The 72,089-nt window shown below is 43.3% G+C and overlaps 1 non-coding gene and 1 pseudogene across 1 annotated transcript; one reads left to right on the forward strand and one right to left on the reverse strand.

Annotated features, from left to right (window-relative positions):
• The first annotated feature begins 32,143 nt into the window (after positions 1-32,143).
• Positions 32,144-39,389, forward strand: LOC121677284 (annotated as a pseudogene).
• Positions 39,390-52,423: 13,034 nt separating this feature from the next.
• On the reverse strand, positions 52,424-52,496 carry Trnak-cuu. The gene has a single exon. It is a non-coding gene; the product is annotated as a tRNA-Lys (tRNA).
• Positions 52,497-72,089: the final 19,593 nt, after the last annotated feature.

A 72,089-nucleotide genomic window follows, 5' to 3' on the forward strand; every position in this document is an offset into this window, starting at 1 on the left:
CATAATCAAAATCCTAATTTTAACTACCCTCTTTCTATGAATCCACACCTCCTATCTGCGATTCCAATATAATCAACTAATATACCTCTTATAAAAAAATGTTTTACCCCTCACCCTAGCCTTCTGTATATGACATCTCAATTCCAATCTTAATAGCAAGTATTCCCCCCTACACCTAGAAATATGTCTGAAAAAAGAGTTACTTTGATAAAGTAAATAATAAAGGTTTAAATCCTCTTATTTCTAGAACAATAGGAATTGAACCTATACCTGAGAATCCAAAATTCTCCCTGCTACCCATTACACTTCATTCTAAAAGTAAGGTCAGCTAATAAAGCTATCAGGTCCACACCCCGAAAATGTTGGTTTAAACCCTTCCCGTACTAATTAACCCAATCACACTTATAATTATTTACTTCACAATTTTAACAAGACCAATAGTCACCATACTTAGCTCCAACCTATTTGTCATATGGGTTGGACTAGAAATAAACCTATTAGCCTTAATTCCCCTGATAATCAAAAACTCTAATCCCCACTCTACAGAAGCAGCAACAAAATATTTCCTTCCACAAGCAACCGCCTCAATAATCCTCCTACTTTCTATCATCATAAATTTCAAGCAACTAGGACTATGAACATTCCAACCTGAAATTAACAACATTATTATAACAATAACCTTCATCTCCCCAGCAATTAAATTAGGCCTAGCCCCCTTCCATTCATGATTACCAGAAGTCACACAAGGCATTAAACTCAAAGTAGGTTTAATTCTTCTCACATGACAAAAAATTGACCCCTTATCTATCCTATTTCAATTCTATAAACTAATAAACCCTAAAATACTAATCCTATTAGCCATTGTCTCAAGGGCCTAAAACGGACTTAATCAAACACAAACACGAAAAATCACCCATTGCCCACATAGGCTGAATAGTCTCCATCCTACCACACAACCCATCTCTCACAATCCTAAATCTCTTTATTGACATCATAATAACAATCCCTATATTCATAATCTTCCATACTCACTCATTTACATCCATTACCTCTATATTACTCATATGAAACAAAATACCAATAGCCCTTCCTATGATCTCATTAATCTTATTATCAACAGGAGGGCTTCCACCACTCACAGGATTCCTACCGAAATGAGCTATCATTACAGAGCTCTAAAAAACAATAACCTAATCCTAGCCACATTAATAGCAATAGCTGCCTTAATCAACCTATTCTTCTATACTCGACTAATTTATTCAAACTCGTTTACTACATTCCCAACTAACAATAGCTCCAAAATATACATTCACCAAACTATACAAAAACCAACAATATTCTATCACCAGTAATAATTACAAGCACAATAATCCTCCCGTTATCTCCCCTGCTTCTATAAACAGAAGTTTAGGATAGTTAGTCCAAGAGCCTTCAAAGCCCTAAGCAAACCTACAAAGTTTAACTTCGGATAAGGACTGCAAGACTACATCTTCCATCTAATGAGTGCAAATCAATTGCTTTAATTAAGCTAAGTCCTCAACTAGATTGATAAGATTCAAACCTATAAACTTTTAGTTAACAGCTAAACACCCTAAACTGGCTTCAATCTACTTCTCCCGCCTATCAGAAAGGGGGCAGGAGAAGCCTTAGAAGACTCAGTTCTCTACACCTTTGACTTTGCTATTTGATGTGATTATCACCTTAAGGCTTGCTATAAAAAGACTTTATCCTCTGTGCTTAGATTTATAGTCTAATGCTTTACTCAGCCATTTTACTTATGTTCATTAATCGCTGATTATTCTCTACCAATCATAAAGATATTGGGACCATGTACCTTCTATTTGGGGCCTGAGAAGGTATAGTAGGGACAGCCCTTACTATTCTAATTCAAGCAGAACTTGGACAACCAGGCACCCTATTAGGCGATGACCAAATCTACAACATGATCGTCACAGCCCACACATTCGTTATAATTGTCTCTATAGTGATACCAATAATAATTGGTGGCTTCCATAACTGACTAGTTCTCCTCATAACTGGTGCTCCTGATATAGCATTTTCACGAATAAATAACATAAGCTTCTGACTTTTACCCCCACCATTCCTTCTCTTATTAGCATCATCAATAGTAGAGGCTGGAGCAGGAACAGGCTGAACTGTTTATGCCCCATTAGCCAGTAATTTAGCACACACAGGGGTATCAGTAGACTTAACTATCTTCTCGCTTCATTTAGCAGGTGTATCCTCAATTCTAGGAGCAATTAATTTTATTACCACAGTTATTAACATGAAGCCACCAGCCATAACACAATACCAAACCCCCGTATTTGTCTGATTTGTCCTCATCGCTGCTGTCCTTCTAATCCTGTCCCTCCCCGTATTAGCCGCAGGCACTACAATACTTCTCACAGACTGAAATCTAAACACCACTTTTTTGACCCAGCTGGAAGAGGCGACCCAATTCTTTATCAACACCTATTCTGATTCTTCGGCCACCCAGAAGTGTATATTCTTTTTCTTCCTGGCTTTGGCATTATTTCCCATATCGTAACTTATTATTCAGGTAAAAAAAAAAAAAAAAAAAAAAAAAAAAAAAAGAACCATTTGGTTATATAGGAATGGTATGAGCTACAATTAGAGACAAAGTTTCCACAGTGACTTCAGGGACAGAGACACAATGTATTATATCCAACTTCAAGCCATCCCCATTTCTATTGGCCAACCCTCACCAGGGCAGGTTTCCATGTAAGGTATACTCTCTAAACCCTTGACTGTAATAGGCCTCTTCAGATTGGTTGTTCCTCACAGACTTCTCCTAAGATAACGGGCCATCATACATCCTGGATGTACATCTTTTCTTATTGCTCAGGGCACCCCTCCATTGTTCTTGCTACCATCATATTTACTACTGAAAAGGGTGCCCATAATGTTACTTTTGGGCATCTTTTCATTTAGGGACCTTGGAGGAAGGACAGGTGGGCATGACAGCAAACACCTAGTACGTTAGCCCTAGGGAGCTGAGTTAAATGACTGCTATGAATCTAAACCAGCCTGAGTTGCAGTAGAAGACTTCAAACAAAAACCAAATCAAATCAAACCCCCAAATCTAGTTGGAAAAAAACAGACTATTGAATAAACACCTATGAAAACAGACACACACACACACACACACACACACGAAATATAAATATCACCCACCTAAAATTTTCTAGAGAATGACTTTGAGATGGATGGAATTTTAGAAAGAGGAATTTGAAATTAACTTTGATTTTCTTGGGGGCATGGTCTTAGGTTACCACAAAACTCCTGGCCTTTCTTTCTCCTGCAGTCTGCCTTTGGCCATTTCACTTCCTGTTGTCCAAGAGTTGGGAGGAAAAGGGGAGAAGCTGACATTCCTGCATGCTAATGAAGCTGCCCTTGAAGCAGGTTGAATTTAAGGATTAAAATCAGTCCTCAGGTGGTGGTCTGAGGTAATCAATAGCTCTCACTAACCAGACAGTCCCTGCTACATAACCTTGAACCAGTAACTGTGCACAGGACATGTGAAGCTTATTTTATGAACTCATTTAAACTCTGCAAGGTTAGTTAGTACCTGTGTTCCAAGCACATGTCAAGCCATGTACATTGATTTGGGAGTTGGAGAGCTGGTCTCTACAGTAACAGAAGAAATAGGTGGTGATCTGTTTCTCTAGAGCAATTTTGGGGGTCCGAGGAAAGAATTTAAAAGTTTATATTGGCTAAAATCCAAAACACCAATGATAACCTTTGCTGGAGAGGTTGTGGGGTAAGCGGTACACTCATTCATTGCTGGTGGGAATGCACACTTGTGCAACCACTTTGGAAAGCAGTGTGGCGGTTTCTCAGGAAATTCGGGATCAACCTACCCCAGGACCCAGTAATTCTACTCTTGGGAATTTACCCAAATGATGCCCAATCATACTACAAAAGCATTTGCTCAACTATGTTCATAGCAGCATTATTTGTAATAGCCAGATCCTGGAAACAACCTAGATGTCCTTCAGTGGAAGAATGGATGAAGAAACTGTAGAATATATACATGTTAGAATACTGCTCAGCGGTAAAAATTAATGACATCTTGAATTTTGCATGCAAATGGATGGAAATAGAAAACACTATTCTGAGTGAGGTTACCCAGACCCAAAAAGATGAACATGGGATGTACTCACTCATAATCGGTTTCTAGCTATAATTAAAGGACATCGAGCCTATAATTCGGGATCCTTGAGAAGATAATAAGAAGGTGAACCCAAAGAAAAACATATAGTAATCCTCCTGGATATTGGAAGTAGACACGATCGCCGGGCAAAAATTGGAAACTTGAGGGTGGGGTGAGACGGGGCCAAGGGAAGATGGGGAGAGAAAAGCGTGAAGGGAAGAATGGGGGGAGGAATGGGATGCTTGGGATACAGGAAGGGTGGATATGGGAGCAGGGAAGCATATATCTTAATTAAGGGACCCATCTGAGGGTTGTCAAGAGACTTGACTCTAGAGGGGTTCCCAGGTTTCCAGGGAGACGCCTCCAGCTAGTTCTTTGGGCAGCTGAGGAGAGGGAGCCCGAAAAGGCCAGTTCCTATAGCCATACTGATGAATTTCTTGCATATCACCATAGAACCTCCACCTGGCGATAGATGAAGAAAATGACTGAGCCCCACATTGGAGCACTGGACTGAGCTCCCAAGGTCCTGATGAGGAGCAGAAGGAGGGAGAACATGACAAAGAAAGTCAGGACCGTGAGGGGTGCGTTCACCCATGGAGACGGTGGGACAGAACTAACGGGAGATCACCAACTCCAGTTGGAATGGGACTGATGGAACATGCGACCAAACTGAACTCTCTGAATGTGGCCGATGGTGGAGGCTGACTGAGAAGCCAAGGACAATGGCGCTGGGCTTTGATTCTTCTGCATGGACGGGCTCTGTGGGAGCCTTTTCAGCTTGGTTGATCACCTTCCTGGACCTGGGGGGAGTTGGGAGGACCTTGGTCCTAATATAGAGTAGGGAACCCTGATGTCTTCTTGGCCTGGAGAGGAAGAGAGGGGGGCTATGGGTGGAGGGGAGGGGAGGGAAGGGGGAAAAAGAGGGGAGGAGATGGAAATTTTTAAATATAAAAAAATAAACCATGAAAAAAATAAGAGTTTATTTTCTGAAACTAGTTCAAAGAACATTATTTAGGTGAAAAAATCAATCAAGAATAATCTTTTTTAGGAGAAAGCTTTTTAAGATGGAATTTCCATCTGTAATATATTTAAATTCTAGACCCCAGGCAACAATAGCAGAGAAAGACCCCTGTTCCCTCCTTAGATGCAAAACAGAACTTTCCTTTACTTCCCCACTGCTTTTCCTTTTCCCTCAGAGAAGTGCTAGGCTTGCCTCACCTTCTCTAAAATCACACCTTACTGCTTATCCCCTTTCCCTTCACAGCAGACTCTCTTGTTGGTATCAAGGTATGTATTACAACCTTAATGACTGTCTGAGTCAGAACCCTGTAGAAAAGGGGAACCATAAACTCCCCCAAAGCCAGTTTGCAGTCCATCCATAAGCAGAAAACTGTCAATATCGAAATACAGTGCTAGCTGGATCCAGATTTGAAGTCCTGACAAAGGCAGGGTTTGCTATTTAGGAGCGCTCAGCCCTCTTGCTTGAGTACATTAAGAGGGCAGTCCTGTCTAGGCACTTTACCAGTGATTTCTAAGTTGGGGTAGCACTCCCAGTGTCTCTTAGAACAGAGACCTAACTGGCTGAAGCTGTCATAGAAATCTCATTTGGGATGTGGAACGAAGGTGCAAGTTTCAGACTTTATTATGCATTTTTTTCTAGTTTCGAAAAGGGCAAATTAAATTCCATACAAGCTTATAACTTCATTTCTTATTTTTCTTGACCTGTGGCATGTATTCAGCCCCTGGGTAGGGCCCACTCTTTAATGGCCGAATGCACACATTTAAAAAACACATGGTGGATTCGCTGCTCTGAGAATTGTCTTAGGAAAAAAGTAAATTGCAAAAGCAGACAAAGAAATCAATAACCTTCGCAGCCTTTCCCATTCGTTCTGGCCAATTTTGACCCAGCTGAGAAGAAGCAGAGACAAAGATCAGGAAGGGAAGCACCTGAACCAGTGTTTGCAGAAGGCCACCTTGGCCTAGCAGCTCAGCTGCTGCTTTCCAGAGGCAAAGGAGCAGCAGCAGTAGTGGGGAGCTTCCCTGGAGGAGGCTGCAGAGGAAGTCGCTACCCCAGTGCATTTTTCCCTCTGCCCAACCCTGACTCAGGCGCACGCACAAGCACACTGTGCCCGCAGCCCTGTACCATTTGTCAGGACTACTCTTGAGACTGAGGAAAGAAAAGAAAAAAAGAAATTTGGATGTAACAAGCGGCTGATTGGATCTAATCTCTAATTAATCCGCAGCTCGGGTCGTGACAAAGCCATTATTGATTTTTTTTTTTTTTTTTTTTTGAGTGAGGATGAAAGTTCCGAGAGCTAGAGAGAGAATGAAGTGCATCCTAGTCTTGGGAAAGCAATCGGGGGAGGGGAAGGAGAGAAAGGGTTTCCTACCAACTTCTTTGCGTCTTTGGAAAGGAGGAGAAAACTTAATCGGGGGAGGGGGGAACGTGGGCAAGTGACTCGGAAGCGACTGGTGGGGAAGTCTGTGTGCATCTCAGTCTGAGGTAAGGAGTGTGAAAGAGGAAGAAAAGAGAGAAAAGGGAAAGGAAAAAATGCGGAGGAGAAGAGACTTGTATTGTTTTCCTCCTTTTGAGCGCACACGGGGAAGGATGTTGAGGGTCGTAAGGAAGGGAGTCAGCCTAGGAGGTCTTGTTGGGCATTCGCTCTTGCGGGCGGCTGGATCCCTTTGGGTCTGCGCCCAGCTCCACCTCTCTGAACTTGTCCCTTTGGTAGATTTCTTAGACGCCAGTCAGTGGGTGGAGGCGGAGAACGTGAGCATTGCGCCATGGGATGTGAGGACGAAAGCTCCGCAGCCTCCACCCGGGTCGCCCAGCGCGGTCCGACCGAGGTAGGGGGCGCGGGCTTCGGGAGGGGACCGTGGGGATAATCGCGGTGGCGACTGGGCGCAGCGCAGTAGGTGCGGGCGGTGCGTGCACGGGTCTGTGGGGGGAGGGGAGGACGCGGTTGCGGGGAACCGCGGTGTCTGCAACTTGTTTAAAGTCTCCCGCGATGGCCAAGGCCGTCAAGCTAGGTCCGCCTCGGCGCCACCTGCGCCCGCCCTTCCGCCCGTCTGCTCTCAGGGGCTGCTGTCTGGTGTTTGCTCGCGTCGGCGGCGATAGAGGCCAGCTGGGGTGGGGATGGGGAAGCTCAGGAGAAGAGGTGTCCACCGCGCGCCCCGCCCGCCTCCGACCGGAGAAGGTGGCTAACGTGAAAGAGCGGCCTGCCAAGGGGCGATCTGGGGGAGGGAAAACTTCAGTCGCTTCCTGAGGGTGGGGGGAAAAAGGAGGGGGGAGTTCTGTTGTCCCGTGATCGCTGCCCACTGCGCTAACGTGAGTGAAAGTTGACCCGCCCAGCGGCGTGCTCGGCACCCGGCCCGGGAGAGGCAGAGGTGTCTGTCCCTCAAAGAAAGTTGACCCGCCCAACTGATTGCTCTGCGCCAGGCCTGCGCGAGGCAGAGGTGTCTGTCTATTCATTCTGTACGCGCCAGCGCTCCGTGATAGCCAGAGTAAGAGATCGAGCCACACTGCCCGGTCGCGTGGGTGAGGGCTCTTGCCCCACCCTTCCACAGGGGATACGAAGGTAAACGTCGCTTTGGTTTTCCTTCTCTGTCCTGCAGCTACCTCCCGCTCTTTCCCCGCTGGTTTTTTTTTTCTTTTTCTTTTCTTTTTTTGGGTGGGGAGGCGCAAAAGAACGGAGTCCCTTTCTTTAGGCAACGTCCTCTGGCTTCCTTTGCAAGGCCCTCCTTCCCCCATCCCCCTTTTCCCCTCCAGCAATCTGCATCCCTTGGCCAGCTCCTTTGCCACCTCCAGAAACAAGCATTGGAGATCACCCAAAGTGCCCAGGAACAAAAATAGTTTTTAAAAAAATTGTTCTAAGTTAACGGAAACAGCTGAGAAAAAACGTGTGTGTGTGTGTATGTGTGTGTGTGTGTGTGTGTGTGTTGAATTCTAATTTCGGTTTTCGTAGATAGTTCGTTGTGATGTCTTTATTGGTGTGGGGAGCCCTGGAGGCTTTGAACTATCCACCTCGGTCGCGTTGATTTTTGCGCAAAAACACTGACTGGAGTAGAGACCATTTCTCCAGAAAGTTTCAGGTGTAGCAAGCCTGCAAAGCTGGCCGAGGGTGCCCTCTAGCGGTTGGTTACAGGCATCGTAAGTTCGCAAGGCAGAGAGCAAAGTTTGGCCTTTACTTGGAAGTAATTGGAGGAATCCAGTTGGCAGCTGGATGTGGGAACCAGTGCTGATCAGAAATAGAAAGTTTTGTGAATCCAAGAACAATTAAATGGGAGTTTTCGATCGCTGTGATTTCCACTCTTTCTTGTTTACATTAAAAAATAAATCCCTTTATTCTGAGATTTAAGATTGGCATACTTCAGATAAGGAAATATGTTTTATAATTACCATCGTATGCATATTTCACCGTTTACTCCCCTCTAAGGAGTCATAGCAGGTAGCTTAATTTGGAACGTTAAGGAGAAATTAAACAAAACGTGCTTGAAATTTTTTAAAAAGTAAAAAAAAAAAAAACTTTTACATTTGCTTTTTCTATGAGCAGATCATTTTGTTCGCTGATCCATGTAATTTCAGGCTAACAAGTTATTCACTATACATATATATTAATAAAATAAATATTCCCACTGTAAGAATGTAATTTTGACTCACTGAATAAGAAGTTATTTCAGGGATACTTTGAATAATTTATGATTTAAACATTATGTTTTAAATGAGTTACGTACCTATTTCCCAGTGTGTATACTGTAAAGGATCTTAAATTTTTAAAATGAAAACCAGAGAAATGAAGGTTGTGTCAAACCACCCTTGTATCTTCTGCCTGTCTGTCATACATAAGATGAGAGACAGGGTCACCTGTGTAGCCCAGGCTGATGTTGAACTTACATCTTCCTGCCTCAGTATCCCTAGCGGTTGGGTAGCAGTACTCTTATTTACAATGAGGAATTTTATTTTGTGAACTTAGAATAAATCACCCTCCCACCCAGGAAGGTGATCTGTCACCTCCTCAGTCAGCTGGTACTGCCTGCCCCTACCTGAGAACACACCCTAGGAAATCCATCTACTCTCACCCAGAGAACCTAAAGTAGGGGATACTGAGCAAAGTTTAAATCACATAGGCTGCTGCCAGTTGTGCTAAGTGGGGCATAAGCAAACCTCTGCTCTGGTCTCCCAGGCCACCCTATGCTATCTCCTAGGGAGACAGTAGCAGATAATGGTGTTCATTTCAACAGGCATTGCTTAGCTTTTATTTAAAGATACATTGTATTGACAACTCCCTACTTGGCTCCACATCAAACACTCTATCCCAGCTTCAGTGTGAAAGCAACTCATAGATTAGGGGACAACAGGAGACCACATTTGGCCTCTGTACTCATCTTCTATCCCAGATTAGGTAGCATCCTGTATCCCAGTATCGGTACCCATTCCCCTGAGCTCTCTCTCCAAGTGATGCTGAAGCTGTGTGCTAAACAATCAGGAATGGTCCTGTGTTGCCTGTGCCTCTGGGTCAGCTGGAGTGAATATGGGCAGTTCCTGGTGTTTGTGCTCATTGTGCTCTGCAGAACCTGGGAATGAGGACACTCCTGAGTCAGAGATGCTTGCTAAGGGAACCCCATTCACTTCGTCTAGAATAAGATTTCCACAGCCAGCTGGGGAAAGTAGATTTCTGGGAGGCATGGCCCTGCTGTGACAGCTGTGGACAGATGCATGGCCCTGCTGTAACAGTGGTGGACAGATGCATGGGCTGATGTGACAGTGGTGGACAGATGCATGGTGCTGATGTCTCAGTGGTGGACAGATGTGTGGCCCTGATGTGACAGCTGTGGACAGATGCATGGGCTGATGTGACAGCTGTGGACAGATGCGTGGCCCTGATGTGACAGCTGTGGGCAGATGTGTGGCCCTGATGTGACAGCTGTGGACAGATGCATGGGCTGATGTGACAGTGGTGGACAGATTCATGGGCTAATGTGACAGCTGTGGACAGATGCATGGGCTGATGTAACAGTGGTGGACAGATGCATGGGCTAATGTGACAGCTGTGGACAGATGCATGGCCCTGCTGTAACAGTGGTGGATAGATGCGTGGCCCTGATGTGACAGCTGTGGACAGATGCGTGGCCCTGATGTGACAGCTGTGGACAGATGCATGGCCCTGCTGTAACAGTGGTGGATAGATGCGTGGCCCTGATGTGACAGCTGTGGACAGATGCGTGGCCCTGATGTGACAGCTATGGGCAGATGCGTGGCCCTGATGTGACAGCTGTGGGCAGATTCGTGGTCCTGATGTGACAGGTGTGGACAGATGCATGGGCTGATGTGACAGTGGTGGACAGATGCATGGCCCCGCTGTGACAGCTGTGGACCGATGTGTGAAAGGAATTCCTAAGGGAAAAGACGCCTCTTGGAAAATGGCTCCAGAATGAATTCGAGGACATTTCAGCGACAGATCTGGGGAGAACTAGGGTTTCTGGGACTCGCTGGCCAGAGCCATAGTCCACTCAGAGTGCTGTAGCCTGTGAAAGACACTGTGTCCTAAAGCAAGGAGGCTGGAACCTGTGGATCCACACTGAGGTAATCTTTATCCTATAAGTATACATACACACGCACGCGTGCACATGCACGCACATACACACACACACACACAATTAATCTGCAAAAAATACATTCTAAAAAAAGTGAGAGCAGATTCACAAATTTTCCATCAATGACTTGGACTTTTCCCATGCAAAATCCTCCTCTAAAACAGAAAGTAAAAGGTTTATTCATTTTTGCCTCATGGGTATGAGTGTTTTATTTGTGTGTGTACGTGCGTGCATGTGTGTGCGTGCACGCACGTACCATATGCAGAGCCTGCATCAATACAAGAAGCTTGCATAGACTCTCCCAGAACAGCAGTTACAGGTTGTGAACTGCCAGGCCCGGTAGTGCACGCCTTTAGCCTTTAATCCCAGCACTCCAGAGGCAGAGGCAGGCAATATCTGAGTTCAAGGTCAGCCTGATGTATGGAGTGAGATGCAAGACAGCCAGGGATATACAAAGAAATCCTGCCTCGAAAAAATGAAATGAAAACAAATGAAAGGTTGTGAGCTTCTATGCGAATGCTGGGAACCCAGTCTCAGTCTTCCACCTGGTGCTCTTAACGCTGACTCTCCAGCCCGAGAAGCTACTTTTGATTGGGAGAAGTTTTTTGTTTGTTTGTTTGTTTGTTTGCAGAACTTTTCTAAATGTCTTAGGTTCATAGAGTTAAGGGGAAAAGCCGACAAGACAACAATGGTCTTCGATAAAAAGGGCTGGGGAGATCCCACAGTGGCAAGCCATGGGACAGCAGAAATATGGAGGGTGCAGGAGGGGTGGTAAGAAAGGGCCTGAAGGGGCAAATGAGTCTGGGGTGGAGGAGAAACTTGAGAACGAGGAAGTGGAAAAGAGCAGGCTGGAGTCTGAGAGATTCAGGGTGTGTGTGGAGCTGCAGGAGAGGCAGGGGCACTGCTAGAACAAGGACTCAGAGGCTCCTACTTTGGCAAGGACTGGAACTTCCAGGGAAGCACTGGGCATGAAGTGGACTTGGACATCTCACAAGGCAGGCACTTTCCTCTATAAATTCCTCAGACTCTGCTGCCCTCTGCGCAGATACCACCAGTAGGTGCTGACTTAATTCATTCTGTATCTTCCTGAGTCTTCTGCCCACTGTCCTTGAGGCTCAGCTGTGGATGAGTGAGAGGAAGGGAGCTCGGGGTGTGGGAGCCCAGGACAACAGAGTCCTCACCTCTCAGTTAACTGGGAATTTTCCAAGCACCTGAGCACAGTAGGGGGCCGCGGTAGGCAGGGAGGGAGGATCAGAGCCCTGGGGCCCAGGAGGGACCCAGAAAAGTTGTAGGAAAAGATGGGAACTAGGAACTGGCAAGACTGGAGCACAGGGAGGCCTGAATTCATAGCCAGGGGTGCTCAGAACTTTGGCGAATCCCTGCACCCAGTCCTCTGCAGAGCTGTACTGAGGACCCCAAATCTCTCCACAGTTTCAGCCACTCCTGTCACGTCTGTCGGTAGCCGGCTCTGAGGAAGGAACCATGGCAAAGACTGCAACCACCCTTTTTGTTCTACTAAGTTGCCCTTGGTCCACGGTGCAGGCTGGTGAGTTCCCAGGGCCTACATGGAGGGACTTTGCAGCATGGGGGACTAAGTTAGGAAGTTCATTTTACTCCTGTCTGTCAGAGAGCTCCTGGGCTCCTCCCAGTCTCCACAGGGCAGCCACTGGGCGCCCTGGCCGACCCCACCCAGAAGTCAGAGTACTGAAGAGGTTAGGGGGAAGTTATGGTGGAAGAGCATAGCAGGGGCTACAGGAATGAAGAGAACTAGGTGGCAGGAGATATCTGGTGGCCTCCTCGGCACCACGGGTGTGGGGGTGGGTGTAGAAAACCTAAAACGCGGTCACCAGGACTGGACTGCTGGGCACAGTTGAAACCCCTTCAGAAGGTGGCCTCAGACAGCTTTCCTGACCTAAGGCAGTTTAGGATCTCAAGACAGCCTTCTGGGGGTTCCTCACAAGCCTTCCACCACCATTCTGGGCCTCTCTGTCCTTGAACTTTCCTTCCCATCTTCCCAAGACATCTCTCCAGCAGATGACGCTTCTAGGGACAAGGCAGCCACAACCACACACATTCTTATTGTTTTTCTTCTTTATTCCTTTTCTTGTGGTTTATTCCTTTTCTTGTGTTTAGTTTTAAACAGGATTTCCCACTAGGGCCCACACTATAGTATCTGCAGGGATCCCTTCTCTAACTCAGTCTTTCAAACGCTGGGAATTACAGCTTTCTGTCACCAGGCTCAGCTCAATTTCCAAGTGACACTTAAACCAGACTTCTCATCTCCCTTCCCTGCCCATCTAGAATTCCTAACTTTCCCTTCCATAAAGTGCCTTTTAGCCCCTCTCACAACAAGTTCAATCTGTGCCTATGTCTGAAGACACCTCAGCTAATCAGGGACTGAAACACCTTGTACTCTGTGGAGGACCCTGGGAATGGTCTTGGGTATGGACCTATGGAAGCTTCTGTCGATGTTGCCAAGCCCATGTTGTCTGCGTACTGGGGAGATGACCATCAGATAAAGGTGTTCATTGGGCAGGAGTGGGTTCTCTTGTTCTGTAAATGGCAGACACTAATTTTTTTTCAACCTGGCAGCCTCACTATCTCTCTATCTGCATCAAATCCTCAAGTCTGTATTCAGTGTGACAGCAGCAGAAGTCAACGAGCTGTTGATGGGACAGCATTTTTAAACTCTGTCCGTTCTTCTCACTCCAGGTTAGGTATACCCCATGTACCATTATGGTGGCCAGCCCAACAGAGTGTCTTTAAAGGAATTGCCAAAGCCACATGCTTGCCACTCAGCAGTGGGTTCTGTGATGCCTATGACTTCTGGGTCATCTAGAAATGACAAGAGGAGGTCCTGGATTTAGTGTCTCTTGATCTCTCCTTTGATGGCAAGTGGATTTCCTGGATCCCATGGCCATAGGGAACACTCCTTGTAGCCTGAGGTATTTGCTGAGGGAGAGGTGGCAGCTTACTTGAGAGCTGACCTCAGTCTCTGCCTCTAGATGACGGAAGACTTCCACAACCCTCTGGAACAGGACATTCATGGTCACATCTAGGGGTTCCCACCTGAGTCACAGGGCAGTTACGAAGATACAGGAAAAACCACTGCATATTCTGTGTAGCTGAGTGGTCCCTCCTTGTTGGGACCTGCTCTGTCCTCTTAAGAAGACAGTCTGATTGTCTTTGAAGCCGTTTAGCTATAAAGTTTTTTTTAGATATATTATTTTATGTGCATAAGATCTTGCATACTGCATTATGTATGTGTACAATGTGTGTGCTTAGAAACCTAAACAGCATACAATCTCCTAAAACAGAATTTACAAGCAGCTGTGAGCTACCATGTCATTGCTGGGAATGAACCTGTATCTTCTGCAAGAACAGAAAGTGCTCTTGACTGCTGTGCCATCTTCCTAGCCTCAGTGGTTCAGCTTTAAAGAGTGGACACAGGAGCCCTGGGTCGACACTTTCAGACTCCTGTTCATCTCTTTGCCTTTAGTTATTAAAATGCAGTCATGTACAGGTGGCTAAGCATCTATCTTAATTAGGATTTGTGTGTTCTGTTTGTCATGACCCCCTTAAGAAGTTAGGCTTCAAGGTAGGTGGTTCTCCCTTACTCATCTATGGACCACTGTCCTTGATGTTCCTGCCTCCCGACCACTCCACCTGATGGCATCTTTTCTATACTATATTCACTGAGGACTCAGGAGTACAGTTTTCTAACCCCACCCCAGCCTTGAGCCATCATCACCATCCTGAGGTTCCAGCAATTCTGGAGCCCTTCTCCCTGGTCCTTCTCACTGTGCTTCTCAACAGGGATGCTCCAGCATCCACAGACAGCATGGACTCTGCACACTTTCCCTGGAGATGTTTGCTGTTCCATTCACTCTGGCACATGCACTTTTCTGAGATTTTTTTGGTCATTACTCCTATTCTACCAGATTCAACCAGCCTAGATTTTCTTTGTCTTACAGTGTGGGCATGGTGATCCTTTAACCAGGTCCAGGAAGCCATCCCTGGAGCACTGCAGTACATCCAGGGTATCTGGTGTTGTTCTGGCTTCATTTCTAACACTGTGATAAAATACTCCATCAAAGCAGTTTTATTATTATTTATTACTATTATAATTATCGTTATTATTATCTGACACATTTTGCACTCAGGGATGCTTTCTTTAAATCACCACCACAATTCACTGTTTCTGCTTCAGCTAAAAGACTTTCCTTTCATCAACTTCTAACTGGATTTTTCTCAGCAATCCCTGATGCATATTGTATCTGATCCACCTTAAAGTGTCCAGGTTGTGACCTTTAGTTCACAACCACAAAGCTAGTTCTCTACTCTAGAGGGCTCATGTTCATTCCACCAGTCTTCCAGCAGGGTGCACTGAGTGAGAAAGAACCCCAGCCATTAAATAACAATCTCAAGCCTTAAGAGTAGGAAAAAGGGGGAAGCAGAGTGGGAGAAACTTTGGAGATAGAAGAGAAGATGGCAGAAGAGGCAGAGAGGAGTGGGAAGAGGAAACTGGTTGAAGGGGACAGGAAAGGATGTCTCCAAACCTGCAGCAGTCCACCTCCTAGCAGAAGTTTTGGAGAGGGAGGAGGGAAAGAGGGATTTTTAAAATATCACTTTGCATTTTTTAGTGTAATGGTATTGCAAACTTGTTAAACGTTCCTATAAAATATTGTTTATTTTAGATTTCAGGTCTACACACACAGGAGAATATATGTGTGCATGCCACGCTGGGTCTTGCCCACTTGCTTGTGTGGTCTGCTGAACAGAACAGCTCTAGGATACTGTGTCTTCTGTTGCTGTTAGTAAAACTCTGGGAGACCAGGGGCCATAGTGTGCTGGGAAACAGAAGCCTGAGGAAAGGAGAGAGAGCGGAGCTTCAAGCAGGTCACAGAGATCTCTTCTTGAGAATGAGCTAGGGGTGTGGTCTAACAAGGGGGAATCTGGCATCTGATGCCCAACATTGTTGTGTGAAGTAGCACAGTGGGTACACCTGTGCTCATAGGTGATAGCTCTCCATCCCATGCCTATTAGCAGCAAAACTCTAGAAGGCTTTTCCTGAATACCAGGATCCATGTTGAATTTACCACATGTTCTACGATGCCTTCTTTCCCTGTGTGTTCTGTAGATTTTAAGTCCCAGGAACAGATACTATCTGGTGACACTGTGCGTATCTGAGGGTCCTACCACTCTCAGACAATGAAGGAAAAGAGATCCCGAAACTGGTGGACATCAGGAACAGAGGTTTCTCCTCCTGATCTTTTGCCCTTCAGAAGTATTCTGGGTGTCACTGAACCGGGGTTCCTATGGCTTCCTGTTCCCACTTTGTACCTCCCCTGCATGTTTCTCTCACAGATCCACACATTCTTAGCTGCAGCTTCACTCTGAAGACTCGTTCCATACGTACAGAGTCCATACCACAGTGCTCAGTGGATGGGGTGCCTCTCCATCCCTATGATAAGGACAACACAAGAAAGGAGGGAAATGCTCCAAAGGAATGTGCAGAGTTGTTCCCCAAACTAAAAGACATTGAACAAGGGTTGAGGAGCCAGCTACATATCATGAAACGAGAGGGACACCTGACCAGGGGTAAGTATAGGACAGGACGCAAAGATAGAAGCTGCTAATCAGATCCAGGAAGGGCACAGCCCATGTGGGAAGGGGGCTGTGGTTGTATGTGCATGAAAGAGCTGAATACTGTTCCAGGCTGGAAGTACCTGGTACTCATTGGGCAAGAAATAACCAGCTGGGCAGGAAAGAATACAGTTCCCTGAAGCATGTGGAGAAAGCCTTGACCTTGGAGGGGGTGATGGTTCTATAAAGGACAGAAGGTGACAGTTTGGGTGTCATTTGCAGATGAGCACATCTTGTCGGTCACACTGGTATCTCAATATAAAGAAGGACAACTCATTGGTGCCTACTTCAATTTCACTCTTGATGATCAGTATCCCTTCACCTTTAAACTAAAGAACAAGAAATGGGCAGTGATTTCTAGTAACACCCCAGGTAGAAACAAATGGCAGAATAACACCGAACTAAGACGACATCTAGAAACATTCTTAATAGGAGATTGTGGTCGCTGCCTCAAGAAAATGCCAAGTAAGTAGACCCATGGATTATCACAATGAAACCTCCTTATGGTGGGGAAGACATGACAGTTATCTTGAAAATCTGATAATTTCTCTATGTGGATGCCAGCGTATGTTCCTAATGGAAGATCTGGCAGACTGAGTGAGTGAGTTCTTGTTAGTCTTCCTGCCTGGGAAGCCAGTGGTGACCACGAGGGTATTTCTTTTCATCTCACCTCCCAATGTTTCTCATTCCCTACTAACCAATGGCCCAGACACTGCATGGCCGGCTGATGGCCCCGAGTCTGCATGCGTCACTGTAAACCTCCAGGCTTTTCTGCCTCACTCATAGCTGCCCTTCCTCCAGCTCCACATCACTTTGAGAAGATTTGTTATCTTTCTCTGGCGCAATTAAACAGCAGCAATTGCCCTGATATCCAGAATGTTGTAACCACAGTAAATATGTCCTTTGTTTGATGGTTCCACAGACATTTGTTTTCTTTAGTAATGGAATAAGCTCTGCAAGGACATTGTCCACACAGCTCCACTCCTCTCTCTACTCAGGAATTATGAACAGTTATTACACATGAGCCCCTCGGGCTGCATGGGGAGAGAAGGTGCTTATGGGGATTTGTTTTTGGCTTTATCCAGAATTTTCTTGACTTTTTTTTTATTTAAAGGATCAACATCAAGGGCCCCAGATATTGGAATTGTTACATCTCCCTCCCAGCTTCCATCTACCATGAATGCCACCCAGCTTCCATCTGCCATGAACACCACCCAGCTTCCATCTATCAAGCAGCCCCCCAGTGAGGAAGGATCTGGTGTCACAGCAGCACTCATCCTCATCCCTGTCATCGGCTTCTTCATCATCATCCTGTCTGTCATTTTTCACATTTGCAAGTGTGTGAGGAGGAATTCTCCCCAAGGACGTAAGGAGCAGGCTGGGGTCTCACTCTGGTTCTTGGTAGGGTTAGTCTGCTGAGGACATGGAACAGGCGTCCCACTGGGTACTGGGGATGTGAATTCCGGTCTTCATGCTTCCATAGCAAGGACCTTACCCACTGAGCCATCCTCTCAGCCCCAACACTGACATTTTGACAGTCCAACTGCCAGTTCAATATACTATGTTCCGCTCAGACACTAGGAACTGAATGGAACCAGCTCCTGAATACCTCACTTGCATGTGACACCACCATGACACTTGCCATGTACTCACTGCAGAGACATTGGTCAAGTTATTTTCACACAATCAATTAGGACACCCCATCTTACTCATTCTGTCTCTGTTGTCTCCCTAAAACACACAGTTGAGTTGCTGCTTTCATTTTTATTTAAAGGGACAGTGAGTTAGAAATGTATTCACGGTGGTTTAGTGGGATTTGTCTCTGTGATTAAACTCTTTTGTATACAGTTCATACTGACAAGGAGGAACCACAAGCTGACTGTGCTGACTCACTAAATACCACGACACAAGAACATCTTGAAGACACATGTGGATTAGCATGGAGAGTAGTACATGCCAGGGACCTTCCCAGCGGAAAGGATGCAATGAGATATAACTGTAGACAGAAATGGAAAGTACTGCCCAAGATCAGAATCACAACCCCAAGGCTACACAGTTTCCAGCTACCACTCAGTTTCCACGTAGGAAAGACTTATCATCTGAAGAGTCATTGGCCCAGGCATTGTGGTGTCTCCATGGCTGTGAAAAGTTAAACACTACAGGAGGTGAGGTACAGGCAGGCCATTGGCACCTGGTGAGGTCTATTCAACTTAGGCTGAGGAAGTGACACACATAGATGCATGAAATCCTCTCCCAGTATGCGTCCTGGGCATTGCAATTGCCCTAGTAAAGTTCTCGTGCTTTGAATCTATTCACGTCACAGCAAAAGAACAAGAACTTGGGGAGTCAGTTCTCCCATCTTTACTTGTTGTTCCAGAGATTCAGCTCAGGTTACCATGTTTGTACCATCAGCTCTTTAGCCACAGGGCTGTCTCACTGACCTAGGACGAGGAGTGGTCACAGTTGTGGTGTGCTATGGCACAGCAGAGTGACCATAGGGACACTGCTCCACAGTTCTGTTCAGTAGGAAAATGTGCAGGAAGAGTGTAATAAAGACACTTATCAACTCAGTTTATCTATTTGTTCTCAAGCATTTCAAGTTCATTTTTCTTTACGTAAGAACATGGACGTGTGAGTAGCAGGAGTGAGGCCTGAGAGGACACATATAAAAACTTTTCAGAATGTAAACTATTTGGAAGTTGGAATTGTCTGATGGAGTCATTTAAAGACCTACAAGACTATTCCTTGCTGTGATGTTTGCATTGTAATATCATATTGTTTAGACAAAATGCTATTAGTGCAACTTATATTTGTCTGGTATAGTGTCTGATCAATACAGGGCCATTTAGCTAGAATCCCAGAGCTTGGCAAGCAAAGGCAGGAGGATCAGGAATAAAAGGCCATCTTTCATTGTGTAGCAAGTTTGATTCAAGCTACAGGAGGAGACCGGATCTCAAAGTAAGAAAACAGAATATGAGGAATCATTATTATCATTCATTATCACCATCACCATCATTATCATTGTATGGGTGCCGATAAAAAGTTTATTGGATAATAGCACCAAATATAATACTCTGTGCATTAGTAGCTATAGGTTTACGATAGTCTTTAAGACAAAAACAGAATAGACAAAGATTATTTAAGAGGTGGCACAGCAGTACATAACTAGAATTCTAGCACTCAGGAGGCTGAGGCAAAAGGATCACCAAGTTCAAGGCCAGCCTGGACTGCATGGTGAGATCCTGACAAAGCAAACAGTCAATCAATCAATCAAAACAAAACAAAACAAAACAAAAAACCCTAATCTCATTTGATCAATGTACTATGCTAGACTTTAGTGCACATGGATCTACTATGCTAATATTTGTGTCCTGAACTGAAATGACCTGTTTACTAAAGCAAAGTGAAGCTCATTCTCAGCACTGTCGTGATTAGATTTTGCCATATGCAGTCTAGAGCGAGCACAGAGAAATGTGGTGAAGATGGTCAAGACTCTGAATTTCATTTATTATTTCAAAATATTTCCTATAAGCATGCTTAGTGTAAAAAGATTTACATCTAATATCAGTAAATACAAAGTTCTGTGTTTTATTTTGCTTTTTTATTAGCAGGTTTAATTATCTCATGATCATTTTTTTAATTTTCCACTCTAGGGAAGATGTGCTGCATTTTTGGAACTCACAGGGGTCAGCACACCCCAAGTGCAGTGGGTGAGCCTCGCCCTGAGGAAAGCATCTCCATGCCCTTGATGTCTCCTCTGGAAGGTCAGTATTGAATATAACATTTTCATGAACTGTGAACTCGGGTGTGGTTGCACACAGTTGTCAGCTCAGGACTTGAGAAGCTGAGGTAAGTAAGAGCCTGTGGTACACGGGAAGTTCCAAGCAAGCTCGGGCCACAAATAAAATCTAGTCTCAAAAAAACCACCAAAACACATTAAAAGTAAAGTAAAAGGCCTGGAGAACCAGAAATGCTGGTTACTGACCGACCTTTTACTTGTTTTGGTTTTATTCAGTCATTTTCTTTTGAAGGACAAAATGGCAAAAAGGTTTGAAATAAATACATTCAAAAGAAAAAGAAAAAAATCCCTGGGAAGCTGAGCTGCCCAGTCTGTGAGCGGGGAGAAGTGTCCTCCTGAGATGAGGTAGAGTGGGATGCAGATGTGCAGGAGCCACTGTAACTGACACCCTTTTCATCACTAGGTGCTTCTCCATGCTGCTCCTCAGCTTCCGCATCTTAGTCTGATCCACAGTGGTTGACAACAGCTGCCTCTGGACTTCTCCAGAACAGTCCCCATCTCTCTACATCATAGCCAGAAAAGAAAACCCGATGATGTTGGGAATCTGTGCCATGTCACTTCTGACCAAGCCTGCTGTGAAATAGTAAAGTCGACTGTCTCCATGTCCCACTTTATTAAGAGGGAACGTGTCATTGTCACCAGCGGTTCCATCTTGCTTTGTTCCTGTTCCCTTTCTCATTCTTAGGCTACGACCCTGGGGAGACAGGGCTGTGCCCTGTGCTAGGTTACTCCTTACTGTATAAAATGATGGCTCTCAGACTGGGTCTTGCCCAGGGCGGCTCCATTTTACAAGCAACAGGTTGATGCCTGGGCATCTGTGCACATAGACATGCTTTCTGTCCACACTACCCACAAAGGAAAGTCGATAAATACCTTATTCCTAAAAGTGAAAAGATATCACTGATAGACATATCATAATCAATTAGACACATGAGAATGAGGACATATCATAACCGTATATATTCTGGATAGTTTTAAGTCAACTTGATACAAGCTAAAGTTATCTGAAAGGAGGCAGACTCAATTGAGAAAATGTCTCTATATGATCCAACTGTATGGCATTTTCTTAATTACTGGTTGATGGCAGAGGGTCCAGCCCAGCCCAGTCTAATGTGGGTGATGCCATCCCTGGGCTGGTGGTCATGTGCTCTATAAGTAAGCAATGGAGCAAGTCAGGAAGCAGTGCCCTTCCATGGCCTGTGCTTAGAGTTCTGCCTTCGGGTCCTGCCCTGTTTGAATTTTTCTGTTCTAGTTTCCTTCGGTGTTGGACTACAGTGTGGAAGTGTAAACCAAATAAACTCTTTTTAGTCATGGTGTCTCACCATAGCAATAGAAACTCGAAATGAGACAACATCCGAAAAATCAGACCTGAGAAAAATTTAAATATTCCAAACTGAAGAAGGAACAACACCCTCACCTGGACCCAAAAGAAGAAAACACCTGTAACAGGCTTTTCTTTGGTGGGGGCACCAACCAGCCCCCAAATCATGACACAGAAATTTATTGTTAGCTTAAATGCATGGCCTTGTCCTGTTCTCATTTTTAGCTGGCTCTTATAATTTAAATTAACTTGTTTTTCTTCATCTATGTTTTGCCTAGGAGCTTTTAACTTTTCTTTCTGTATATCTTACTTTCCTGCTGTTTCCATTTCTGGCTAGTTGGCGGCTGCCTGTCTTCTGACCCCAGGTGAATCCTTCTCTTTCTCCCTCCTTCTCTTCTCTCCTCATCTCTGAAGCAAATTTCTCCTCCTAGTTATTCTGTCTCCCCAACAGTCCTGCCTAGTGCTCTTCTGCCTAGCTACTGGCCATTCAGCCTTTTGTTAGACTAATCCGGTGCCTTAGGTCAACAAAGTAAAATAGTAATACATCGTTACATAATTAAACCAATGCAGCATAAACAAATGTAACACATCTTCACATAGTTAAGATAATATTCTGCAACATAAGCAAATGTAACACATTTTCACATAGTTATTCTTCGACATAAACAAATGTAACACATCTTTACATCATCAGCAAAGGTGTCATAAACAAATGTAACACACCTTCACATAATGTAATGCATCTTGACATAGTTGAAATATTATTCCACAACACAACCTAACACAACAATGCTGATGTTCACAAACAACCTCACCATAGACACCCATGTGTGTATCAAGAGGCCAACAAGGAGAGAACTGATTGTCCCCTGTGCTTCAGCTCAGTGCTATCACATGCTTCTGTTCCTACCCATGTGGTCCAGTCATCCTGACTCTGTCCCTCCCCTCCCCTCCTCATCCCATAGTCCTGACTTCACCCTCTACAGCTCCACTCAACCCTGAACCTGGCCAAGCCCTGTTAGTCTGCAGCTCTCCAGCTTGCTCCTTAATATCTTATCTGGACAACTGCATCTGAACCAATCTCTACCTCGTTGCTGAGTGAAGCTTTATGTGTGGATTCTTTAATCCTTCTATGACCATTCCATAACACATATCACATACAAATACACACATGATACATATATCTTCTTCTGATATTCCCTAACATACACACATACATCACATATATGCAAGTGTGCATGTGCACACATGCACACACACACACACACATGCACATATATACATATACTGTCTGATATGTAATATAAGATCTGAGAGTAAAATTAGTAAATGATACTGGAATAAAAGAACTCATATTTGCCGGGCGGTGGTGGCGCACACCTTTAATCCTAGCACTCAGGAGGCAGAGGCAGGCGGATCTCTGTGAGTTCGAGACCAGCCTGGTCTACAAGAGCTAGTTCCAGGACAGGCTCCAAAACCACAGAGAAACCCTGTCTCGAAAAATCAAAAAAAAAAAAAAAGAACTCATATTTGCCAGTGACCACTGATCAGAAATAATTGGAAATCATTGGCAAATTGTAACCAAAGAAACTGATATAAAATTGTGAATTCATTATTATTCAATAATACTGATATTGTAGAAAGATACAAACGTATCTATCCATCCACATACATTTCTGACAGCATATTCATGGCAAGGTTGTGTTTGTTAAAAAAAATCATATGAGAAAGCAGACCATTAGCAAAGTAATCTGAAATCTGAAATACACAATGTTTTATCAATCAAATTAAACCACTTGGTGATATAAATAAAATTCATCAACCGTGCCAGAGACTCGAGAACAGACACTAAGCTTGCTCTGTTGACCCAGGGCCTACCACATACCACAGTGTAACATTTACTGTTGAGGTGACACCTGACCCTGGGCTGGAATGCAGGAAGCCTCCAATCCAGGTAGATGAAGAGTCAGAGGGAAGAGGGCTGGGCAGGCACATGGCCTCATCTGTGAGGGGACCCAACTCATAAGGTTTGTTTAGGTAAATTAAGTGAAAATTAAAGCAGAACAGAAAGAAGCAAACCTCACTCAGATCACGTCCCACAGATCCCAGCTTTGTGAATGAGTTTCTGTGACCTGAGTCAGCTCAGCCCCAAAGCCATGTGTGTCTAGGCATGAATGAGAGTTTCAAGAAAGACCATTGCTGTAAGCGCTGTTAAAATGTTAACAGGGATTAGTGAGGAGTCTCCTTTTGTGCCTGATGCTCTCTAGTCTGAAAGTCAGACTTGTGTGACTTTATCCCCCTCCCAGGGACCACACAAACTCAAGGGCAGTTGAAGATCGCTTTGACAGCAGACAAAGTCGGGAGGTGGGGGCGCAGGCCTTTAATCCCAGAACTCTGGAGGCAGAGGCAATTGAATCTCTATGAGTTTGAGCCAGCCAACTACAGAGTGAGTTCAAGGACAGCCAGGGATACACAATAAAACTCCATCTGGAGAGAGAGAGAGAGAGAGAGAGAGAGAGAGAGTTAGTTCACCAAAAAAAGAACTCTTTAAGTAAACAGACACTCAGTGTGGAGAGATAGCTGAGTCCTACAGTGCTTGCCCTGCAGGCAACAAGACCAGAGTTTGAGCCTTAGGACCCAAGTTTGAGAGGGAGGTGTGGTAGAGCATGCTGGCCATCTCAGAAGTGCTGAGGTACAGACAAGTGGATTCTTGAGACTCACAGGTCAGTCAGGCAAGTCAGTGAACCCCTCTGTCTCAAACAAAAGATGGGAACCAGCAAGAGAACTACAGCCTTGATCGTCTCCAGCATCCCCTGCACAGGTACGAGCACAGAGTGTGTGGGCACTGCCCCTGCGCATGAGCACTCAGCCCTGCCCTTCACCACACACGGGAAAAATAAGCAGAAGTACCAAAAATAAGCAGAAGTATCAGTAGTTACACAATTCCTGCTTTCCAGTGCTAACGTTTTCTTTAAAAACTGATCTCTGCAATTGTTTTTTTATCTAATTTTTTTGAGACAATATCTCCCTTTGTAATTCTGCCTGGTCTTTAACTCAACAGAGATCTTCTGCCTGCCTCTGCCTCCCAAGAGCTGAGATGAGAGGAGGGTGCCACAATGAGCAGCTAAGAAGTTGCTTTCATTTTGAGAACTCCAGCCCTATAAACAAGAGGTTCTACATTTCATTCTCCAGAACCTACACAAGTCCTCCAGAAAAGATGGTTTGCGTCTGTCCTCCTGGACACAGGAATATCCCCAGGTTTTAAAAGTTGTCCAGTCTATCCAAATCTGTGAGTTCCCAACTTCAGAGGGAGACCCTACCTCAAAACACCAAGTTCACCTTTTTCAAGACATGTGCACACCCAATATTGACCACTAACTTCCACAGACAAGACAATGAGGGCCATAGAACTGACTAGAAAAGTACAACTTTCAGATGTGGCAGACTACAACTCTGTTTTCCCAGGTGGGGCTGAAATTCTGTAGCTTTGGAGCCTGTCCTGGAGCTAGTTCTTGTAGACCAGGTTGGTCCTGAACTCACAGAGAGCTGGGATTAAAGCTTTGTGCCAACATCGCACTATAAGAAGAGAGAGAGAGAGAGAGAGAGAGAGAGAGAGAGAGAGAGAGAGAGAGAGAGAGAGAGAAGGCAGTCTGAAGGTGGAGATACAGATAGGAAGAGAGAGGAGAGAGAGGAGGTAGAGTGTGGAGCTGGATAGCCATGGCTAGAGAGATGCTAGAAGACTCCCTAGGAGGGAAGCCAGAAGCTGAAGGCATCAAAGGTAGGGAATGGGGGTGTGGGTGTAGCTGACCCCACAAAAGCATGCATACTGCAGCCTGGATTACTTACTTGCCTCTGTTTGCAGCTCCCTGTGGCCACTTTCTTTATCTTCTGTCCACGTTTGCTGACCAAGGTCTCCCATGACAGAGCCAGTGAGTACCTTCTGTAAGTAATTCAGGGCTCCTGGCACTGTGGATGCAGAAGATTGGAGTCCCTGCCTTCAGGTGCCTTCCCACAACCCGAGTGCTCTCTGGAATATGAGTCACTGGAGTTGCCACATGGCCATCTTCAGGGAGTGGGGACCAGCCTTCAGGGACCCTGGAGGGACTCTGAAAGGATCTGGGCAAACAAATGAGAACTAGGAACCGATTTTAGATAGACCAAGGAGGAACTGCCTAAAACCCACAGCCCAAATTTCAAAAACTTTCTGTGGGTGTTGACATTAGCAGGAGTGACTAAGACCTTTCTTTAGTTTTTGACAGCCCAAGTTGCTCCTATAGCAGCCCATGTCTGGAGAAGAAACCATGGCACTGGGTGCAGCCACCAAACTCATTCATTGCCACCTATTTCTGTCCCTGCTGATGGGCAGGATGTGTCTCAGGCTCGCTGATGAGTTCCCAGAATCAGACTGTGGTGGTGTGGGGATGGGAGTGGGGAAACATAGCAGAAGGCAGCCTGGGAACTCAGCTTCTCTGAACTCCTTCCAGAAGAGCCCAGGTCTCAAGTTCCTTCTTGTCCTCACCCCAGCCCTTCCTCTTTGTCCCCAAACTAGCTCTCAGGCATTCTCTGGGCTCTTTGCTTTTGAACTTCTCAGTGTGCTTTAACAGAAGATCACAGCACATGCAACCAGCAACTGCTCCACACATCTTGTCCCTCCCCGAACCAAATTTGTCTTTAATGGAAGAGTTCACCTCATAGCCCAGGTTAGCCTTGTCTTCCCTCTGTATTCCAAGCTGGCCTTGAACTACAAACTTGAACTCAAATGCAGGACATGTCCCACCAAACCAAGATTTACAGCCCACTCACTTGGTTTATTGTTGAGTGACCCCTCAGGTCACCTCCAGTTCTTTTCTTGCCTCACTGCCCCACTGAGAACAGGGCTTTAAGCCCCTCCTTCACTAGCTGTCAACACTCACATACCCTTGAATGAGGATACTGTCCTCCAACAAACCCACTTCTTCTCACCACACAACCCAAAGCAGAGGGTGGGGCTCCATTTCCACTGTAGGGGTCAGTTTAATGGTGCGGAGTAGGAACACATGGAAGCTTCTGCCCTTGCTCCCCAGGCCCATCTAGAAGCCATTGGCAGCACAAGACTCACTGTTGACTCTGAAACAGGAATTTCTGACTTCACTTGGGAGAGGTGCTGTGGGGGATGGGCACCAATATTGTGATAGTGCATATATGGCGTCAGAAGACTAGGTCAGAGGCCAAATCTGGTCTCCTGTTCCTCTTTGAGTATTTGATGAAGAGGCAGTAAGATGTGATACCAATGGCTTCTGGAGACCTGGAGGTGACAGGAGGAGGGATTAAAGTTTGTGACCCACTACTCTCTCCTCTGCTGTTCAGTGGGTTCTTGGGTTCACATAACCCATGAAGACATGAGTTAGACTGAAGTAGCATATTAGCGGGGACCTAATCTCTGACACATCTTCCACTTAGTGTTTCTGAATGGTTTGTAAGAGATATTTGCTCACAGTCAGTTAGGACCGCCCACTGCACTCAGCCTCCCACAGTCCCTCCATGTTAGATGTAATTGGATTGGTGGTGATTTTTATTTAAGGTGATGCATTTATCACAGTTGAGTGGGATTTAATTATCTGTGTGACCACACTCCTTTTTCTGTGTTGTCACTGATGGGCAGAAACCACAGCCAACTGTGCTAACTCACCAAATACCACAAGAATGAGATGAAGTGAAATATGAATTTGCATGCTCTAGATTCTTTCACAGAAAGGATGAAGTATGACTGTCTGCAGGCAGGAATGAAAAGGACCACCCCAAGTTCAGATCTAGCACCTTCTGGATGGATCACACCCCTCAACCAGAGCCCACTTGTCACTCTCAGCCTCAGTGAAGCTCAAGATTGCCACATCATCCTCATTCCCACAGCCCAGACTCTAAAGTCTGTTTCTCTGGCAAAGGTCTCATATGTTGAGCCTGTTAGTATCACAGCAGAAGCAGGAGAAATGTCTAGAAGCTGTGATGTGCTGCTTCACAGCAGGGTGACCAGAAGGACCCAGGTCCACTGTTTTGTGTAGAAGAGAGATGCTATCAGTAGACTTGCAAGAGCTGCTTAATAAAATCATTTCTCAATGCAGTTTATCAACGTTGCCCAAGGATGCTTAGATTTCAGTTTTCATTACCTAATGCATATGTGAGTGGCACAAATGAGTACACGTTGAGTGGGGTTCACCTAAAAGCTTTTCAGAATTTGTCTTTGGGAGCTGTGAGTAATGGTATGTCTGTTAGCAACACTTACTGCTTTTGCAGAAAACCTAGGCTCAATTCCCAGCACCCACATGGCAGTTCACAACCACATGAAATTCCAGTTCCAGGGACTTCAATGCCCTTTTCTGGGCATTTCAAAGTGTCTCTCTGTATTGTGGGTTCCCCAGAACCCATGTACACTATGGTGACACACACTTATAATCCCAGTGTAGGGGACAAAGAGAGAGAAAAGTGCATCCTTGGGGCTTCCTCACCAGTCAGACTAGTGGAATTGGTGAATTCAAGTATAGACTGGCTCAAAAACACAGTGCTCATGGATCCTGAGGAATGGCATCCAGTGTTAACGCCCAGAGGTACAAGAACATTAACAAGCACACACAAACATACATGTGTATACACACACACAAGAATGATAGACACTGTGGACCAAAACACAGCTAGTGAATTCTCATGAGGCAGTACTGCTGAAAGGGAATGGGGGCTTTAATACTAGTTACAAGATATTACCTGGCCTTGTCTTCTGGGCCATTTTAATGTTTATATTTGAATAGACAAGGGGGGCAGCTCATTGTCTTCTTAGATAATTGTTATAGCATCATTGCTCACCACTGGCCTAATCTGCCACCATTGGGTAGGATTCACCCTCTAATTGTATGAGGGATCCTGAGGAACTGAGTCAGACTCAAAGCATTAGAGCCTGGGAATTAAAATAGCATATTTTGGTTTGAGTGTCATCTGTCTATCTGTTGTTTCACTGGTTAATTAATAAAGAAAACAGCTTGGCCTGATAGGGCAGAATTTAGATAGGCGGAGTAGAATGAACAGAATGCTGGGAGAAAGAAGCCAGGTCAGGCAGATGCCATAGCTCTCCTTTCCAAGATGGACGCAGGTTAAGAATCTTCCTGGTGCTGGGCGATGGTGGCGCACGCCTTTAATCCCAGCACTCGGGAGGCAGAGGCAGGCGGATCTCTGTGAGTTCGAGACCAGCCTGGTCTACAAGAGCTAGTTCCAGGACAGGCTCCAAAGCCACAGAGAAACCCTGTCTTGAAAAGCCAAAAAAAGGAATCTTCCTGGTATGCCACCACCTCATGGTGCAACACAGATTATTATTAGAAATGGGTTAATCAAGATGTGAGAGTTAGCCAGTAAGAGGCTAGAAACTAATGGGCCAAGCAGTGTTTAAAAGAATACAGTTTCTGTGTAATTATTTCGTGTAAAGCTAGCCACATGGCGGGAAGCAGCCTGCTGATCGTTATACAGAGGGATCCTGAGGAACTAAGTCAGACTCAAAGCATTAGAACCTGGGAATTAAAATAGCATATTTGGTTTTATTTTCAAAAGAGGGCCTTTGTGCATTGACATTTATGCTGTAACAGTTTAGCAGATCAAGGCATGGACAAGTGGTTGAGATGAACTCCACTTGGAAGGGCATCATTGCTGAGAACCCAGCATTGCGAACCATGCCTGGGTTGCTGATCTGTCATGGAGCCAAAAGATCATAAAACTTAAGAAGGAACATTTTGGAGAGAGAAGGTGAACATTGAATGAGGCTGAAAGTCAGACTCTGACATCACTCAGAGGACAAGAGGTCATTGGTGCTGACCAACAGGTGCTGGTGAAGATGGTGGTGGTGTTTAGCCACAATATTATCTCCATCTTAATGGTTTCTGATCTAGAAGATAAAAGTCATACCAAAAGAATGAGATGGACCAAAGACACCACAGAATTAAACCAATAAACAAGGTGTGAACAGGGATAAAGAATTGTCAGGCAGAGTTTAAAGTACGAAACCACCAAAGGATGACTTCAGGACAGGCAGGAAGTGAGGCAATAGTACCTGGGCATGACAAGAAATCCCAGAAATGTAGGAAGAAGGGGTTCATAACTTGAATTAAGGACCTCAGATTACGGTTACTCAAAGAGTCTGAACATATTTGATGGTATGCTTCATTAAACATTCACTGAAAGAATTAACAAAAATCCCCAAGACACTCACAGGAATGAGCTGTTTGGGCCTCTGCTGGTGTAGTGCTATCACCTCTAGTCAGATGAACCCACAGATGCAGGTCTCATAACTACAGTTAGGGGGATGAGCAGGACCTGAGAGGAGCTGGTCCAGACATCTCCCATGGCTTTGCAGCCTGTGGAAGAAATTTAAGATAAACTTGATCACCTGCTTAATAAATGGAGCTTATCCTGAAAACGTGGAGTAGGAGGTAGGGCTGTCTTTATTCTAGTATTCAGTGACAGCCTTGATCGTCTATCTCAACAATGTACTGAGACGCAAGAGTCTCAACATCTAGTGAGAGGTAGGTGTGGAGGAAAGGCTTCTGTAAAGGCATCAAAGGTGTTGATAGATGCAGAGTTGGGAATAATACAGATCACAAATGGGGATTAATTAGGATTTAGAGGGCATTAGGAACTTAGTTCTCCCAGTGGAGCCAAGTCATGGTGAGAATCCTGGGTGCAGCTGGTAGAATTTTAATATTCTGTTATTTTTAGTTGTACTTTTGTCCAGTGTTTAAGAGCATGAAGATGGTCAATAGATTAATTTTGTTCTTGGCAGTTGCATATCTTTAGGGGCTATTCTAGGGATGTTAGAGAGTTTTAGGAGCCCCTTGCCTCTACTCTTTGCCATCTGCTGGACAAAGAGTCATTTTCTGTGAAATGCCACAAAGCTCAAACTCTGGGGTCTCCATAGCCTCGCTGAAGCTATGAGATCCTTTTAGAGCTGTGCCATAGTCTTCCACGCTGGACACAGCCAACCTGGAGGGAAAGATGAACATATTGACTGTCAGCCTAGACTTTGATCCTCATTGCTTTGGGCTTTTAGTGGTGGCCACTGAAAACTCAGAAAGTCGGTTACCCCAGACTTGAGGAACAGATAGTGGTTTAATCTGTTATGTCACTTTCAGGGGTAAGCAACTCACAGTCCAGGATAGTGATGTTTAGTCCCAATATTCTCTCTGTCTTAGTGGCTTTTGATCTAGAAGTTAAAGTCATACCAAAAGAATCAGAAAAGAATCAGGAAGTGAGACAATTGTTGCTGGACATGAGAAGAAATTCCCAAAATGTAGAAGGAAGGGGCTCATAACTTGATTTAAGGACCTCAGATTAAGGTTACTCAAAGAGTCTGGACTTGTTTGATGGTGTGCTGCATCAAACATTCAATGAAAGAATTAACAAAATTCCCGAAGAGTCTCACAGGAATGAGCTGTTTGAGCCTCTGCAGCTGTAGCGCTATTACCTCTGGTTAGACGAACCCACAGAGACAGATCTCTTTACTACAGATGGAAGGATGAACAGGACCTGATAGGAGCTGGTCCAAACATCTCCCATGGCCTTGCATCCTGTAACAACTAATCTTAGGAAAGAGAAATTGAGGACCAGTTGTTCAGTAGAAATCACTGGTAATGTCTGTCCTTTGTTTTCCTACTGGAAGCCATCTGACTCCTGGCTTGGCATCTTTAAAATGTCATCTTTCTACTGTCTACTTTCTGCTTATGAACTTTCTTCTTGTGATTGCTTTACAGATGTTCATGTTTCTACAAATATGTGCATGGCTACATTGTGTGGTTTTACATACAATTTTTCAGAGCATTTTCTCCTAACTATTTTACTTCTCAAGACCTGTGGAAATGCCTATTTCATTTGTGATAAAATAGCTGTAATACTCTCTTTGTTCTTGTCAATCTGTATGAATACATGTCAAAATCAGCATACAATTTTTCTATTTTGTTTTTTTGTTTGTTCATTTGCTCGAGAGGTTGATTGGGGTTTGAAACAGAGTTTCTCTGTGTAGCCCTGGCTGTTGATCTGAGGGTGCTAACCACTGGTAAGAAATGGAAATTTGATTTCACAAAGATGAAGCCTCACCACTCCGTGTTAAGTATATATTAATGTGTGTTGTAGGTAAAAAGGGCCAGCCCAAGAAAAACATCCTGACTAGAGCCAAAGATACACACTTTGACCCTGTAACCATAGCCAAAGAACGACACTCTGAACTCAAAACCAGTGCCTAAGAAGCACATTTCTGTTTTGCCTGTTGCCCCCACCTTGTCAGCACAGTCATTCCATCTGAGATATCGATCCTCGTGGGACTGAGCTGATGGGCGGAGAAATCGGGCGCTTAAGAGAAATCTCACACTGGCTCAGAATTGAGAGATAGACTGTTATTTATTTAGGGGGAAATCTTACAAAACCAGCATTCTCTGCTTGATTGGCAGATGGAGATGAGATCCAAAACAATCTGAACTAGCCAAGCAGGAACCAGGATTACAAGAGAAAGGGGCAGATGTGCTACTGCGTCCTGGTAAATAGTCTATGAGGCCACGCCCCAGCAGACAGGTAGTTACTAGCTGTAAACCTTCCCGCAGCAATGAGCAGCTACTACCCTTCTTGGGCTTTACAATCACAGCTAGCCATTGTTGGCCTGCAGTCTGAAAAGGAGATTAAATCTCTGACTACTGAGATCGACTGGCTAAGGAACTGTGGTCACTTAGAAGATCCTCCAAGTTTGGATCTGTTAAAAGAAGAAAATTTAAAATTCAAGTACAGACTGAATATTTTTCAAAGGAGTCTTCAGGCAGAAAGAAGTCAATCAACTAAAACTATGACTAGCATCAACAGCTGCCTACAGGATGTCCTTGGCTATGTCATTAAGGCTGCATATTCAGATTTAGACAGTCCTCCTCTGCTCATAACCCTAAGTCAGCAGCGCAGGTTTGGAGACCATCAATGTATTAGTGCAACGGGTATTTCTCAGATGCTCAAAGCAAAGGAACAGAAAGTTAACCCTAGAGGAATTGTAGATACCATTACCAAACTGCCACCAAACAATAGCTATATTGACTCAGTTGACATTGTGGGTCTTGGTTGCATTAATGTCCACTTGAGAAAGGATTTTGTGTCAGAACAGTTGACCAGTCTCCTAGTAAATGGAGTTCAACTACCTTTTCTTGGATAGAATAAAAGGGGTATAACTATAAAAGTTATAGTTGACTTTTCTTCTTTCAACATAGCTAAAAAGAGGCATGTTTGCCCCCTCAGGTCAACTATCATAGGAGAAAGTATGAGCCATTTTTTCAATTTGCTGGATACAATGTGCTAAGGTGAAATGATATGGGAGAGTCTTCTGTTTGTGTTGATTTCATTCGTTAATAAAGAAACTGCCTTGGCCCATTTAATAGGCCAGCCCTTAGGTGGGTGGAGTAGACAGAACAGGAAGAATGAAGTGAGGAAGAAGGCTCAGACAGTTGCCATACTTCTCCTCTCCAAGACAGATGCAGGTTAAGATCTCTCCTGGTAAGCGACCACCTCGTGGTGCTATATAGATTACTAAATATGGGTTAAAGCAAGATGAGAGAATTAACCAATAAGAGGCTGAAACTAATGGGCCAGGCAGTGTTTAAATGAATACAGTTTCCATGTAATTATTTTGGGTGGAAAGCTAGCCAGGTGGCGGGACGCAGCCCCGCTGCTCCATCTACAGTGAAACCATGTAAGAGATTGGGGGACCCAGTTTGGCATGCTCATCTCTCACTTACATGATCAATTTCCAGATTATCTGACAGTTTGACCTATTGGGAATCTCCGAGCCTTTTTAAAGGAATCTAAATACTGAGGAGGAATTTAAGGAGTGAGCCTATCAGTCTGTCATTCCACTCCAGAGTAAAAACCCAGATTTCATAAAGGCCTGGAGGCTCCTCTGTGATGTCCCCTGTGAAGAGTTTGATGAAATCTATGATGCATTGAACATCACTTTAATAGAGAGAGGAGAACCCTTCTATCAAGATACTATGAAGGATATTATAAAGGATTTGGAGTTAAAGGATTTGTTCAAGTGGATGATGACAAAAATTGTCTTCCTGCCTGGGTGCATTTTGTGCTTACCTGAGATTTTGCAAAAACATTTTTGATGACTTATTCTCCACACTGTGACTGTATATATATGAGCTGGCAACTACTTTCACAGAGTTTTCTGATAATGGCCACTGTGTAGAGAAAGATCAGCAGACAGAGAAAATATTGAAAGTGAACGAATGGCAGATGTTCCTGTGTGAAGCGTTTGCTGCTGTCAGAGCCAAGGGGTTTGAGATACTGGGAATAAAACCCGTCTAAAGGATGCAAACCAGACTGTAATTCACAATCCCAGAGAACCTAGACAACAAAGAGGATGCTAAGAGAAACACACATGGATGGATCTAATGTACATGGGAAGTAGAAAAAGACAAGACCTCCTGAGTAAATTGGGAGCATAAGGACCATGGGAGAGGTTAGAAGGGGAGGGGAGAGGCAGGGAGGGGAGTAGAGAAAAATATTTAGCTCAGTAAAAATAATAAAAGAAGAAAGAAAGAAATATACCTCTAAGAAGCCCTATATATGCCCAATGCCTGTTCAGTTTGCTACTGCCTTTCTCCACCCTGGCAAGACAGCCACTCTCTCCAGAATTCTTCCCTCCCAATAAATCTCTTGAATGAGGTTTGGATGAGATCTTTGCAGGAATAGAGCAGAGCAGAGAAGTAACAACATTTCACCTGAGCTGCAGCAGGACAGAGCAGGTCTGTAAAACTGGGGAAACCTTCCCCTGGAGGAGCTGAACTGTTATATTCTGGGGGACCAGAACAGAACTGTAACAACTTCATTGGGGAAACACGCCCCTGCCTAAACAGAGTTCATTTCCCTGGAGCAAGGCTGTAAGAGGCTATGCTGATATGCAAGCTATTCATCAGTGTGGCTATAGTATAGGGCGAGTTCAGGCACCCTCACCTCAGCTGCTCAAGGAGCAAGCTGGGGACATCTCCTTGGACACCTGGGAACCCCTTTAGAATCCAGTCTCTTGCCAACCCTCAAATGGCTCCCTTAATTAAGATATATACTTCCCTGCTCCCATATCCACTCTTCCTCCATCCCAACTGTCCCGTTCCCCCAAGCTCTCCCCATCCTCCCCTTCTCACTTCTTTCTCCCCCTCTCCCCTTAACCCCATCCTACCCCCCCAAGCTCTCAATTTTGCCTGGCAATCTTGTCTACTTCCAATATCCAGAAGGATAACTACATGTTTTTCTTTGGGTTCACCTTCCTATCTAGCTTCTCTAGGATCGTGAATTATAGGCTCAATATCCTTTATTTATGGCTAGAATCCACGAATGAGTGAGTACATACCATATTCATCTTTTTTGGATCTGGGTCACCTCACTTAGGATGGTGTTTTCTATTTCCATCCATTTGCATGCAAAATTCAAGATGTCATTGTTTTTTGCCGCTGAGTAGTACTCTAATGCGTGTATATTCCACACCTTCTTTATCCATTCTTCCATTGAGGGGCATCTAGGTTGTTTCCAGGTTCTGGCTATTACAAATAATGCTGCTATAAACATAGTTGAACAAATGCTTTTGTAGTATGATAGGGCATCTCTTGGGTATATTCCTAGAAGTGGTATTGCTGGATCCTGGGGTAGGTTGATCCTGAATTTCCTGAGAAACTGCCACACTGATTTCCAAAGTGGTTGCACAAGTTTGTATTCCCACCAGCAATGGATGAGTGTTCCCCTTACTCCACATCCTCTCCAGCAAAGGCTATCATTGGTGTTTTTTATTTTAGCCATTCTGACAGGTGTAAGATGGTATCTGATGAATACCTTGCATCTTACCATAGAACCTTCATCTGGCAATGAATGGAGATAGAGACAGAGACCCACATTGGAGCACTGGACTGAGCTCCCAAGGTCCAAATGAGGAGCAGAAGGAGGGAGAACATGACCAAGGAAGTCAGGACTGCGAGGGGTGCGTCCACTCACTGAGACAATGGGACTGATCTAATGGGAGCTCACCAAGGCCAACTGGACTGGGACTGATGGAGCATGTGATCATAGTGGTCTCTCTGAATGTGACTGACAAGGAGGGCTGACTGAGAAGCCAAGGACAATGGCACTCAGTTTTGATTCTGCTGCGTGTGCTGGCTTTGTGGGAGCCTGGTCTGGATCCTTGTCTTTCTGGGCCTGGATGTGGCAGGGAGGAGGACCTTGGACTTCACATGGGGCAGGGAGCCCTGGCTGCTCCTTGGACTGGGAAGGGAGGGGGAGGGGAGGGGGGAAGGAGGGGAGGTGGGGAAAGGGGAGGAGGTAGAGATTTGTGAAAATTATATAGTTTAATTTAAAAAAAGAGGCTATGCTGACTGTGACCTGTGGTATTCCTTGGCTTCAGATTGACAGAATACTTTTCCATTTCAGATGCAGCACTTAGTATTCCCTGGCTCCCAGCTGCCAGGACCTTTCCATTGGGGCTGCTGTGCTTATCTTGACACCTTCTCAAACCCACTACTCAGAGGGGACACTGTTCTGACACTATTAAATACTCTTTCAGAAAAGATTCTTTTTAGGTTCGGACTTCCCTTGTCAATCAGATCAGATAATTGACCTGCCTTTATTTTGTCCATGGCTTAACTGGTCAGTAAGTCCTTAAATGTAACCAAAAAATTGTACCTACTGACCTCAGAGCTTTGGACAGGGTCCAAGGCAGAACTGGACTCTTAAGTCGGCCTTCTCTAAAATAATTTTCAAAACCAGTGAAAACTGGTCCAACCTTCCCCCTGGTCCTTCTTACAGTGAGATGTTCCACCCAAAAGGCAGCACTCACTCCATGACATTGCTTTTGAAAGACACCTGTGGGGTTCCTACTAACACCACCAGCAGCTGCAGCAGAGGGTTGCTCCATGGGAAGCAAGCAGGAAGCCCAGTTTAAACTGACTCAGTGGCCGTGTTGGGTCAAACTTTAAAATTCTGACCCCCAGGTAGTTTATTTTAGGCATATTTAAGTACAGTTAAATTTAGAAAAATCTCAGTCTCGTGTCAGTCTCAGCAAAATTTAAGACATGGCTACCTAGAAATTCTTATCAAGTACAAGTGACATCTTCCATAAAGATAAGACACAAGATAAGGATCTAGGGTAGCTGTTGAGGTCTGGTTATACAGCAAGCTACTAACCATATCTGTTCCCAGCCTTCCGGGCAGAAATCAGATTATACATCTCTCTCTTCAAAGAGACAATCCTGTGAGGTTAATATTCCTGATTTCCCTAGTATTTATCTGTGAGTATAAGGGCCTACATATTCCATGTATCTCTCCAATTTCCAACCCCACCCCCAGGCAGGGTTTCTCTGTGTAGCCCTAGCTGTCCTGGAACACAATCTGTAGACCAGGCTGGCCTCAAACTCAAAGAGATCTGCCTATCTCTGCATCCTGGTATTAAAGGCATGTGCCACCATAACTGGGCCCCTTTTCTGTTTTACTTTATTTTTTTATTTATTTTGGTGTTTCATGACAGAGTTTCATTGTGTTGTTTTGGCTGTCCCAGAACTAGCTCTGTAGACCATAATAGCCTCAAATTCACAGAGTCTGACCATTTTGTCAGACCAAGGGTAAGCACAGAACTAAAAAACAAACAATGTCAACATAACTAAGTTTTAAGTTTTAAACTGAGGGGATGATGGCCAATTTGTTGTGAAGTAATAACCTATTCTAGGTAACTATAAGGTGAATGTTTTTGTATCTTATTCACAGATGTGCTTAAATTTTGCTGTTTTGTTTCCCATGAAAGTTAAGTACTCACTTAAGTACCGAATTATGAGCAGGAGAGGAGAAAGTCGTCCATACAATGAATGACCAATACCTCAGGAAATTTTATCAGAACCGGCTTACATGCTTATGTACAGAATATTGACATGTCGGGAGGCTATTCTTCCATCCTCTATGGTAGAATTTTCCACACATATCAGTTATTGATTGTTTGAGGTAGGAACAGAGAATAAAAAAAATGTTTTTCAGCATCAGGATTTAACGGAAGGGAGAAAAAGCAGTCCTTTTGGGGTTTCAAGACAGGGTTTCTCTGTAGGTTTGGAGCCTGTCCTGGAACTTGCTCTGTAGACCAGAGTTGGTCTAGAACTCACGGAGATCTGCCTGTCTCTGCTTCCCGGGTGCTGGGATTAAAGGCATGTACCACCACTGCTCGGCCATAAAAAAAAGGCAGACTTTTGAGTCAAGTATAATAATGTACTGTCCTTGAGGACTCACAGTAGAAGCAGGGAGCCCTGGCTGGAGAGCCCCCGCTGTTTTCATAGTCACACTTGTGCCCTAAGATTGTGCAACAGTCTATTTATTCTTTGTCTTGTATGAGTCGTAAAAATGGGGCACTTCAAGCTGGGCAGTGTGTGCATGCCTTTAATCCCAGCACTTGGGAGGCAGAGGAAGGCAAATATCTGAGTTGGAGGCCAGCCTGGTCTTGAGTGAGTTTCAGGACAGCCAGGGCTACACAGAGAAACTTTGTCTTGGAAAAGAAATATTGGAGGAGTTCATACTGGAAAGTTCCTTTATCCTTTAGTTACATTGTTCTTTGTACTAGAAGTTGGGCCTGTTTTAGTTTCCTCCAAGATGAGGTCAATGCTCTGAGGAGGGGTGGGAATGAGGAGATAAAACTAGGTGCTGGGGTAGTCTAGCCCCAGGGCTCAGGCAATGGAGGAGCCATTCTCTCAGTCAGTCGTGACAAACTGGGCAAGCAACCCTTTGGTAGGGTGCCCTGGGGAATCTGCTAGATCCTACTCGAGGTGGGAGGGAAGATAACTTTGAGCTTTTTTTCATTGAGCAAGGGATCCAGCAAGGAAGCAAGAGCAGCAAACAAGCAAGGCAGTGAGGGCAAGGAGGCAGCCTCAGCAGTGAGAGAGCTAGGAGGAAACCGTCCCCTCCCCCCAAGACTGGAGCTAGAATTCCCACACTTCTGTTTTCATGCTCCTTGCTACCCACAGCAATTCTCAGGCAGGTAGGAAGGACCACAGCTTCCTCTTCAAAGGTCCACATCTGAAGGGGAGGAGCATAGAAGTAATGAGATTGGTGAATAAGTGGGGTGGGCATGGCACTTGGTGAGTAGAGAGGGTCTGGGCGTGGCCATGCATATATTATGCTAACTCTAACTGTAACCTGCCTTGACATCAGCTGCTGGCAAGGATTTCATCCCGTCTCACTGGCTGAAGATTCTCTTGTCCAGGGACCCTGAGGGTGCAGCTGCCAGTGAGTGAGGTGATGGGACCACGTGTGTGGGAGCCCAGGACAATAGTGTCCTCACCTCTCGGTTCACATTTCGCCCTTCAAGCAAGCAAGAAAGGCAGGGAGCTGGAAGCTAAGAATCCACAGCACAGGTACAGGGAGTGGAGAGGAGCCAGGCAACACAGGCTCAGGGAGGGGAGCAAGGTAGCTCTGGTGGCATGGTGAGTGGGGTGAGGTCAAAGAGGGGATTGCAAGCTCTGAAACTGGAGTTACAGGCAATCATGAGCCACCACATGTCATTGCTGGGAATCAAATCTGGGTCTTCTGCAAGAACAAGTGCTCTTAGCCACCGCACCACCTCTCTAGCCCACGTGGTTCAGTTTAAACAATGGGCACATGAGTCAGGGTTTTTATGGGACAGCAGTTGTCAGCTTCTTGTTCATCTGTTTTGTTTTTATTAGACCAAGCCACATCTGGGTTTGCTAATCATCTTTCTGCATTCAGATTTTTTATGTTCTGTTAGCCATGACACCCTCAGCAGCAAGATTCAAGGTGGGCCCCTCCTACTGATCAAGGATCACTGTCCTTGATGTTACTGCCTCCTGACCACTCTACCCTATAGGATGTTTCTGTACCATACTTCTGGGCTTCCAAGTTAGAAATACAGTTCCCTAACCCCATCCCAGCCTTGAGTCATCATCATCCCTGAGCTTCCAGCAATGCTGGTGCCCTTCTCCCTGGTCCTTCTCACTGTGCTTCTCAGCAGGGTTGCTCCAGCATCCACAGACAGCATGGATTCTGCACGCTTCCCCTGGAATGTTTGCTGTTCTATCCACTCTGGCACACGCACTTTTCTGAAATTCATGATCATCTCTCTTCCACTACCAGACTGAATCAGCCTAGATTTTCTGTGTCCTGTGCTGTGGCTATCTTCTGACCAGGTCCAAATGGTGGTTGTATCTGTGTGAGAGAGTTGAGCATTGGTCCAACCTTGGAAGCATGTGGTACCCAGTGGGTAACAAAGGGCAAGTCATGTGGAGATGATCCTGGCTCATAAGCCAGAGGGGTCTTGACCTGTGGAGAAGTGATGGATCTATGACAGTGAAGCATGACGGTATTGTGTGTGGTTTGCAGGTCAGCCCACTGTACAGGCCACCATGCGTTCTCGGTATGAACACGGACAAAGTGTTGGTGCCTCCTGGAGATTTAACATCAGTGGGAAGTAAACTTTCCTCTAGCACACTCTAAATATGAGCTGGATAACAATTAGCCTTAAAGCTAGAGGCATCATGGATGAGCAATTCATAAGCTATCTCAAGATAATCTCCACAGCAGACAGCAGTCACTGGGCTCAAGAAACTCTTAAATCAACAGAAGGAAAAGCCATTTGATGGACTGGGTAGGAGATTTCCTCATGGTCTTCCTGTCTGAGATCCAGTGATGACCATGGGGAGCTCTCTTTCTCACCTCACCTCCCAGAGTTTCTCATTCCCTACTAACTAATGGCCCAGGCACTGCATGGTCTGCTAATCGGCCAGAAATCTGCATGCATCATTGTAAACCTCCAGCCTTTTCTGCCTTGCTTATAGCTGCCCTTCCTCCAGCTCCACATCACTTTGAGAGGCATCATTATCTTTCTTTGGTACAATTAAACACCACCAATTGAGCCACCATCCAGAAAATCCTCACCATATAGATATGTCACTTTGTTTGGTAGTTCCACAGACATCTGTTTTCTTTGTTAATAAAATAAACTCTGCAAGGACATCGTCCACACAGCTCCACTCCTCTCTCTACTCAGGAAATATGAACAGTTATTACACATGAGCCCCTCAGGCTGAGTGGGGAGAAGGTGTTGATAGAGGTGTATTTTTAGCTTTATCTTGAATTTTTCTGATTTTTTTTAAGGACCAACATCAAGGGCCCCAGTTACCACAAAGGTTACATCTTTCTCTCAACATCTATGCACCATGGACACCACCCAGCTTCCATCTAGCAGGCAGCTGCCAATAACAAAGGATCTGCCATCACAGCAGTAGTCATCCTCATCATCATAGTCCTGTCTGTCATTGTTTGCATTTGCATTTACAAGTGTGTGAAGAGGAAATCTTGTCCCCAAGGAGATAAGGAGCAGGCTGGGGTCTCACTCTGGCTCTTGGTAGGGTTAGTCTGCTGAGGACATGGAACAGGTGTCCCACTGGGTATGGGGGACGTGAATTCCAATCTTCATGATTCCATAGCAAGGGCCTTACCCACTGAGCAATCCTCCCAGCCCCCAACACTGACCTTTTGACTGTCTGGTTATCAGTTCAATACACTCAGACAATGAGAACTGAGCTTAACAAGCTTCTGAACACATCACTTGCATGCACTCCTGTCCTGGCCTTTAGAGGGACCCTTACCATGTACTCATCTCAAACACAATTGCAAAGGTGTTTTCACACAGCCAACTAGGACTTCCCTTTCTACTCTTTCTGCCTCGCTTCCCTCTGTGCCACATGCAACTGAGAGGCTGCTGGCCCCAAATTGGATTTTCTGAGAAGGGCTTGGGTGGTCTGTACTCAAAACCCCTTTCATTTGTCAGGGGTCATGGGACGTTGAGGTACAAGTTAAGCGTTGACTTGCAGACTTCTTTGTTGGTGCACGGGGCTAATTACTTTCAGTCTCATAGTCTGGATCTTTGGATCTCACTGCAAAACCTTTCCAGACAGAAACCTTCAGCTGCTCATGAACTGTCCCATCAACTGTCACAAGTCACAGAGGAAAGAGAGACCCATGGAGCGAAATGGAGAGTTCCTCAACCATGCCACCAAAATATCCAAGGAGGATAAGCCAAACACATAGTATTAAAAGCATTTACTAAACCAGACACACCCAAGAGTCAAAAATCTCTTAAAGATGAGCAAAGATGTGTATAAGAAAAACCTCTTTTCTAATCATGGCATGGCTGCTGCACTGCTGAACTCTCAGCAGCTCTGAGCACTTGCATGATCCCTGCACAAGAGCAGGCCTGTCAGCCTTCCCTTCATAGTGCAAGAGGGGCTCCTGAGTCTCCAGAGATCCCTGATACTCTATCTGCAGCTAATGGTGCTGTGGAGTGGAAGAGACAGATTCCCTGTGTTCTGCACCTCCACTCCAGACTGCAGGCCTGATCAGTGACTGGCTTTGTAAAGTTTGTCCTTCCCTACATTTCTACAGAGCGTCTTTTACACAGCCAACATCCACACACCCAGGATAGCCACAGCTGTGCAGACAAAGCCTGCCACACTATTCCACTGTCTGCTGATACCAAACCAAGACATAATCAAACCAACTTGATCTTATGAAAAGTGATGTTGTACCAGAGACTTGACCTGGGGAGATGTGTGTGTTCACACACACACACACACACACACACACACACACACACACACACTCACCCCAAAAAGGGAACCTCTGACAGAACAGAGTACCAACACTACAAAGGTCCTTCTTGGAGGAACGCTGGGTTTTCTTTGGGGTTGCTAACAGGGTTGTGGTGAGGAGTTACTTAGAGGAGCTGGGATGGATTCACAGCAGCTGCCTCCCTGCAGAGCCCACATCAGCCCAGACTGTGACTCAGGGAACAGCACAGCTGAAACTGCACAGCTTGCAGGTCTTGGACAGGTCTAGGATCTTCTCTGAAGCTGGACAGGGTCTCCTTCTACAGCCTGTGTGAGTCCCTCTAAAAGTTCTGTGTTTCTTTTTCTCAATCACAGGAAGTTGCTTAATTCCAGGTCTAAGCAGCCTTGCCCTTACTCTGAAGAAAGTGTTGCTATAAAAGGAAAGACTGAAAGCAACAAGTGAACAAGGCAGAGGACTTTCCCCCACAGACAGATTAAAGCCCAAAGTGTCAACTCTGCAGAGGACCCATGTTATTTGATTTCCAGTCCCTCCTTTGTTTATAATAAGTGAGATCGTCCTTTGGGTACAAAGTGACAACAGCAAACAGCTTTTTATGCTTTAAGCTATCTTTGCTTTCTTAGGAAGGCCTTCATCCCCCCAAACCACTTCACAGCTTAACACTTCTGTCTCCAACCAATGGGGAAAAAGCAGAAAGTAGAGCAGGGATGTGAAGTACAAAATAAAAACTCAGAGACAGTTTAAGTTAAAGATCTGAAAAAGAAAGCATCTAGCCACTGGCTCTTACCTCAACCTCAGTCTGAAATGGCAATCCTGCCTCCAGGACTTTCAGAATGAGACTGTGTCTGAGAACTGTCTCCTCCAGTTTTATAATCTGTTCTAGGGCTGAAATTAAAGGTGTGCACCACTGGGATTAAAGGCATGCACAGCCCAATTTCTACGGCAACTAGTGTGGCTACTGGGATTCAAGGTGTGTGTTATCACTGCTTGGCTGTAAGGCTGACCAGTGGGGCAGTTTTACTTTCGCAATCCCTAGGCAAGCTTTATTTATTAAAATACAACTGAAATGCCACTACAGGGTTGTGTCCATAAATACAGATTTCAATATAAGTTATATTGCACAAAAATTGTTTTTAAGACATACAGCCTCGCACTCAAGTTTTAACACAACAGACATTTCCTTCAGAATAATTTGTAAATCAAGTGGCCTTGTTTAGGAAGGGCTTTTGGAGGGGGAGTTTCAGTTTTCAATTACTGGACCATGACTATTATGAGGACTAACACAAGAAAAGTTTGTGGGTTTTTGTTGGTGGTGGTGGTGGTGGTGATGGTGGTGGTGGTGGTGGTGGTGGTGGTGGTGGTGGTGGTGGTGGTGTGTGTGTGTGTGTGTGTGTGTGTGTGTGTGTGTGTGTGTGTGTGTGTGTTTTGAGACAGGATTGCTTTGGAGCCAGTCCTGGTACTTGCTCTTATAGACCAGGCTGGCCTTGTACTCACAGAGATTCGCCAGCCTCTGCCTCCCAAGTGATGAGGTTAAAGGAGTGTGCCACAAGAAAGTTCATTTTTAAGCCACCAAGTAGAGTTTAAAGAATATAAAGTATAGAATATTGTGGAATATTAGTTAAAGGTGTATTACATTCTTATATGCTATGGAATATTTGTTTAATGGTACAAAGTTGTGCTGGATTCTTTTATGTTGCATTTTTTAAACTCTGTGAAACTACCTAAAACATTTGATTGGTCTAATAAAGATGTAAACGATCAATAACTAATCATGAGAGAGAAATTGGTGGGGCTGGCAGGAGAAGAAAATAAATGAGAGAGAAAAGAAGGAAGAAAAGGAAAGAGGACACCAGAGGCCAGCCACACAGCCACACAGTCAGCAATGGAGTAGGAAGTAATGAAAAGAATATAGAATAGAGAAGGTAAAAGTCCATAGGCAAAAGGTAAATAGGATAATTTAAGTTAAGAAAAACTGGGAAGGTAATGCTAATGCTGTGCATCCAGAAGAAAGAATAAATCTCTTATGTATTTATTTGGGAGCCAGGTGATGATTCCACAAAGAACAAAGGATAAAAAAGACCAACTACAGTGGACAGTTTAAAAGTCATGCTATAAAATAAAATAATAAAAATGCTACCTGATAACCATAGCAATAAATACAAAATCAGTAGCAGGAAGATTTGTGGGAAACCCTCCACCATTTTAGTGCTGAAGAACATGCTTCCATAGAGCAATGTGTTAAATAGAAAATTCATAGGAAAACTAGGAAATATTTTAACAGGTTTTAAAAACACAATGTATGTTAAAAATAACCAGGCTAGCTAAGAGTAAAACAATATTTATTTATTAAAAGGGGAAAACTCATGAACCAGAAAATGAGAAATCCAACCACAGCAATATCCTGAAGGAAAAGGCAGAGAGAGAGAGAGAGAGAGAGAGAGAGAGAGAGAGAGAGAGCGTGCTCCTGGGGGTGCACACATTTCTCCCTGGGTCCCAGGAAGCCTTGTCTTAACTAAGACGCACCTCTTAAAGACGATTGGCTAACAAAGTTCCCCATCATCTCCCCCTTTTGTATAAACCAGAGCAATCCATACACAATGCAAAATTATACACAATAGGAACACATATTAAACATAAAATTACAAACAACATAAGCAATATTAAGCAAGGAACATATAATAAATGTTTTAATAAGCATTTTATTTCAGGGAGTCTAAGTCTTGTTTTTTTAATTTATTTATTTTCCCATTCAAAAATTTACACTTCCTTCCCTCCTCTCATTCCCCTCCAGCTTCCCCACTCACCCTCCTCCCTCCCCCTCCCTCCTTAAGAGGGGACAGGGAACCCTGCCCTGTGGGAAGTCCAAGCCCCCCCCATCCAGGCCTAGGAAACTTTGCATCCAAATAGACTAGGGTCCCAAAAAGCCAGTACATGCAGTAGAAACAAGTCTCAGTGACTTTATCAATGGCTTCTCAGTCAGCCCCCATTTTCAGCCACATTCAGAGAGTCCAGTTTGATTGCATGCTCATTCAGTCCCGGTCCAGCTGGATTTGGTGAGCTCCCATTAGAACAAGCACACTGTCTCAGTGGATAGACCAACCCCTCGAGATCCAGACTTTCTTGCTCATCTTCCCCTCCTTCTGCTCTTAACTGGACCTTGGGGGCTCAGTCCGCTGCTCTGATGAGGGTCTCTGTCTCTATCTCCATCTGTCGCCGGACGAAGATTCTATGGTGATATTCGAGATAATCATCAGTATGATGGTGGGGCAAGGCCAGTTCAGGAACCCTCTGCTGTTCAAGGACCTAGCTGGGGACATCCCCGTGGATACCTGGGATCCCCTCTAGAGCCAAGTCTCTTGCCAACCCTAAAATGGCTCCCTTAATGTGGATATCTTCTTCCCTGCTCCTATATCTGCCCTTCCTCCATCTCCACCCCCCACTCCCCAAGCACTCTCCAGTCTTTCCCTTCTCCCTTCTCTCTACCCCTCTCCCCTTTCCTCAACCCTACCTCCATATATGTCAAGTAACATATAAAGGTAAACCTATCAGAATTACACCTGACTATTCTATGGAAACCATGAAAGCCAGAAGGTCTTGGAATAGATGTGCTACAGAAACCAAGAGACCATGGATACAAGTCCAGACTACTATACCCAGCCAAGCTTTCTGTCACCATCAATGGAGAAAACAAGGTATTCCAGGATAAAAACAAATTTAAACAATACTTAGCCACAAACCCAGCCTTACAGAAAGTAATAGAAAAAAATCACAACCCAAAGAACCCAACAACACCCACAATATCTTAGACATCTACCAACACTTCACAAGCACAACCCAAAGAAGGGAAACACACAAACTCTACCAAAAAAAAAAAAATAACCGAAGTTAACAACCACTGGCCATTAATATCACTTAATATCAATGGTCTCAATTCACCTGTAAAAAGGCACAGGTTAAAAGAATGAATACAAAAGCAGGATCCAACATTCTGCTGCTTACAAAAAACACACCTCAACCACAAAGACAGACATTACTCAGCGTAAAGGGTTGGGAAAAGGTTTTTCAATCAAACGGACCTAAGAAACAACCCAAACACCTGTGTGTGTGTGTGTGTGTGAGAGAGAGAGAGAGAGAGAGAGAGAGAGAGAGAGAGAGAGAGAGAGAGAGGGAGAGAGAGAGAGAGAGATTCTCATTTCGGTTTTTGGTTTTCATAGATGGTTGGTTCGATTGTGATGACTTTATTGGCATGGGGAGCCATGGATGCTTTGTACTTGTTACCTTGGTCAGGGGATTTTTGCCCTGCAAAACTGACCAAGGGGGACCTGTAGTGGTTACAGACATCTTAAGTTCGCCTGGGGGAGAGCAAAGTTTGGCCCTTAGTTGTAGCTACCTAGTCCCTTTAGACTTGGAATTGGACGACCCCAGTTAGCAGCTCTTTGTGGGAACCAGTGCTGATCAGAAATTGAGAGTGTTGTGAATCAGAGAACAATTAAGTGGGAGTTTTCAGACCCTGTAATTTCCACTTTTTCTTGCTTATATTAAAAAATAAATCCTTTTATTCTGAGATTTGAGATTCGCATACCTCAGAAAAGGAAATTTGTTTAACAATTTCCATGGTCTGTATCTTTCGCTGCTTACTCCCCTCTAAGGAGTCATAGCAAGTAGCTTAATTTGGAATGTTAAGGAGAAATCAAACAAAACTTTTGCTTAAAATTTTGTAAAAGGTGAAAAAAATTAAATTTGCTTTTTCTATGAGCAGATCATTTTGTTCTCTGATCCATGTAATTTCAGGTGAACAAGTTATTCACCTAAATATATATTCATAAAATATTCTCATTTTAAGAATGTAATTTTGATTCACTGAGTAAAAAGTTACTTCAGGGATACTTTGAAAATGAGTTACATACCTGCTTCTGAGTGTGAATACTGTTAAAGAATCTTGAATATTAAAGGTGAAAACCAGAGAAATAACGGTTATGTCAAACCACCCTTGTAACTGCTGCCTGTCTGTCATACATACAATGAGAGAGACAGGTGGCCCAGGCTGGTGTTGAACTTATATCTTCCTGCCTCAGCATCCCCAGTGCTCGGGTAGCAGTACTCTTATTTACAATGAGGAATTTTATTATGCAAACCTAGAATATGGGGATGATGTAAATGATTAAAATTAATTTCTCCTCATGTGGAACAGGTTGACTTTATTCTAACACACAGAGCAATGCCATGTGGAATGATGTATGTTGAGTTTGAATGTATTACAGATGTGAAGGCTTAAGGAGAGGGCTGTGATTTTTTTCTTTCTTCCTTCCTATTCCTCTTTTAATATCAATGCTAGATCCTTAGGAGAATCTTCAGGTGCACAGCAGTTATGAAGGCCACCAGACCATTCTGTCTTCCACCACCGCCTCGAGGGAAGAGTCACTTGTTGTGACCAATTTTTCTTATACCAGGAATGCCAAAAACTGGCTGCATTTGGAAATCAAGGAGAGTGTGTGCCAGGGTTAGTAAGAAACATAAAAAACCCTAAGTGTGTGGGAACTGCTTTGAAAGTATAAACAAGTAGACACCAGGTGTGCTTGAAAATTGAGGAAAAATGAGACTGTGCTGGTGTGTGTGTGTGTGTGTGTGTGTGTGTGTGTGTGTGCGCGCGCGCCGTAGGGTGTATGCATGATTTTGCTGTGGGTGCATGGCATGGGATGATCAGAGATCAGCTGGTGTTTTCTTACCTTCCTGTATTGCTCTTCACTTTCTTCTTCATCTTCTCCCTGACCCCAACCTGATTGTTCTGACTCACTAATTGGCTAGATTGGCTAGCCAATGAGCTACCGGGCTCCTTAGGCTTCCACCCTCCCTTAAGTGCTCAAGTTAGAGATGAGGGTGTTTTTGTGGGAGTGCTCAGGATCTGAACTCAAGTCTTCCTCTTCATGCTTTTGTGGTTGTCACTTTAGTGAGTTGTCTCCACAACCCTTTATTACTGGATTATTTTCTGTTTTGACAGGGTGGATGGGAGAATGTGTTCTGAGGCAGGGTTTCTTTGTGTAGCCCTGGCTGTCCTGGAACTTTCCCTGTAAATCAGGCTGACTTCTCACTCACAGAGATCCTCCTGCCTGGGCCTGAGTGCTATGATTAAAGGCCTGTACCACCAGGGCCTGGCTGTTGTTGATTCTTAATTAGCATTTCAGCACCCCCTTTTCTACTGACAGCAGTTTCTTTCTTTTGAATTGAAAAAGTGAAAAAACAAGAACAACGAGGTTATGAATGGCGGCCTTTATAAATATACAAGGATAGGGAAGAGCAGGGAACTTTAAATGTCTTCGGAGTCTGAGCTACAATTTTGTGCTAAAATTTATGGCAGTATGGGGCAGGGGAGTTAATTAATTAACATGTAATGGACATTTAAGTGTCTCCTATGGATTAAATCCAAGAAGGCATTACTTACTTCTGCCAGATACCATAGCTTAGGGATATAGAGTAGACTTGTGAGTTTTTGAAAACATTCCTATGGGGATATGTAGATTTCTTAAAATATTTATTTATTTATTATGTATACAATATTCTGTATGTGTGTATGCCTGCAGGCCAGAAGAGGGCACCAGACCCCATTACAGATGGTTGTGAGCCACCATGTGGTTGCTTGGAATTGAACTCAGGACCTTTGGAAGAGCAGGCAATGCTCTTAACCGCTGAGCCATCTCTCCAGCCCCCGGATATGTAGATTTATATAGTTTTTGTCTCTCTTTGTTCATTTTGCGGGGGGGTGCTACCTTAGCCCCAATAAATAATCCAGGACCTACGTTTATGAGCCCAACCATTTCATGGGGAAAACCACAACTGTATTAGAATATCTAAATAATTCTTTCTGTTATTTATTCTGTTTCTACTCTTTAATATTTCTTTCTCTTTTTCCACAAGCTTTTTTGCCTCCTCTGTCTTGAGTACTAAAGGGTTTGCTAATTTTGCTGGAGAGATGGCTCAAAAGTTAAGAGTCCTGGTTGCTCTTGCAAGGGTCCCGAGTTCAATTCCCAGCATCCACATGATGGCTCACAACCATCTGTAGTGAGATCTGGTGTCTTCTTCTGGTCTGCAAGCATACATGCATGAAGAGCACTGTACACATAATAAATAAATCTTTAAAAATTAGTTTGCTGATTCTCATTTGGTAGAAGCAAGAAAAAAATGAAAATTAACTTTCCTTTTAAATTTTATTTATTATTAGTATTCCTCTGTGTGTGTGTGTGTGTGTGTGTGTGTGTGTGTGTGTGTGTGCACGCGCGCATCATATTACATGTGTGGCAGTCAGAGGACAGCTTTGGGGTTACTTTGTCCTTTCCATCTTTTTATGGGTTCTGGGTATGGAACTCAGGTTGTCAGGCCTGAGTAATAGATGTCTTTAACCACTGAGCCATCTCACTTGCCCAAGCCTGATGTGGGAGTCCCCTCTGTGTGCTGTGATTACCATTAATTAATAAAGAAACTGTGTTGGCCTGTTGACAGAACAGAACTTAGGTAGGTGGGGAAGACAGAACTGAATGCTGGGAGAAAGAAGGGTGGACTCAGAGGGACACCTTGGAATCATCAGAGACAGAGGTTGGAATTTTCTCAGTAAGCAACTGCCACGTAGCAATACACAGATTAATAGAAACGGGTTAAATTAAGACATAAGAGTTAGCCAATAAGATGCTACAGCTAATAGGCCAAGCAGTGATTTAAATAATACAGTTTCTGTGTGATTATTTCAGGTCTAAGCTAGGCAGACAGCTGGGAACAAATAAGCTCCCCTCCCCCTCCCCCTACTCCCACCCCCGCAACATAAGCCTTCATTTTACAGCGGAGTTCACTATCTTTTGCAGGTCATCTGTGGATTACAAGTGAAACTGAATAGGACCAAAATAAAAGGAATTGTAAACAGTGGTTTATTGTCATTTTCTGCTGTGCATTGACATAATTAGTGCAGTTAATGGAATTAATAAATGTAGTCCTTGGACATATGTGGGTGATCCTGCAGACACAGTGGACAGGAACAGTCACCAGGCTGTGCAAACATGAGCACAATTCCAGGGAGAGGAGACCCGAGCTTGCTGGAGTAGTCAGTGCAGTACCTGTGTGCTAAGCTGAAGACAATGCTTATTAGTCTCTATTTGAGCAGCCAATGCTGCTGTGGATAGCAAGCTACAATGGGAATGAGAAAGCTGAACTCTGTCATCCAATATAACATCTTGAAAGAGTTACTGGGTGTCCTTCAGTCTCGATTTTCCCCTCTGGAAAATGGGGATGTCAATACTGGCCTTTCTTCTTCTCTCTCTCTCTCTCTCTCTCTCTCTCTCTCTCTCTCCCTCCCTCCCTCCCTCTCCCTCCCTCCCTCCCTCCCTCCCTCCCTTCTTTCTTTCTTTCTTTCTTTCTTTCTTTCTTTCTTTCTCCTTTTACTTTTCTGTAAAGGAAGGAAGTTTTGAGACCTGTAAAGAGGTCTTCAACTGTGTGGTGGTCATTTGACCATCACTGTCAGCAGGCTTCATGTCCAACAAGAGTCAGACTGTTTAGTGCAGAGCCAGTGATTCAGTCCCTGGCTTCATAGTATGATAACTTATATACCTATCAAAAGTTCCTAGCAGTGTGCTTCTTTTACTTCACTTTCCTTTCGTTCTTGCCTTTTTGTTTTTTGAGACAGAACCCTGGATTTGTAGTTTTGACACTCACTATATAAGCCAGATTGACCTGGAACTCACAGAGAAACTCCTACATTTGCCTCAGGAGTGTTAGGATCTAACTCCTGTACCATCATGCCTGGTGTTGTCTGACTGTCTTTCCTTATTATTTAAATTTTTCTTTAAATTTATTTGTTTATGTTTATATGTTTATGGTGGTGCATGCCTTTCATCCCAGCACTCAGGAGGCAGAGAAAGGTGGATCTCTATGAGTTTGAGGGCAGCCTGGTCTACAGAGAGTATTTAGGACAGCCAGGGCTACACAGAGAAGCCCTGTCTAAAAACAAGCAAACACAAAACAGATTTGTTTATTTATTTATTTATTTATTTATTTATTTATTTATTTAAATGTGTAATGGTTTAGGTAATAATGCTGCAGTTCCCTGCAGCAGGCAGCAGGTCCCGAGACCATGGCCGGCCATGAAGGCAGCCAGTGCCAGGTGGGAGCCCCTGAGTGGTCCGGGGGTGCCACAAGGGGCAGCAAGTTTTAGGCAGAGAGCCCCAGCCCCAGCACAGAGTGAGGTTGGATATATAATTAGTGGGTTATGGGGGAGAAAGGGGAGAAGGAAAAAAAGGGGGAGAACAGCAGAGAGAGAGAGAGAGAGAGAGAGAGGATGGGGAGAAGGGGAGAAGGGAGAGAAGGGAGAGGAAGAAGCTGCCTCTTTGAGAAAGAGACTGAAAGGAAGGGACTCAGACTGGAAGCTGAAGATCAGCTTGCCTTGGCAGACAGGGGAGGGAATGGGTGTGGCTTTTCTCTTAAAGGGACAGGACAGGCCATTACAAAATGTATGCATGCTTTGCTGCATGTATATCTGTATACATCTGTATACCACATTTGTGCTTGGTGAACTCCAAAGTCAGAAGAAGGTGTTGGATCCCCTTGGACCAAAAGTGGGTGCTGGGAGTCTAACTCAGGTCATCTGCAAGAGCAACAAGGGCTCTTGACTGCTGAGCCAGTTCTCCAGATCCCATGTCTTTTTGAACAAATATGTTCAGTGTTGAACAGAAGAACAGAACTCTATCATGTTGCTGGTTGTAAAGCCTGAACTTTGTCCCAAATGAATAGAAGGGCTAAATGAAATAAATGTTTAAAAAATAATGCCTGCTGGTGGGAATGGTAGGGGGAGGGAAGTGTGGATCAGTGTGAAGGGAGTTTGTTTACTGTCATTAACATTTTGGTGGTGTCCCCAGAGTCTGCCTGGAAAGAAGGGTGAGAGAAAAGGTGACTGGGGAGGTAGTAATGGGAGTCACTGGGGAGGGTAAGAATTGATTCCTGAGAATGACTGCTTTGAAGGAAAATTTTAAATAAAACTCTGTTGTAGGTGGGCCCAATCCCTGCGTTCAGGGGCGTGGCTGCTCCAGCGGGGTAGCCATGCCCCTTAAATAGGATTGGGGAGCCGGAAGGCGCCCCGTTCGTTTGCCCCGCGGTCACTCCGCTGGACCCTTGGTTCTGTAAGTTCCCTTATCTCCCTTTGTATTAAACTTGAATAATTATAAAAGGACTATTTTTGGTTATTTCCAATCTTCGCCGCATCATCTGGCGCCCAACGTGGGGCACGAACCCACGACCCTGAGATTAAGAGTCTCATGCTCTACCGACTGAGCTAGCCGGGCGGGTGGATCCGGCTCAACTTTAATTAAGCTGATTGAGCCGGAGAACGCATTTTTTTTTAATTATTATTATTCCCACGCCTCCATTCGGAGCAACGCAGTATCCTTTACTGTGCCGGGCCGGCAAGTCGCCCGCCAAATCGTTTGTGAAGTTCTTGCAGGGAACCGAAGCCCCGCCCCGCCACTTCGCCGCTGCTTCCACAGCTACGGTGCTCTGCGCGGAACGCCATCTTTGGTTTCCTACACACGTGAAACTCGGGGCCCTACGCCATCTAGTGGCAGACAACGGTAATTACAGGTAATTTTTCATTTGATTAAAAATCAACCGTTCGGATTGACAATGTCCGACAATATCACTATTAACGGATTCTATAACTTGTTCAACTACACGATGACTGAATTTTTGAGCGATACAGATGTGGTTTCCCTTGGCTGGATATTTACAGGGTTTGGTATCTTCTTTATTTTTGTTTGTTTCATTACAACGTGGTTGGGAAATAAAAAGGAGATAGAGTCCTTACAGGCAGGAGCTAAAAAACTAAACAAGGACATAAATGGTTTGGAAAACACTAATAAACAGCTTGAAAAGATGGTTGCAGCTCTCGAGGAAAGGGATAAGAGACTTTCCTCTGAGATGGCTTTGTTACTTGAGAAATTTGGAACTTTCGAGGAGAAGTTTGAATTTCATGAGGAAAGGAATAACAGATCTCTCTCGGAGATGACTTTATCGCTTGAGAGAAAAATGCAAGGTATGGAGTCAGGAACAACGGATCTGAATCATAAGTTACAATCTCTGTCGGTAGGAACTGAAACATTATCTGAGGAGATTCGAACCGTTAAATGTATTAACAAGACTTTATCAAAGAGCTATGAAAGATTGCTGGACAGAATTTCAATACAAGATGGCACCATTCATGCCATGAAAATTCTGTCCAAGGATGAGACGTTATCGGTATTGGACAAACTTCATACCCTTGAATCCTCTATGAAAGCCTTGGAACATAATACTGGGCAAGAGATTGAGGCATTGCAGAAGGCAATGGTAAATAGATTTGAAAAGATCGAGGAACTTATGGACTCTCATGAACAGGAGCGAATAGTACAAAAGAAAGTCCCAACCCCATCGAATAGAACTCTCCGGGATAGCTTCAATAGAACTCTACCTATTTTCCCAGTAATAACTACAGAAAAGGTGACTGGTTCTAAAAACCCTAAGATCACCAAGGAATATACATGGGAACCTATCCGTATGAATGATCTGAAAGAAATTAAACAAGCTGTTATGAATTTTGGGATGCATAGCTCCTTTGTTAAGGAGATGCTAAAGTCTTGGTCCCTTACAATTAACCCAACCCCTAGGGACTGGTTGGACCTAGTCTCAGCTGTGTTAGAGAACGGTCATCAGTTGAGCTGGAAGTGCATGTTTAGACAAGAGGCCAGGCTTTTAGAACAGCAGGAAAGATCAAAGGGAGTTGACATCACCCTAGATCAAATTATGGGTGAAGGACTTTATTCTGATCCTCTAGAACAAGCTAATTATGATGAACACACTCTATCCATATGTACTACCGCAGCCTTGAAGGCTTGGGACAGGGTTCAAGACCCAAGACAGAGAACGGAATCATATATCAGAGTTAAACAAGATCCGAGAGAACCATTTGTGGACTTTTTACATAGACTAACTAAAGCTGTACACATAGGGATATCTGACCCAGAGGCAAGGCAGGTAATAATTGAGTCCTTGGCTTATGAGAATGCCAATGTAGAGTGCAAAAGGGTATTGACGCCCCTAAAGATCAGATCAGCACCCCTGGAGGAATGGGTCTTACATACAATGAATATTGAATCGAATGAGCTTCACGCCCATCACGCCCATCACGCCCATCACGCCGATAAGTGGGTAGAAGATGCCATTGCCAACGGTACAAGAAGATATCAGAATACCAAATGTTTTAATTGTGGCAGAATAGGACATATGAAACGGAATTGCAGACAAAGGACTTACAGAAATAATAATAATAATAATGCCTTTGCCAGGAATAACAGGAATAGAAGGCCTCAGCCTTCAGGGTTATGTAGGAGATGTGGGAAAGGCAGACATTGGGACAGCGAATGCAAATCATCAAGAGATAGGCAAGGAAATCCGTTGCAGGCGGGAAACGCCATGGGGGGCCTCTCGCAGGCCCCCATGGCGAATGTGGTCCAGTCATTTCCCGTTACAACGGAGAACATGCCTTGTCAGGACAATTAGAAATCCCCATGTCTGCTGTTGGAAGCGAAAATAGCCCAAGAGATGAATTACGTGTATTTTGGCAAACTTCTATAAGTGATCAAAGACCAAAGTTAAGAGTGTGTGTAAATGGCATTTTCATTACTGGCCTGCTGGACACAGGAGCGGATGTTAGTATCATTACTCCAGAATCTTGGCATCCGTATTGGCCACTACAGGATGTAAATGTTCGACTTTTGGGAATTGGGACCCTATCTCGAGTAAGGCAAAGCACTAGATGGGTCGAATGCATCGGTCCTGAGGGACAGATAGGAAAATTAAGGCCATATGTAGCTAATATTGCAGTAAATTTATGGGGTCGTGACCTATTGCAGCAATGGAATACTCAAATTAACATTCCTGCTGCCTCTAGAGCATATATTTCTGAGGAAAACATCAAAAGGTATTACAGATGGCGAAAACCAGCCATTCGGGCTGTACAAGAACACAAACCAATGGATGCCCCTCCAGAACCACCAACGGCCCTACCTCTAAAATGGTTGACTGAGAAACCGATATGGACAAAACAATGGCCTTTATCTGAGGAAAAGTTGCAAGCTTTAGAACAGCTAGTACAAGAGCAATTGGATGCTCGACATATAGAAGAATCTACCAGCCCTTGGAATTCTCCTGTATTTGTGGTTAAGAAAAAATCTGGTAAATGGAGAATGGTGACGGATCTCAGAGCTATAAACAGGATTATTCAACCTATGGGCTCTCTGCAATCTGGACTTCCTTTGCCTTCTCTATTACCAAAAGGATGGCCTCTCATAGTTATTGATTTGAAGGACTGTTTCTTCACAATACCTTTACAAGAAAAGGATAGAGAAAAGTTTGCCTTCACTGTACCTACTTATAATAACTCTCAACCTACCAAGAGATACCAGTGGACCGTCCTCCCACAGGGCATGTTGAACTCTCCTACCCTGTGCCAATACTTTGTGAATCAACCATTACAAATAATACGCAAGATGTTTCCCAAATCCGTTGTTTATCATTATGTCGACGACATATTATTGTCTGACTCAGACATGGATACCTTAGAGAAACTGTTTGAAGTGGTAAAAACAGTTCTACCTAAATGGGGATTACAGATTGCTCCCGAGAAAATTCAGAGAGGAGATTCTGTTGATTATCTAGGTTATAGAATAGGTTTGCAAAAAATTAAGACACAAAAGGCACAAATTAGGAGAGATCAGCTGCATACTCTTAATGACTTTCAAAGGTTGTTGGGTGACATTTCCAGCCTTCGACCGGCTGTTGGGATAACACCTGATATGATAGTTCACTTAAACAAAACCTTAGATGGAGAAAGAGACCTAAACAGTCCCAGAGAATTAACAGCTGAAGCAGAAAAAGAACTGACAATGATTGAAGAAAGATTGCAAGAAGCACATGTGGATAGGGTGAATCCAGAACTCAGTAGTATTCTCGTTATATTGCCTTCAAAAATTTCTCCTACAGGAATTCTAATGCAAAGAGATGATATTATTTTAGAGTGGCTCTTTCTACCTCATAAGCCAAGTAAGAAATTAAAAACCTATGTGGAAAAGGTTTCTGAACTAATCATAAAAGGTAAATTGAGACTTCGCCAACTAGCAGGCATAGACCCAGCAGAAATCATAGTGCCTTTCACCGCTGATGAGATACGAAAATTGTGGGAAGATAATGAACCATGGCAAAGAGCTTGTGCTAATTTTTTAGGAGAAATTAATAACAACTATCCAAAAAGCAAAAGGCTTAACTTTATAAAGAGAACTTCTTGGATTCTTCCTCGAATTGTCCGTGATGCTCCGATAACTGGAGCCCGCACGTTTTATACTGATGCTAATAAATCAGGGAAGGCAGGCTACAAATCAGAAGACTTGAGTAAGGTGGAACAAAGTCCTTATGATTCTGTCCAAAAGGCAGAGTTATTTGCCATTCTTATGGTGCTAAGGGATTTTAAGGAACCTCTTAACATTGTTACTGACTCACAATATGCAGAAAGAGTTATCTTACATATTGAAACTGCCGAATTCATACCTGATGATACTGAGCTAACCTCATTGTTTATCCAGGTACAAGAAATGATCAGGAACAGACTTTGCCCTATGTATATAACACACATCCGATCCCATACGGGTCTGCCAGGTCCTTTAGCACGTGGCAATGCAGATATTGATCAGCTATTGATTGGTAGTGTGCTGCAGGCTTCCGAATTTCATGAAAAGCATCATGTCAATAGCAAAGGCTTGAAAAAAGAGTTTTCTATTACATGGCAACAAGCTAAGGAGATTGTAAAGAAATGCCCTACTTGCTCTTTCTATAACCAAGCACCACTGCCTGCAGGGACTAATCCAAAGGGCACCAAAAGGAATGAAATTTGGCAGATGGATGTGTTCCATTTTGCAGAATTTGGAAAATTAAAATATGTACATCATACCATTGACACTTATTCAGGATTCCAATGGGCAACTGCTTTAAGCTCAGAAAAGGCCGATTCAGTAATCACTCACTTATTAGAAGTCATGGCCATCATGGGTATACCTGCGCAAATAAAGACGGATAATGGTCCAGCTTATGTCTCTAGAAAAATGAAACGGTTTTTTGCCTATTACAATATTAAGCATGTTACAGGCATACCCTACAATCCTACAGGTCAAGCAGTCATTGAAAGATCAAATAGGACGATAAAGGAAATGTTAAACAAGCAAAAGGGGGTGGAGAATACCCCCAGAAATAGATTACATAATGCTTTACTAACTTTGAATTTTCTCAACGCTAATGAAAAGGGGACAACGGCTGCAGAGAGACATTGGATAATGGAAAAGTCTGTTGAATTAAATCAACCAGTTTATTTCAAGGATGTGCTAACCTCACAATGGAAGCCAGGGGATGTGCTGCGTTGGGGAAGGGGTTTTGCTCTTGTCTCCACAGGAGAAGAAAAATCGTGGATACCATCAAAATTAATAAAGGTTCGGTTTGAAGAGGAGAACCCCCTTGGAAAAGAAAAATAACAATTCATGCACAAGGATGGTGACCATACTGATGGTAAGAAACATATAGTACGGGGGCAGGGTTTTTTTCTTATCCCCACAGGAAGACACTCACCTTCAAAGGACCTGAGGGACCCTGCATACCTTGAATATTGATGAATTGGAGCCAATTGCAACCCAACAAGGATCAGCATTAACATTGGGTAAGCTCGGTGAGTATAGAAAACAATTTTTGTATGTGTGTCAATATGCATTTCTTCATAGATATTCAGAGCTGGTTTCTTGGAGTTGGACTCTGGCCCAGTCCCTCTCCAATTCCAAGCTTGTTTATAAGAGATTTCTCAGAGTTTCTGTCTCAGGTTAGGAGTAATATTATGAGACAGAATATTAATAACAATAATGTTGATAATGGTACCAATATATTTGCCTTCTTTGCCTTCATTCATATCTATGGTTGTTTTTAATGCACCTTTCATTGAAGATATGCACGTATACGTCTGTATGTGTCCTTGTAGATAATGCTTATCTCTCTCACAACAAACGACAAAAATTTTTTTTCTTCAGTAATCTTTGCAGTTTCCAGGATGAAGACGGGGCCCCGCAACATCAACTCCAACTAGTTATTATGACGTCATGTTTTAGTAGCGCTAATATTTGGCCTGTTTTTTGGTACCAATTGCACAGAACACTTTTGAATGGTGCACATTTTTGACAACGTTCTGGCCTCATTTTTCAAAAAAAAAAAAAAAAATTCAGAGGCTGGACACATTTTTCCTAGACGAAATGTTACCCTGGGTATTCTACCATCATTTGCTTTCACAGGAACCCCTGGGAAGAAAAGTCGCCCCTATGTCAGCTGGAAGCAATCTTGGATGACGACGCCCCCCCCCCTCCCAATAAAGTTTACCCTCAGATTTAGGGACACTAATTGGCGGCTGGTATAGGGTGGTCGGGTTGTGGAAGGCTTTATATGGACTCAGGGGTATAATTTATGTGTATATCTATATGTATTAAAAAAAAAAAGGGGGGGGGAGGGAGGGATTAACTGGTGATCTGAAGGAATAATTGATTTTTGTGAGTTATTGTTTTTCTTTTTTTTTAAAAAAAAAAAACTATATGAGTGTTGATTCTTGTATATTGATATATTGAACATTATATGAGAGTATGATACCACCTCTGTTTGAAACAATTGTTATATTGACATTGTTTACTATATTGCAATGTACATCTCTACCTCTGATATTATTTATGTAATGACATTGTTTACCATATTGCACTGTACATTTCTACCTCAGATATTATTTATGTAAGGACCCTGTTTACATTTGGAAATCATTGTCTTCATTTTTTGCACAGTCGTCTATTCTATTAGTCATACAGTTACATAAGTGTTGAGAATTATATGTTGGTCATATTTATATTTAGGACAATCAGGTTTTTTAGACACATAGAGGTTGTATTTAGTATAGATAGCATAATCTTCAACCTCTTTGAAGAACTGTAGAACATGGCCTTTAATCTAACCTACAGTTTTGTATTTTTGAGACACAATCACTCCTGGCAACAATGCTCTACTCCCGAGAGAACGTTGAGCACCAAAGACACTCCACTGGGAGTTTGTCTTCTACTTGGCAGAACTGGCCTTGGGGCAAAGAAAAGCCCATACCTCCATTACTGACTAAAGTACAAAATATCCATAAGTGGATAAAACAGAATTGTCTTATCTTGCCAAGACAGGATAGGATAGTTCTACTAAAGGTTCCTTGCCATTGTATAATGGTATGTCAGGTTTTTTCAGGCCTCAGCCAAAGTTGGTTGCCTCAACATTGCTATCAAGACTTCGTGTGGTTGCCCAGGTAGTCAATTGTCTCTGTCTTCTGTTGCACATTTTGGAAGTTTCTCGTTTGTGCTTCCTGGTTGCTTTGGTAATTTTACTCTCCTTCTCAGATCTTTGATGGGGTTGAAGATTAGATAATGGTAGCTACCTTCTAGATTATTTAGACTTCTCAAAGTAGAGTGATTAGAAAAATTCTTCGTTATATACTTCTCGCCTGATATTGTTTACTTTTTGTAATTTTATATGATCAGTTCCCATTGTATATAGTTGTATTTGGTTTCTGAATCTGTCTTATTTAGACAAAAAAGGGGAGATGTTGGGGCAGCTGGCCCAATCCCTGCGTTCAGGGGCGTGGCTGCTCCAGCGGGGTAGCCATGCCCCTTAAATAGGATTGGGGAGCCGGAAGGCGCCCCGTTCGTTTGCCCCGCGGTCACTCCGCTGGACCCTTGGTTCTGTAAGTTCCCTTATCTCCCTTTGTATTAAACTTGAATAATTATAAAAGGACTATTTTTGGTTATTTCCAATCTTCGCCGCATCAGGAGAACAGCAGAGAGAGAGAGAGAGAGAGAGAGAGAGAGAGAGAGAGAGAGAGAGGATGGGGAAAGGGGAGAAGGGAGAGAAGGGAGAGGAAGAAGCTGCCTCTTTGAGAAAGAGACTGAAAGGAAGGGACTCAGACTGGAAGCTGAAGATCAGCTTGCCTTGGCAGACAGGGGAGGGAATGGGTGTGGCTTTTCTCTTAAAGGGACAGGACAGGCCATTACAAAATGTATGCATGCTTTGCTGCATGTATATCTGTATACATCTGTATACCACATTTGTGCTTGGTGAACTCCAAAGTCAGAAGAAGGTGTTGGATCCCCTTGGACCAAAAGTGGGTGCTGGGAGTTTAACTCAGGTCATCTGCAAGAGCAACAAGGGCTCTTGACTGCTGAGCCAGTTCTCCAGATCCCATGTCTTTTTGAACAAATATGTTCAGTGTTGAACAGAAGAACAGAACTCTATCATGTTGCTGGTTGTAAAGCCTGAACTTTGTCCCAAATGAATAGAAGGGCTAAATGAAATAAATGTTTAAAAAATAATGCCTGCTGGTGGGAATGGTAGGGGGAGGGAAGTGTGGATCAGTGTGAAGGGAGTTTGTTTACTGTCATTAACATTTTGGTGGTGTCCCCAGAGTCTGCCTGGAAAGAAGGGTGAGAGAAAAGGTGACTGGGGAGGTAGTAATGGGAGTCACTGGGGAGGGTAAGAATTGATTCCTGAGAATGACTGCTTTGAAGGAAAATTTTAAATAAAACTCTGTTGTAGGTGGGCCACTTGTTTGTTTCCCAGCTGCCCAGACTCCCAAAATGACCACACAGAAACTATATTACTTAAATCACTGCCTAGCCCATTAGCTCTAGCTTCTTATTGGTTAACTCTTATGTCTTAATTTAACCCATCTTTATCAATCTGTGCATCACCACGAGGTTGTGGTGTACCAGAAAATTTCAGCATGTTTCATCTGTCTCCATCAGCATCTCCATGGCTTCTCTCTAACTCCTCCTTCTTTCTCCCAGCATTCAGTTTAGTTTTCCCCACCTACCTCTATTCTCTGTGTAGGCCCAAGACAGTTTCTTCATTAACAAATGTTGTTTTAGTGTTATGCCTATTGGCATTTTGCCTTCATGCAGTTCCATGTACCACTGTGCCTAGGGAGGTCAGAAAACATCTTGGAATCCCCTGGAACTAGAGTTACCTGTGGTTGTGAGCCACCATGTGGGTTCTGAGAATAGAATCTGGGTCCTCTGGAAGAGGAGCCAGTACTCTGAACCAGTGAACCATATCCTTGTTGGTACTTGATCTGTTCAATCTTAACTGCACTATGTATGCGTATGTGTGTGCTTGGTACCCTGTCGTGAGCCACTTCACATTGGGCTGCCTTATGTCAGGAGAAATCTTTTAGGGGTGACTTCTGCCACGATCCTAGTCATGGTGGATTTGTAAGTTCCGGGGCAGGGATGTGAGGATTAGAAAAGTTAGGTAGGAAGAACAAAGATAAGAAAGAATCACAGAGACATAGGACAGCATTGAGAAAGCCACTCAGTCTCCTGCATACTGAGTTCTGAGTCCTGAGTTCTCCTGTGTTTATTGTTCCATATGTAGTGAGGGGCTGCAGGCAGGCCTGCTTTTCATCCCACGCGACTCCCTGCCACTGGCTAGCTTATGCCCCAAAATAACAACACACAAACTGTATTCATTTAAACACTGCCTGGCCCATTAGTTCCAGCCTCTTATTCACATCTTGATTAACCCATATCTAATAATCTGTGTAGCACCACGAAGTGGTGCCTTACTGGGAAGATTCTAGTGTACGTCTATCTTGGGCCGGAGCTTCATCACATCTGTCTTGGTGGCTGGCTTCATGGCGACTGGCTCAGAGAGGAGAAGAATGGCATCTGTCTCACTTAGGAGAGGCATAGCATCTGACTGAGCCATCTAGCTCACTTCCTTCTTCCTGTTCTGTCTACTCCACCCACCTAAGGGCTGGCCCATCAAATGGACCAAGGCAGTTTCTTTATTAATGAATGAAATCAACACAAACAGAAGACTCTCCTATATCATCCATACACTTTATACCCCTTGGCCAGCCACCTTCCCACTCCTGTTCATCTGTTTTATCTTTAGTAAGTAAAATGCAACCCATATATGGGTTGGCTAACCATCTATCTATATTCAGGATTTTTGTATTCTATTAACCATGCTTCATCTTCCACCTTAAGCAGTTAGTCCATCATCATCCCTGATCTTGCAGCAATGCTGGTGCCCTTCTCCCTGGTCCTTCTCACTGTGCTTCCCAACAGGGCCTCTCCAGCATCCACAGACAGCATAGACTCTACACACTTCCCCTGGAAATGTTTGCTGTTCCATCCACTCTGACACATGCACTTCTCTGAGATTTTTGATCCCCACTCTTTGGCTGCCACATTTAACCAGCCTAGATTTTTTTGTACTTTAGTGTGGGCATGGTAATCCTCTGACCAGGTTCAGGAAGCCATCCTTGGAGCAGTATGTCCAGGGGATCTAATATGTGTTGTTCTGGCTTTATTCTGCAACTGTGAGAAAACATTCTGAGCTCAAGCAACATTATTATTATTAATATTAGTAGTATTAATAATAATAATGGGTGCATGCTTGGAAGTCAGTGATGCTTTCTTTAAATCATCACAATTCACTGTTCCTGCTTCAGCAAAAATAGTTTCCTTTCATCAGCCTTCTAACTGGATTTGTCTCAGAAATCCCTGATGCATATTCTATCAGTTCTATTTAAAGTGTCCATTTTGTGTAGTTCAAAACCACAAAGCTGCTCCAGAGGGCTCATGTTCATGTACAACAATTCTTCAGTGAGTTATACTGAGTGAGACAGAATCTCAGTCATTAAAGAAGAAATTCAAGCTTTAAGAATGGGAGGAAGAGGGCTGGAGAGATGGCTCAGAGGTTAAGAGCACTGACTGCTCTTCCAGAGGTCCTGAGTTCAATTCCCAGCAACCACATGGTGGCTCACAGCCATCTGTAATGAGATCTGGTGCTCTCTTCTGGCATGCAAGCATACAGGGAAGGAATGTTGTATACATAATAAATAAATAAATCTTTTAAAAAAAATAAAATAAAAAAAAGAATGGGAGGAAGAGAAAAGTAGAGTTGGGGAAAGTGTAGAGAGATAAGAAACATGTGGTAGAGGAGGCAGAGAGGAGAAGGAAGAGGAAGATGGTTAAAGGTGACAGGAAAGGATGTCCCCAAACATGCAGCAGTCTACCTCTGATGTCAGTTGTCACAAAATAATCCCACACCACTTCAGAATTATGAATAATAAAGGGTTATTTATTTAAGGGAAAACTTACAGATCACTGTCCTAGACAACAGTCCTCTTTGCACACAGGAATAGAGTCTAACAGCTGGAAGCAGGAGATGAAAGCAAGAGAGCAAGCACACATTTACAGCTGCTTTTACAGTATCAGAGACCATGCTCAAGCAGGCTGGTATCTTAAAGGCTATTGGCTAAAGGAGCAGCACCTGCCCCTTTTATTTAAATAAGAAAGTTCCAAACCCAATACAAAACTATATACATGAAGAAGATATCAAACATAATTAGAATTAAAACTAGAATGAACCATATTAAGTAAGGAATGTATGCTAAATGTTTTAATAAACATTCTATCCTAAGGAGTCTAAGTCTTGTATAGGAAATGGCTTGGTTAGATCGTAAGAGTACAGTAACTACAACTATCTAATCTTCAACCCCATTGAAGGCCTGAGAAGGAAGAAAATATTACTTGTGCAGACAGGAAGTACAATCAAGCAACTTCCAAAGAGAACAATATATGATGGAGATAATTAGCTACCTGAACAATCACCCAAATGAGTTTGCAACTTTGAAGCAACCAAATTTGGCTAAGGCATAGCAAAACTGACAGACCATTTTCAGAGGCAGGATATTTTTCAGAACCACCTTACCCTGTCTTGGCAAGATTTGACAGTCCTGCTTATCCATTTCTGAATACTATGTAACTTGTCAATGGTTGAGGTATGGGAAGTTCCTTGCCCAAAGGCCAATTGTGCCAAGAAGAAAATAAACTCTGAGTGGAGTGTCTTCAGGACTCAACATTCTCTTGGGAGTAGAATGGTGTTGTCAGGAGCAATCATATCTCATGTCAACAGAACCTTAAGTTATTTAAATGCCATGTTTTATAGATCCTTGAAGTGGTTGAAGATTGCTTATCTAGACAGACTATAATCTCTATGTATCTAAAGAACCCAATTGATCTGACTATAAGCACAACAAACATGAAGAACTATTTGAGCTATAATAGTTAATACCTGTATAACTTAAAGACTAAGGTTTCATGTCAGGATATTAAATAATCTGTAGACAATTGTGCAACAAATGAGGACAATAACCTCAAAATGTAAATAATGTATAAGTATCTTGATCAGAGATAGGAGTAATATACAATGCAATATGAAAATATATCCTAAAAGTTGTATCAATATACCAGATGTCCTAAACAGAGGTAGAAACATGCATATATACAATCTGACAGAATAATTTTGCATAGGTGTACAAATAATGTAAACAAAAATAACAAATATAATTTGAACTTGTATCAATATACAAAAACTGTACCAATGTAAATTACATAAATAATATCTCACAAGTAGTTGCTCTATTACCTACTATTATTATCCTTTTTTTAGAACAAGCATACTTTTCACTCCAACCCTCTATCTTATACAACTAATAATCAACAACTCCTTAAATGGTGTTTCCAACTCTAAGGACATACTTTTTTGTGATAAGGGGTGTTGTCCTCTGGAACTGCTTCCCACTATCATGGGGGCAATGTTCTATTAATGGGAACCTGCAAAAGTAAAATGATAGTTAAGTTTCAAAATTATTTTCTAGTATAGATGCAAATTATTTCCAAGCAATCAATAGGGCTTTTCTAAAGTTCTTATTTGGCCAGACATCATGAGAAGGTGCACCATGTTGTAGAAGGAGCAGCGGGGCTTCATCCTGTCACCCAGCTAGCTTTACATCCAAAACAATTACACAGAAACTGTATTCTTTTAAATACTGCCTGGCCCATTAGTTTCAGCCTCTTACTCACATCTTGACTAACCCATATTTAGTAATCTGTGTAGCACCACGAGGTGATCACTTACCAGGAGAGATCTTAACCTGCATCCATCTCAGAGAGGAGAAGCATGGCAACTGACTATGGCGACTGTCTGAAGCATCTGCCTCACTGCCTTCTACCCAGCATTCTGTTCTGTTTAATCTGCCTACCTAATTTTCTGTCCTATTAAAGGGGCCAAGGCAGTTTCTTTATTAATCAATGAAAGTAACACATAGACGCTCCTCCATCACCATGTCAGCAGCTGGTACCCAAATACCTGGTCTTATAGTAGCACTATCAGTATCACGATGTCATCTCAACCACGTGGAGATGTTGCTGTGGGGCCCAAAATTCTTCCTGAAAACTTCAAAGATTACCTCAAGAAAAGGATCTGTAGGAAAATCTATTGTTCATCGTGGGAAACTTAAACATCATTCATATAAACATACATTCAATGAAGAATATGATATAGACAAAATAGAGATGGAGAAAGTAAAATTTTTCCTACAGTATTCATTTTGTCCCATACCTGATGGCTCCCAATATGAGACAGAAACTCTAAATGTACCTTTTAACTACAAGATTGGATTTAGATAAATACAGAGCCATTGTCCAACACCAAAACCAGCTATACATATCTCTCTCTCTCTCTCTCTCTCTCTCTCTCTCTCTCTGTCTCTCTCTCTGTCTCTCTCTCTCTGTCTCTCTCTCTGTCTCTCCCCCTTTGTGTGTGTGTATGTGTTTGTGGTGTGTGTGTAAATGTATGTGTATCCAGTACCTGGCCTCATAATCCATATTCTGTTTCCTAGATGATCCTTAGTGAATAGTTGTTTTTTCTTCTGTCAGCATTCAAACATCCAGGGTCTCTTGAATTTTTGATGATGTGTATTTTCCTGTATAGGTAAGAACAGAACCCTGCCCCAACCCTATATGCTTTCCTTACCACCTGTATGGTTGTTACCATTGTGGATGAGCTGTCATTTCTCTCTTTCAAGAGGTTTCTCCTTTGGAAAGTGAATCTTTATTAATTTTGATGGTATACATAGTTTTTCTTCTCCTGTGGGAACAAAAGCAAAACCCCTTTCTCAATGTAGCACATCTCCTGGTTTCCATTGTGAGGTCAACACATCCTTGAAATACACTGGTTGATTCAATTCAGAAGTTTTTTCATTATCCAATGCCCCTCTGCTGCTGTTGTTCCTTTCTCATTGGTGTTAAGAAAATTCAAGTTTAATAAAGCATTATTAACCTATTATAAACCTATTTCTGGGTGTATTTTCCATCCCCATCTGTTTGTTCAGCATATCCTTTATAATACAAGTTGACCTTTCTATAACTGCCTGACCCGTAGGATTATTTGGTATGCCTGTAATGTGCTTTATATTACAATAAGCAAAAACACCATTTCATTTTTTAGATACATATGCCAGACCATTGTCTGTCTTTATTTGTGCAGGAATGCCCATGATGGCCATAACTTCTAATACATGCATGATTACTGAATCAGCCTTTTCTGAGCTCAAGGCAGTTGCCCAATGAAAACTTGAGTATGTGTCTATGGTGTGGTGTACATATTTTAATTTACCAAATTCTGCAAAGTGGAACACATCCATCTGCCAGATTTCATTCCTTTGAGTACCCTTTGGGTTAGTTCCTGCAGGTAGTAGTGTTTGGTTATAGAAAGAGCAAGTAGGGCATTTCTTTACAATCTCCTTGGCTTATTGCATGTTATAGAAAACTCTTTCTTTACCTTTTGTTATTGACATGATGTTTATTATGAAATTAAGAGGTCTGCAACATACTTCCAATCATAATTGATCAGTTTCTGTATTACCTTGTGCTAGAGGACCTGGCAGACCCATATGGGATCAGATGTGTGTTATGTATATAGGACAAAGCCTATTCCTGATTATGTCTTGCACCTGGATGAATAATGAAGTCAATTTCATATCATCTGTTATAAACTCAGCAGTTTCAGTTTTAATATGCAAGATGACTCTTTCTGCATATTGTAAATCAGTAACTATAATGAGAGGTTCTTTAAAATCTCTTAGTGCCATAAGAATAGCATATAATTCTGCCTTCTGGACAGAATTATAAGGGCTTTGTTTCACCTTACTTAATTCTTCTGCTTTTGTAGCCTGCCTTCCCTGATTTATTTGCATCAGTATAAAATGTACGGGCTCCAGTTATTGGTGCATCACGTACAATTCGGGGAAGAATTCAAGAAGTTCTCTTTATAAGGTAAAGTCTAATGTGCTCCTACAGCACACCTCATAGCAGAAGTTTTGGGGAGGAAGGAGGGAAAGAGGGACTTTTTAACATCTCTTTTTTGTTGTTTTTTAGTGTAATTATATTGTAAACTTGTTAAAGAGATCCTTTAAAATTACTGTTGATTTTAGGTTTCTGTGTTCTCACACACACAGGAGTGCTCACATGTTTATCCTCACTGGGTCTTGCCTATTTGTTTGTGCAGTTAGCTGAACAGAATGACACTAGGGTATGGTGTCTTTTTTTGCTGCTAGGGAAAGTCTGGGAGACCAGGGCTCATAAGTGACTTGGGAACAACTGCCTGAGGAAAAGGAGAGAAATCAGACCTTCGAATAGGTCTTCCTAATGCTGTGAAACTTTAATACAGTTCCTCATGTTGTGGTGTCTCCAACCATAAAATTAGATTCATTGCTAATTTATAACTGTAATTCTGCTACTGTTATGAATTGTGATATAAATATCTAGTATAAAGAATGTGCAACCCCAAATGGGTCATGACCCATAGGTTGAGAACCATTGTTACTATGCAGAAGGTTAATGTCTGACTGCAAGACAAGGTATATTGCACAGGAAATTGGTTTTTGATGCAGACAGACTCTCACTCAAGTTTTAACACAAAAGAGATTGTCTTCAGAGTAATTTGTAAATCAAGTTGCCTTGCTTGGGAAGGGCTTTTGTGGGGCTTCAGTTTCTAATTACTGAGCCATTACTATTATGAGGACTAACAAGAGAAAAGTTTTAAAAAATAATGTAGTGAAAGACAATTCTTAAAAGCAAGCACTGCTGGGTGTGATGGCATAGTTGACCCAGCACTCAGGAGGCAGAGGCTCCTATCTCTATAAGGTTAAGGCAGTCTGCATAATTAGCTAGGGCAGCTAGGGCTACGTAGCTTGCTGGAAGCATAACATTTCTGCTAAGCATAGAAAAAACTACAAGAAAACTTCTGTCCTCTTGAGTAATAATTAAAAATCATTTTACCCTCAGACTCTGACTTTTCTTAACTGTGAAGAGAGCTGAGAGCCAGGTAGGTGAACTGACCTCAAAGAATGAGAGTCTCCTCTAGGAAGGGCAGGGCCACTGCTTCACTTTTTCCTGAGAACAGAAGAAAGGGGTGACCATCCTATGTAAAATCAGAAACCATAAAGTTTCAAGACACATATATCAAAGGTAAACTAAAATACACAAATGTTCCATTGCAGCTGAGGACCTCAGTACTCCTCTCTCAGTGATGAGAGAAGTTCATAACAAAGACAAAAACAGGACTGGTACAGGCCAATCCACATGTATATTGCTAACATTTCTAAAATAGTCCATCTTGGAAGAGCAAAATAAAAGCTCTGCTTCAATACATGTGGGACAGCTACCAAAGAGGCTCTTTATTGTTCTGGGGATTGTTGTGGCTGTTGTTGTTTTGTGTTGTGTTGAGTCAGAGACTCACTACATAATGCTAGCTATCCTGAAACTCACTATTGTAAACTAGGCTGGCCTTGAATTTGAAGAGAATCACCTGCCTCTGTCTCCCAAGAGTTGGGATTAATGGAGTGTGTCGCTATGAAAGTTTATTTTTGAGCCACCAAATAGAGTTTAAAAAAATAAAACATAGGCAGCATAAGAATCATAAAATAATAAAATAAAACAAAGTATACTATCTGACCACAATGTCAATAAATATGAAATCAATAGTAGGAAGATATATGGGAAAACTTCAAACGTTTCAGTCTCAGTGGACATGCTTTCATACAGCTGTGTGTTAAATAGGAAATTTATAGGAAAACTAGGATATATTTTTTAAAAAATAAAATTATTTATTTTTGTATATGAGCATTCTATTTGCATGAATTTCTCCATGACAGAATTGGGTATCAGATCTTATTATAGATGGTTGTGAGCCACAGTGTGGTGACTGGGAATTGAACTCAGAATCTCTGGAAGTGCAGTCAGTACTCTTAACATCTGAGACATCTCTCCAGGCCTGGAAAACTAGAAAATATTTTAAAATGAGAAAAAACCACCAAATTTTTTTTAAAACAGTTAAAGGCTTAATTCTATAGCAACTGGGTATAACAACTTAGCAGTTATCTTAGAACAGTTCTGGCAACACAAACTTCTAATAAATAGATGAGCATGAAATTATTCAAAGGTGAAAAGCTTTCAGATTGAACATTCTCTGGAGCCTGATATTGTAGGCTGAGTCCACTAGTTCGATGCTGGCTGCCCAGAACTGAAATAATCACACAGAAACTATATTAATTGCATCACTGCTTGATGCACATTCTTAGCTAGCTCTTACATTGTAAACTAACCTCTTCCTATTATTTTGTATCTTACCATGAGACTTGTGGTTTACTTGTAAGGTTCTGGTGTTTGTCTCCTTCAGTAGCTACATGGAGTCTCTCTGACTGTGCCTTTTTCTCCCAGCATTAGGTTTAGTATTCTGCCTAACCCTCTCCTACACTGTCATGGGCCCAAAGCAGCTTCTTTATTAACCAATGATAATAGTTTTAATATTCACAGCATACACAGGGGAATCCCACATCATGGTATTATGGCTAAAACTCACCTGACATGTCATGAGATCTCACACCTTCCTATGTGACAACAAGCAGAGGAGCAAATTGACTGGAGCCTTCTGGGTTAGGGTGACAATAATTTGAACACAGGGACACATTGGTGGTAACTCAGAGAACATTTTCTAAAACTGAAAGTCGTGTTGATGAGGTCATTTCAAATGTAGAATGGGTAAAGCTAAAGAAAACATAGAATCTATAGCCCCGAATTAGTTTTAAAATTTATTGAAGAGACTCGAGAAAAATGAACACTACATTGTAGGGAAAGATGGAAAAATCATTTTCTCACATCAAGAATCAGAAATTTATGATAGGAAAGCAACTGTAATATATTATACTACTGGAGATAATTGTGTAATTACTATATTAATACATAATATACTGTCTATTAATATAATAACATATAGTTATATAATTAAATAAATAATACATTGCAATTATAACATATGCCATTTGAGAGACTGGGGAGAAGCATGAACACTAGGCTGTAGATAATGATGGAAAAATCACTTTCTTACCTCATCACACTGAAATTTCTGATAGAAAAGCAACTGTAAATATTATACCCCTCAGATGAAGGTGAACATGAAAAAGACTCATTTGCACACATACCTAAAGACTGTACTGCAAGCAGAACTCCCCAGTGGTGGACAGATGCAGTAGTGGTCCCCATGCAGATACTAAGAACTCAGTTCTGGGCACATGAGCCATGACTGAAGGGCACTGATTGAAGTGTGGGGCTTCTGGAGAGGATGAGCCCATTCTCTTCCCACCTTCCTCCTCATTACACAGTGAACGTCTCAACAGAGGCCCAACAGCATTGCTAGACAGCGCAGTCTCAGAGACAGGTGATGTGTTCTGAAAGTTTTCAAATTACAAATCCTGGAGAGGGGGCAGATTACAGACAATGACTGACAGGCTTTCTCCTCATGACTCAAAAGAGGAAAGGTGAAGTCATCTCTTCAGTTTCAGTGCACTCCTGTCTTTCTGTCTGCCTGTCTGTCCATCTGCCAAAGGTAATTTTTTGGGGCATAGGGAAAACAAGCACATAGGTTGACTAGTCCTCTAGAAAAAGCAATGAGCTGTGACATTCCACATGCTCAGAAAGTGAGTTTTAAACATTTCCTGTTTTGGTGTACTTAATCAGCCCAGATCTCAAAAAAATTCGTGGAGACTTATTCTGACTTATAAATGCCCAGCCTTAGCTTGGCTTGTTACTATCCAGCTTTTCTAACTTAAATTGTCCTGTTTCTCTTTAACTACATTTTGTCACTGGGATTTTTACCTTTATTCTGTATATTTCACTGTTCTTCTTACTCCATGGCTGGCTATGTGAATGGCTGGCCTCCTCTCCTTTTTTTTTTTTTTTTTTTTTTTTTTGTAGCTCCTCAATCTTTTCTCTTCTCCTTTTTATTCTCTCTGCTTGTCAGCCCCAACTTTCCAACTCCTGCCTACCTATTGATCATTCAGCTCTTCATTAGACCAATCAGGTGTTTTAGGCAGGCAAAGTAACACAGATTTACAGAGTTAAACAAAAGCAACATAAAAGAATGCAACACATCTTTGCACCATTAAACAAATATTTCACAGCATAAACAAATATAACACATCTTAAACTAATACTCCATAACACCTAGTCATGTGAATAGCAAAATTGATGTAGTTTTCAAATCAGCAAAGAGTTCATTGCCAAATCTCAAAGGTCAATGGGCAACAGAGGGAAGCTGTGCACTCATCTCTTAGGTCTGCTAGAACTGTAAAACGAAAGTACTAGAGCTCTGTTCAGATGGGGACTAGTCGGCTGGGCTCCTCAAGGTTCTAGCTGAAGCAATGATGCCCATGTATCCATCTGGTGCCTTGTGGAGCTGGGAAGGTGAGCCTCATTATGATGAGCAAATATGGTAAGCGGAATGGTTCATGCGCTGTGGAAAGAGGCAGAAAGGAAGAAATGAAGATGGTAGGAGTGGGCTGATGTTGGAGGCCTGCGTGCCACCTAGGACCATGGTGAAGCTGGAGAGGAGTA

Source organism: Arvicola amphibius, chromosome 8 (assembly GCF_903992535.2).
Source record: "Arvicola amphibius chromosome 8, mArvAmp1.2, whole genome shotgun sequence".
NCBI classification, from domain to species: Eukaryota; Metazoa; Chordata; class Mammalia; order Rodentia; family Cricetidae; genus Arvicola; species Arvicola amphibius.